Below are 72,089 nucleotides of genomic sequence, written 5' to 3' on the forward strand. Positions count from 1 at the left end.
TCGTAAACAGTTTGGCCTTGGAGGAGGTCTTCACTCCGCTGCTTAGTATTCAAGCTTTGGAAGATATTCCTCAGCTATACAGACAGGCATTCCTTCTTGTGTGCACTACTTTCAAATCTGTCACGCAACAGTGAGCACACACTGTACATACTTTATTCATTGGCGCTCACATATACTGTACCGGACTCAGAAACGGAGGTGAGAAAGTGGTCAAGGTCAGCTTGATAATGCCCAAATCAATCAGGGAATTGCATTTTCTGCTCGCTTCACAAGTAAACACTGAAGCCACATAAGACTACTGAAATGGGTTGGATACCACCAAAAGTAAATGTAGCGTTAATTGTTCTTTTTTTTTCTCCCCCCAAGAACATTCTTTATTGATGTCACGTCCCGCTGGCTCACTCAGAGAACGCCATTATTTGTTGTGGTGCAACTGTCAGTCATGCATGTAATACTGGGCTCCCCATAGCTAAAAATCATTACATGTGCATCGAGAATGTGTGTGTTGCTGCCCAGTGGGAGGGATATGTGCCTATTGTATTACATGCAGGAATCTCACCATGTACATAGAAGTTGGCCAAGGAGGCACCGCTTGTTTGTGTTTCTGTTTTAAGAGCACCAAGTCATTTATTTGGAAAATGTAATTAAAGTAAAGACACATCACATAGCACCTGTTGCACTAAGCAGACTTACGTTAGTGACACAGTATGATGCGCTAAGGTGACACATCAATGTGCAACTTCGCTCAGACGCCGCCTTTTATTGCCCTGCGGTGGATTTAGAACACCACTGGGCCCGGTTATAGTGCCCAGCAGAATGACACTCACTAAAAAGCTGACTCAGCGCTCACCCTGATCTAAACAACAGCGGTTGACACCCGAGCGTGTGCGTTATCCCCTCTCAAACTCACCTCCAGTTAATCGCCTAATGAGGCAAACGGCATCTGCTTGAGGATGAAATCAAATACGCCGTTCTGCATTCACAGTGTGTCTGCAGCAATTGGTGCGGTGGTGGGAATGTGCAGCCAAGCACTGAGCCAGATTACCAAGGAAACCCCAGGCACTTCACAAGACCGCAGCCACTGGATTCAGCCTGGGAGGAAAACCAAGAGGGAACTTAACACCTTCGCCATACCCTCTTCTGTATTCTGAAATATGTATAATTTCGAGCTACACGCACACACAAAAAAAAACCTGAAACGTGTCCACAAACTGTACTTTTGTTTATATTGTCCTAAAATGTACTTCACAAAGTTACTGTAGCTATGCATCACAACCATCTTCATCCTTTACATTTTTTTATGAGTCTTTGGTTAGAACCAAAAACTCCCAACTTATCCTGAAGCACCTTTTTGTCCCAGTAATTTCTGTCCCTGTCTCGCTCTTTCTCGTGATCGGATTTGAGCAAAACTAAGTTGCTCGATTCTGCACCCTCAGATAATGGCCGTGCTCGCTCCAAAAGTCGGGCCCCGCAGTGCCAGAAAATCTAATTCTTCAAGACAATGAGGTCCATTTCTGGCATCGAGCCGGATGAAAGGCCCATATTTAGCCAGAAAATGCTATCTCCCTGTTTGGTATTGTACACGGGCAAAAACAAAAGCTTATCTAAGAGGACGAAAGTGGTAAAAAGCGGGTTTTGGGACCCGCTAATTAGCCAGCTGGACTTGTGATGTTTCATAGAAAGTGCTCTGTCGATCCTTCAAAATCGTATTCAGTTTATTCTCTATACTGTGGGAGCGCTGATATTTACATGTTTCACGGTGTAGTGTTTTAACAAATGCTAATTGCAGCCAAAGACTGCATAAAACAAGGACTCACTTCACTGGAGCAGATAGCGGTTAGTCGATGCTTTGATTCCTCATGAAAATCCATGTTAAAATGACATCTCATTAAATTTGCAAACAATGCGGCAAATGGAGCAGACCTCCATCAATCGCTGGCCCGCAAAACGATCTGTTTGACCGTGAGAGCCCAGACACCTATGTGGTGATCACTTTCGCAAGCTCTTTTAGTCCAGTATGCTATTCATCTCTCCAACTTTTTCAAGGTTGTCCTATATATTCCGTGACGCTGCGATTCTTGATTTGAAACAATGATTTTGCATTTTCATCGGGTTTTTTTTCGGTGACATTGTGCTTTCATCGTTCGTACGGTCTCTGCTCATTACCCTGCTGCCTCCTGTAAGATGTGTCGGCAGTAATTAAACATTTTAATGGCCCTCAGACATGCTGAGATGCGCAGAAGCCCTCTCCAGCGAGGCTGCATGCCCTCCACTTTGTTTTTTAAATCCCTTCTCCCATTTAGGTGTCTCGCTAGTTTATTAGTTTTCCAAAATGCACCGAGATGAAATGGAGGCAGGGGAGGAGGAGCCAACGCCGACCTGATGATTTGTGTGTTTTTGTCATAGCAAACACTAGGAAAGAATCGCACTTTAATTGGCTGTGATGAGAGCATTAGGCTGTGCATTGTTGCGGGATTATTTCATTAGCCAGCATAATAACGTTAGGAATGAAACAGAGAGGAGAATAGAGTATGGCATTTGCTCGCAGATACACACACATACACATCCTAACCTCGACGTATTTGCTCGCTCCGTTTGCTCTGGCAACATTCCAGGCAGCTACAAGAACTCCAGCAAGTTTGCGGTCTTTCCTGACAAATGGACTTTTATTGAATTTTTTTTTTTTCCTCATCCGACGTCAACTTTTCATGCTGATGATTGATGTTGTATTTGTACCCTCGATGACTGCGGCCGAGCGCCCGACGGAGTTCCGAGGATTTTTATTTTTCCACCTATTGTTCAGATTGCTTGGAGATGAAATGCCTTTCTTCTTTACAACAATGGAAATAGATCATTTCAAAAGCCAATCTCCGAGGTAAACTCCACAGTATTTTTTCTTTTTGTTTTGGGTGGAGTTCTTTGAAAATGAGAGCACACTTAAGGAAGTGTTCTTGAACGAAAGTAATGCAAGGACAATCTCTGGAGAGACGCATGCTGAAGCCCCCTTTTTTCCCCATGAACCACCTGCTCCGCGCAAACAATGCAGGAGGAGAAAAAGAACCTGACATTTTACTTCGGCGCCCGACTCAGGCTATTCCAGATGTCCTTTGATCCCAGTCTACCTTGCCCGACCTCCGAGTTTATCCAAAAGGAGATTTCACACGTGTGGTTCAAGAAGGCCACATGTTCAAAGGCATCTGCACCTTCTGGCTGCACTCATTACAGCCTCGTTGAACTGACACTGGCACTACCTCTAGAGACAGAATGCATCAGGTGATGGAGGTGTGGAAAAGAGACCAAAGAAATAGAGAACACAATGGACTAAATTCAACTTCCTGCGAAGACGGACTTTGGCATTCAGCGCCTCCTCCTTGGCAGAGATAATTCTCCACGCTGCTCTCTGATGGTGCATTTGCATAATCATCACGGGCTTTTCACCGAGGACACACAAAGGAGCATAATGAGACAACAGAGTAACAAGCAGCATTGTGGGGAGCCACTCAAGACGTGCAGCGAGAGGGCAGTCCTTGCCACCTGACTTCAGCACGCACGCAACAGCAGTGTCGCCGCGACAGCTTCGGTCACACGTACTTTGTTAAGATGCCCTACTATATTAAGGTTACTATGAACCAGAGGTGGGACCAAGTCAAGTCCCAAGTTGAGACAGGCGAGTCAAGTCACAAGTCCTACACCTTGAGCTTGGAGTCCTTTCGAGTCATTTTAACGATAATATAAAAAATATACTTCAGTATATTTTTAGATTGTATACTTCACATTGTGCCTATAGCAGGAAAGTGAGGCAATTTCCAACATGCATAGGCATTTCTTGTGAGTATCAAAAACATAAGGCAATTTAAAAAAAAAAAAAAAAAAAAGAGGAACACAAGTTCGTCCATTTTTCTGAGCCGCTTCTCCTCACTAGGGCCGCGGGCGTGCTGGAGCCTATCCCAGCTGTCATCGGGCAGGAGGCGGGGTACACCCTGACTCACATTCACACCTACGGGCAATTTAGAGTCTTCAATTCATGCATGTTTTTGGGATGTGGGAGGAAACCGGAGAAAACCCACGCAGGCACGGGGAGAACCTGCAAACTCCACACAGGCAGGGCAGGGGATTGAACCCCGCTCCTCAGAACTGTGAGGCTGACGCTCGAACCAGTCGGCCACTGTGCCGCCCACAAGTTCGTCATTTGAATTTTTTTTGGGGGCCTGTTAGGTCAAGCAGAATGGAAAATCTGTATCCCTTTTATGCCGGAACAGTTTGGATGTGTCACAGTGGAATTTTTAAGCTTCCGCTGTGGTATTACAATGGAGGTTTATTGAGAATCGGACTTGATCAGTCGAACAGAACAAAGTTTCTATCAAGTTTGTCATCGTGATAGCAAGGCACAAAGTGTGTGAAAGAATGACAGTCTCTTCCTTTATGAGAGCGTCCCCATCAGGGCGTTAACTGTCTAAAGATAAGAACTAACTACAGCAATAATAGTGTGGTATACTTTGACCTAATAAAAAAAATCAATAAGCTCTGCAACATTATGGTGTTTTCATATTTTCCTGTAGTAGAAAAATAAGTGACACATATAGTCTTAGAAAGAGAAGCTTGGTTTCTCAGTGCTTTGGTCAAAGTCCCATCAAGTCAGTGGGCTCAAGTCCCAGTTGAGTTGCAATTCTTGCAGCATATTGTCGAGTCTAAAAATCATCAACTTCATGACTCGTCTCTGACTCGAGTCCACACTTCTGCTATGAACACATAAAAAAAAGCCAATGTGCATGCTGCAGCACACTTTCACAGTTTCTGTGCGTGTGTCTGTGTGTGTGTGTGTGTGTGCGCGCAGGCTATTTGCATTTTTTCCCTTGGCCAACAGTCGGGAGCAAGAGCTCAGGTGTGTTTTTAATTCTTCCCATGGGTCTAAGATCTTGTCCAGCCGTTTTCATGATCACTTGAGGCCTTTATGCTAAGTCAATTAAGGATAACGTAGGTGATGGGCAACATAAGTGCCAGACGTGATACCGGCAAATGCATTGGCTGCTACACTGGCCCCGACTTAAAGAGCACACATTAATTTTGGTCACGCTGACATATTTGGGGACACACTTCGCAGATTGCCTGTTGGCTAATAAGTCTTGGTTTGCCTTCTGAGAGCAAGGACTACATAGAAATAGCAAAACGTTGCACTTATCCTCACCAGTCGAGCACAAGAAGAGCATCAGCACGCCAGCCTCCAGCCTGCCTGACTGCCATTGTGTCACACTGCGAGTCACCATGATACAAATGAGCACACTCACAGAAATAAGTGCTGCACCCCGGGACAATATGACACGGTGCACACAAACAGTGCCCTTGGTCTTGTTTTTGTCATTTCAAATGGGACCGGGTTCCCTTCGCCTATTTATTTTTGTATCTGAGCACGGAATGCACTTTATGATGGAACTGTTATGGTTCATAAAAACTGTGCGGGATTGAAAATGTCTTCAAGGTTGACGTCAATAATATGTAACCTGACTCTGTGGAAGCTCTGTTGCAACCTTATTTTAAAATTTCCTTTTCCTCAGTGTCAATCAAAACTACATACTTTGTACAGAACATATTTCAGCTCCTGTATTGGATTTCAATGGCTCATAGCAAATAGAATGGAGTGTACAGGTATGTTTTCTTTTCCTCTACCGTATACTGGGCCATATAGGTAATCCCAAGTAAAGTCCATAAATTACTCATCAAGGCTATACAGAATGAGATACATGACCTGAATCGAGAATATTTAAATACATCAAGATAACGGCTCCACTGGCTGAAGGCGGTAGAAATGGACAAAACTTACCAGGTCATACTCGCTTTTGTTGTCGTAAATAGAACTGAAACAGAGATTCTGTGGCCTATGATGTAGAGTCAATAATATAAATGACATTTTTAGGGACAGTTCCCTAGATATGCTCTGGTTTAACACATCATTATTGTTGTGAAATAAAAGCATTATTTGATCATGACAGATTTCTCGTGTTGCTGTTGTGTCGCTTCTCAGAGGATATTACATTCATTTATTGTACTTATCAGGACATGTTAAGTTAGTTACCTGGCAATCCGTCCCTTGGGTTTCCTATTAGGGTGATGGAATAAATGGAAATGTACATCTAATAAAAATGCAACACACCCAGGACTGAGGAAACAATGAGGAGATCATGTTTACTACTTGAAATGAAACAAAGGCAGTATTGTTGAGGGAAAACTTTTAAGGTAAAGCCGACGGGGAGACATATGAAAGGAAGAATTAAAAAGGGATGAGGAGGTGCAAAGGTAAGGAGGGCGGAGGACTAGTTGAAAGGGAGAGATATAAGTGAGATAAGAAAGGAAAGATGAGTGATTAGGAAAAAAAAAAGAAAGAAAGAAAAAGTTGAATAAGGTGCTGGAGTGTGCGAGAATCCAAGCAGGGCTGAGGGGATATGAAACATCCTCGGGCGATGTGCCTCAGCCTCGCCTCTCACGGTGTAAAAAGACCAAAACTTTGCCTTTTTATGCCGCTGCGCTGGAGACACGGCTTGCGAGGAAGAGAAGCACGAAAAGGACGATGAAGAATACAAATATTTAACTCTCTCCTGACTGGGAAAACCAACAGGGATTATGGCAGCGTGTTCAGCTGTTAGCAGAGAGGTGTGATGCATTTGACATCGGCGCCGGAGCAAATCATTGCGAGCTGCCACACTGCTTGAGTAAAATCAACTTGCTGACATGTATGGGCTCCGTCCTACATGACAGTGCAGCCAACCTGTTTTCGGTCTTTGACAGGGTGGACAGTTCGGTATTGCTACAAACTGACCGCAGTCACTGAAGATTAGCACGGCAAGACATCTGTCAGTGCAATGCACTCTTTATTTAAAACAAAATAAAAAATGTGAAAGAAATAGCCCCATTAAACACTGGCTTACTGGCTACTGACCTTTCCTCACCATGGAAACCAAAGACAAACCGAACTACTCGAATGCAACTTTAATTACATGACTGCTGTCGCATGATTGCAATGTACCGGATCGACGTCAGCTGGTGGACTTTCTGTGACAGAATTCATACGAACAGCACTTTATCCAACCTTGTTGTGACGCGTTGCGTTACTTTTATCCAAGACATTTTCGCAACGTAAATCATACATTTTCAACCAAATCAACCAATACCTTGGAAACGGGAAGTGCATTTTCTTTATCGGGTCAATGCATCAAGGGATACACTGTGTTCATTTCTAGTGACTATCGTTTTTTTCACTCCTATTCAAGATACATTGTGGAATACATTGACGGCACGATATAGGGAATAACCTTGACTCACCTTACATTCAAACAGCCCTACAAAATGGCAAACTCACTATATAGGACACGATATCGTGGATTTGGGATGACTGTTCACGAGCTAGATGTTATCATAATACCATATGTGTAAGTAGTCAATGTAAATAATTGGCCATTTCCATTGTTTTTAGTAATAATAATAATAAGAGAACGATAAAAAATGGTGAAGTCCGAATGACAGCATACTTATGTCCATTAATTAAAAAAATATATATATACTTTCAACTGGAGCAGATGGCTGAGCCGTGACCTTTTTTGAATCCTCCCCTGACGAATGACTCTCGCGGTTTTCGATGTTGCTCTCACACAAAACCTTGTGTCATCCCTCTGGCCCGAACTCCCCCCCAAAAAAACAAACCAGACATTCTGCAGCAACAATGCCAGTGATGCAACCGCAGATTCTCCGGCACGTCACATCCATTTTCCCCAGCCCCGGCCTGGCTTAAATTGTCCAAGGCATACATGTGACCATCCATCTCTTCATGTGCCTGTTATGAGACTTGACCGGCATAGCAACAGTAACCAAGGGGGACGGAGCATCCACTGAGCTGAGAAATGGACCCTGTGATTAGGTTTTTTTTCAACAAGCTCATTCCCTTCAATTTTAAACGCTTCAGCATGTTGTTTACAGGGCTGATTTACTATTATTTAGACATTTTGGTTACAGATAGGTCTGTGGCACTTGGTATTATTGTGAAGTAAATTGGCCCGCAACACCAACTGTCAGGTTGTCTTTAAACGTCAACTGGGTCAACGCATACCGCACGAGCTAACTGGCATGCTTCTGCGTAAATTGCATTCGTGAGTACAAGAACAATGCAACAATTTGTTTCTTTAATTGCTACAAGTACTAAATAGGCCTATTTATTTTCTTCAAACGCAGCTCATTATGCAACATATTTACATGCGTTGATTTGATCATTCCCAGCGTGATACAAATAATGCACAAGGATCATACAACGCCCGCTGTTTGCCAACTCGGGGTGCTTTATGGGGGAGGATATCGTTTTAAAAACATGTCGCATAGGTACAATTATCATGAAGAATAAAAATAGGATTCCCTCTTATATACCATGACGACGCTGCGTTTAATTGGATCACACACAGGATGATAAGAGATTGAATGGAAATTTGCATTTTATAGCATATCAAGAATAAACATTACGGTGGTAATTTTTAAGGCATTAGGCATTTAATGGCAAAAAATGGACTCAGGTTTCCCTTGCCCGGACGCGGGTCACCGGGGGCCCCCCTCTGGAGCCAGGCCTGGAGGTGGGGCTCGAAGGCGAGCGCCTGGTGGCTGGGCCTGCACGCATGGGGCTCAGCTGGGCACAGCCCAAAAGGGTAATGGGTTGAGTCCATCGAGTCCGAGTGGACCATGTTCCGCGCCTCCATTGCTGAGGCGGCCGACCGGAGTTGTGGCCGTAAGGTGTTCGGTGCCTGTCGTGGCGGCAATCCCCGAACCCGTTGGTGTCGGATGCCGTCAAGCTGAAGAAGGCGTCCTATCGGGCCTTTTTGGCCTGTGGGACTCCTGAGGCAGCTGATGGGCCAGGCGGAATGCAGCTTTGGTGGTCGCTGAAGCAAAAACTCGGGCATGGAAGGAATTTGGTGAGGCCGTGGAGAAAGGCTTCCGGACGTCTTCGAGGAAATTCTGGTCCACCATCCGCCGTCTTAGGAGGGGGAAGCAGTGCACCATCAGCACTGTTTATAGTGGGGATGGGGCGTTGTGAGCCGGTGGGGAGAATACGTCGAAGACCTCCTCAATTCCACCGACACGCCTTCCCATGAGGGAGCAGAGTCTGGGTTCTCTCTCCGATCTCTGGGGTTGAGGTCACCGAGGTGGTAAAAAAGCTCCTCGGTGGCAAGGCCCCGGGGGTGGATGAGATTCGCCCGGAGTTCCTCAAGGCTCTGGATGTTGTAGGGCTGTCCAGGTCAACACGCCTCTGCAACATCGCGTGGACATCGGGAACAGTGCCTCTGGATTGGCAAACTGGGGTGGTGGTCCCCCTTTTTAAGAAGGGGGACCGGAGGGTGTGTTCCAACTACAGGGGGATCACACTCCACAGCCTCCCTGGTAAGGTCTATTCAGTGGTGCTGGAGAGGCGGGTCCGTCGGGAAGTTGAATCTCAGATTCAGGAGGAGCAGTGTGGTTTTCACTCTGGCCGTGGACCAGTGGACCAGCTCTACACCTTTGGCAGGTTCCTTGAGGGTGCATGGAAGTTTGCCCAACCAGTCTGCATGTGTTTTGTGGACTTGGAGAAGGCGTTCGACCGTGTCCCTCGGGGGGTCCTGTGGGGGGTGCTTCGGGAGTATGGCGTACCGAACCCCCTGATACGGGCTGCTTTGATGGAGTCAGAGTTTGGTCCGCATATCCGGCAGTAAGTTGGACTCGTTTCCGGTGAGGGTTGGACTCCGCCAAGGCTGCCCTTTGTCACCGATTCTGTTCAGAACTTTTATGGACAGAATTTCTAGGCGCAGCCGAGGTGTAGAGGGGGTCCGGTTTGGTGGCCTCAGTATTGCCTCTCTGCTTTTTGCAGATGATGTGTTTCTGTTGGCTTCATCAAGCCGTGACCTCCAAATCTCACTGGAGCAGTTCGCAGCAGAGTGTGAAGCGGCTGGGATGAGAATCAGCACCTCCAAATCTGAGACCATGGCCCTCGGTCGGAAAAGGGTGGCGTGCCCTCTCCGGGTCGGGGATGAGATCCTGCCCCAAGTGGAGGAGTTCAATTATCTTGGGTTCTTGTTCACGAGTGAGGAAAGAATGGAACGGGAGATCGACAGGCGGATCGGTGCGGCGTCTGCAGCAATGCGGACTTTGTATCGATCCGTTGTGGTAAAGAAGGAGCTAAGCCAAAAGGCGAAGCTCTCGATTTACCGGTCAATCTACTTTCCTACCCATGACACGCTGGAGAGACTACATCCTTCGGCTGGCCTGGGAACGCCTCGGGATGCCCCCGGAAGAGCTGGATGAAGTGGCTGGGGAGAGAGAAGTCTGGGCATCCCTGCTAAAGCTACTGCCCCCGTGACCCGACCTCGGAGAAAATGGATGGATGGATTAGGCATTTAAACATAATAGCATTTGTGATTATTTTAGTGTTAAAGCAGAGATGGATGGATGGTGCCAGTATGTGAGTCTGAACTATTTTTAAAGGCGCACCCACGGGGCTGATATTTGACGTCATGGCTAATGTAGTGGGTGTGATTAGCTACAAATAGATTCGGTATCAAAGCTGAGACACTTTAAAGTAAATGTGAACGGTGTGACCATTAAAAAGCCTCCAACTGTGGACTATACCGGCCATTCAGCCAAGTCGTAGACATATAGAAATAATTCATAATTATTACTTTCTTCCATTCAAATTTTATGACTATTTTAATTGGTAATATTCTACTCTGCTCTTTAAACGATACAACATGCATGCTTATTATTATTATTATTTTTTTAATTACAAACAGATTGTTTACTTGCTAAAGTACTACCCAAGTTAGCATACTCAAATGTGGATTCTTTTTCTGCATTTAGGAGAAAGAGATGTAAGCCTCAGGGTGATTTTTGGGAGCATATGTACTGTTAAGAACAGATAGCAGCCTCTTTTGAAAGTGGCTTTTCTCAGAGATGAGTATCAATTTTAATTCTGTGGGCTGGGACTGGGAGTCTGCAAACTGTCTAAGACAATGAAAGTGAACTACATAAGCGGGATATTTCTTTGAGGTAGAAAAGTGGGTAGAGTTTATGCAAGAAGTGCTCCAAGTACTAAAAATACTCCACCGTAATCTTCCATTCTCCGTGCAATCTTTATCAGAAGCCAAGTTATAGTCTATCGAGCGAGACGTTAGTCACAATAAGTGCCGTGACTGCTGCCTGTGCACGGAACAAGCGCACGGATGTGCACAGCCTCAGCAGAGGACATATCATTTTCTTTATGTCACTTGTAAAAGAGCCATTTATAACTGTGAAATTCAGTCAATAAATTCCGCTGCCCTCCGTGGCCTTTTCTCCCACGGCGGAACACGTCACAAAATGTCACCATGAAACACCTTCGCAATATTCCCCAAACTCTGCAATAAACAAGCGCGGGCGAAGGACATAATTTACACTGTAAACACCTCGTGCCTTCTTCAAACGGGCTCAAGCCCACCCTCTTTTCGCCCTTGCCTCAAAATAGTGTTTTATAGCATTAAATTTAAGGCATTTTTCACGGCGGGCCAATTTTCTGCTTTTGTCAAGGAACAATCGAGGCTTCCCCCGTGACTCAGAGTGAATTGGAGTGGTTTTATGGCGAGTTGACTGCACCCTTGACTTGCTTCATGAGCTGTGAAGTCTCCATGGTCAACTTAGGAGGTCTAAGGTATCGGCAGAGGGGGAAAAAATGCTGAATGAGCTGTCACTGCCCCATTCCTCCAGTAAGGACCACTACATAGGCAGTTTTTTTCTTTCAAAAAATAATAATTCTAATACTTCGATTTCTATCACCCTCTGTGCCTCAAAAAAAAAAAAAAAAAAAAAAAGAAATAATCACATATTAGTATGCCACTACACAATTTAAAATATTTTAAAATCTCCTTTTTGTAGCCTATTTCTGTAGTGTATAGAATGTCAAAGTGAGGCGTTTTATGTGTCGTCAGATCAATGTGAAACAATGTCCTCTTGTGTATAACATGACATGACACAGCTGTACATTTATTTTTTTGGACGGAAAAAAAAATGAAACTAGTCTTTGAAAGCGAAAACTGCAAGAAACTATCAGTCGTCACTTAAAAATAGCCATTCAAATAATGACAATACATCATGTTTCATAGGGAACGCGCTTCCCTGGCCCATCAGATTAAAAGAACCACAATGCTTCAAATCTGAGGACAAAGGCAGCTTTAGAAAGCACATGTAGACAAATATAACGTGCAATCTTGCTGTCATTCTCGAGAGATGACATTGAGAGAACCGACGGAAGTCACCGGGGACTAAACAGTCTGGGGAAATTAAAAATAGTCTTTCCAGTGTAGCACATAACACATTTAAATGGGATCTGAACAGCCAACCTGCAAGTCGCTTCTTTCAAATACGACAGCAAACGCTATCTTGCACGTGGTTGCCAGTAACAGCATACAGTACTGTACACGCATTGGACACGCACAGTCCAACACGACTGCGGTATCAACAATTCTGCTCATATTGTTACATAAACACCCTTTTGACCATTTCAGTCAGGGTTGTATTAGCTCTTAAAAAATTGATTCCGTTCAATATAACTGGATTTAAGCTTTTGTTTTAGTGCGAGAATATCAAAGTAGACCTTTGTTTCTTGCTCGCTTTCGCGCTCGTATTTTCACTTTGCTGTGAGAAAAAGCCAGTTCCATAAGGCATAATAACTGCCTGTTCATGTATTTGAACGGTCTCGTTGCATGCACATTTTTATGAGGCATTTTTGGCTTAGACCAGCCCCTTATAATTAGCGGGGCACAACCAACTCCAAATTTATGATCGTGTTCCCCCAAAAGAATGTATTTTACTATGATCCCAAACACAACTCTAATCACTGTGGTGAGGTTTAAATGTTATGTTGTCTCTCTTCACTCTCCTCAACTGCTGCTTTAATAGCCTGGCTTCACGAGACAGGAAGAGAAGGAGCGGTAATGTATCAAGTGGTAAATTGAAAACAATTAAAAAAAACTAAATGGAAAAAAAAAATAATTATTGAAACCACCTGGAAAAACTGCAACAATGTAAATGATCAAAACACTATCAAATGGGATCATCCTACCAGTGCTTGGATTTGTTCATTTGTTGTTTGTCATTGGGGTCTACCTACACATGTGTTGAGCTCTATTCAGTATCTAAATGTAACAGTTGTATTTTTTGATCATCGGAAAAGATCCATTGTAATGCGTGACACCAACTAAGATAACTGAAAAGAAAGGGCTGGAGTTGGCTTCAGGCATGCTTGGAACAAAATAAACAATAACAGTATCATGATAAAACACAACTTTTTGTCTTTAGGCTTATTAAAATGATACAGTTAATCATTACTTAAGAAGTGTATCAAATAACCTTTGTGGAACGCAAATAAGTAAATTGACTGAAAACTGAATTTCCCCGATTTAACAGCTCAAACGGTACCCCTGTGGTGACCCACAAGAGGGAGACATTCACCGGGGACATGTCTCTTCAAGGGAGGGGCAGGAGATGAAAGGGAGTCGTTGGCTTCAAAGGGAGTGGTTGGCTGTTTGACGTGAAAACAGTTTGTATGTGTAAAGTGACATGACTGGTTCTCGTCTCCTTGTCTTATTTACTGCACCTCCACACTCGCATCTTTAAAAAGCTGTGACAGGAATGCACTAAGCTAAAAACAAGGCATTTAACACCGTCTTACTCTTATTTACTGCAGGCATACCTTTGGGTAATAATACAGTTTTAGTTGATATTTTTTTTAATATATATACTTAATGTTTAAATTGCAAAACGCCTTTAACCCAAATATCTAAAATGCTATAATCTAGCCTCTGCTTGTCACTGATCGCCTGATGATAATAGTACTGCGTGAACTTCAAGGTCAGCAAATGTATCACTAAAGAGCTGATGTTTTTGATGAATTTTGTTTTTTCTGCATTTTTGCTTGTAAATATTTTTTTAATATAATGTCATACTTACATATTGTAAAACTAGAGTTGGCAATCCTAACATCGAGGAAGGTTTTGTTCTTATATGATAAGGCCCCCAGATAGACCTTCAAGTTCCTGGGAATTCCAGTCTCTCAGGACCTGAAGTGGGAGACCAACATCAACTCCATCCTCAAAAAGGCCCAGCAGAGGATGTACTTCCTGCAGCTTCTGACGAAGCACGGCCTGCCACAGGAGCTGTTGAGGCAGTTCCACACAGCAGTCATTGAATCAGTCCTGTGTTCATCCATCACAGTCGGGTTTGGTGCTGCCACAAAATAGGACAAACTCCGACTGCAATCAAAACTACCCAAAAAAATTGTCGGTACCCGCCCTTGAGGATTTGCACGCTGCCAGAACTAAGACAAGAGCATGCAAAATCGTCTTGGATCCCAGTGGGGCAAGTGTTTGAGCTGCTTTTGTACTATATCTTGATTTAGTCCACTGCCTATATTGAAAATGGACCAATGCGGTGCCCTTCTAAATTGTGGCTCGGTCTCGTAGAAAAAAAAAACCCTAGCTACTTTGCCAAATTACCAGTCCAGCCCTGGTTTCAGTATAATTATCTATGTAAAGTAAAAATATTTTATGCAGCGCTTGCATATATTGTGTAGGTGTGCCTAATGTAGTGACCCATGAATCATAATCATCACAAATAATTACAAATCTAACAATAACAGAAACGTGTACTATTAGTAGATCTGATGATTGTTATCAACCACGCAGTGTTCCTGCAGACAGAATGTAGTCTATTTATAACCTGTGCACAAATATGTAGCTGAAAAAAATAAATGTGTCATTCTGTCAGGTAGCCTGTCAGCTCGTTAGCAAAGCCTCCTCACCTAGAGCGCAATAACAACAGTGACTCACAGACAGTTGTTGTTGAAGTTGCACACTAAATTTCTTCTTCATTACATTATATGAAATAACACCGAGAGTGTTAACTCAATAAACTGGAGAATTTAACATTGGATGACTCTGGTTTTACATGTGGTCGTCATATTGCCAAAAAAATAAAATGGAATAAAAAGAATGTAAGTCGAAAACAAAAACTTCATGCACTGTGACATCATATAGTAACAATATATGCACACATTATGACTTGGAGAGACTGCATTAGACACAAATTACCTCCAGCAGAACTAGTTTTGGATCAGAACTTTCTGGACTGACAGATGAGGGATGTCTCTGTCTCGCCGAGAGGCTGCGGCTAACCCTGCCCGACCTCCAGGATCATCAGTTTGTAGAACATTGTGTTAGAAAGCCTCCTGGGATCTGAGTGGGGAACTCTGGAGCTAATAGGTACAGATATCCATTTTCTTCCCTTGCTCTGCCTTCTACTGCACACTGCAAAAAAAAATTGCTCACGAGTATGACATTCTTAAAATTGCGTGGTCTGTCATGAATGGACTGGGTGAAAACAACTAATCGTTACTATATTGTTTTAACTTAACACATTCACTGCCATTGACGGCTTTAGAAGTCAAATATCCATGTTAACTGGGAAGGCTGGTAGTGAATTAGTTAAAAACTAATTTGGAAAATACATGGATTACAAAAAATTAGGATACACAAACCCAACGATACACATGCATAATGTGAGATTCATAAGGAAAATGATTTCGCTTTTTTTTTTTTTTTTTACGTTTGCATGTTTTGCAAGACTGGTAAAAACCAATACAGGTATACTATGCATTCAAATTTTATTAGTGCGCATGTGTGTGGTGGGTGATCTATCCCTGCCCTCTCTGGACCTAAAAAACAAACCAGAAAAACAAAGATGAGAGAAAAAAAATATACAAAAATAGAATAAGATAAACTACAAACAAACAAAAAATAAATCAAATGCAGCACTTCATTCTTTATTATTGGAAGCTAAAACCTACATCATCCAGAAAGGGTGTAATATACCGTAAATGAAGCAGAACAAGACGAATACAGACAGGCAGAAACACAGAGGCACATCACCTGCAAATACTGGTTAACACCGCTGCTAAAGGAGCATGGATGTAAACAACATTGTACAGTACAGTACATTACAATGTACACAACATCAGTTACATTCCTTGAAAATTGGTTATCCCGCCAGATATTTTATATTTTTTCCACTGGATATTTGTGTTTCGTTGTATTTTTACGTGATTTAATGGCTTTACGTAAAATATTTTAGAAATGGAGATAACATCAGAGGAAATTACTACGTTAATTTCATGTAATTTTAAGGGAAAAAAAAATACTATATCAGGATATAAATTCTGAGATATTACTTCTCGGGATAGACATTTTTGTCCATTTCGTACAGCATTAAGTAGAAACATCTTTTGTATCATATCATATATATCATGATAATGACATCAATTATATATATCATTTGTATTCTTTCCCTCACACAATGAGATTTGATATCAGATTGATCAGTAGCATCAATTATGGAATGATGGAAATTGTAATCTGTTCCCATCCCTACACTGGCAGTTAATAAAGTGGGTCTCAATTATGCTCATTTGCATACAATCTGTCAGAATTAACTCCAATATTTCAATGCCCATGACTATATTAACGAGTTTGACGGGCACTTTTTGCAGCGTTCTTCCCCTCCAACACATAAGAACGAGCGACCGTATTGGGTATGACCGACAGACCCCCTCCACCAATCAGAGAAGGGATGCAGCGAGCTCCTCTGACGCTATTGGCTCACTCCCGGGAAGGCGGGGACTAAATCTCATCCTCTAATGACTAGTGAGTGAGGAGGCGGCGGGTCGACACGGAGAGGGATGCTGCCTCCGTCAGCCTCTCTGACGACGCCAAGGGAAGGACACGCGTGAGGCTTCTTTGTGTTTTCTCAACACTTGGACTTTTCCACATTTCCCCCCCCCCCCTCCCCCTGTTCCCCTCCCCTCCTCCATCTGGTTCAACTGTGAGGAGCAGAGGTCTGACCGAAAGGACCACACATTGTTGACTGGCGTCTCATCACCAGAGCGGCGCACTTGACGGGAATACTGTCCACACTCGCTGCTTCGAGGGCTGCAATGTTAAACACGGTAAGTTTACTTGTGTATAAGATACGATAGTGCATCTTTTTTTTTTTTGCGTCGGATCCACTGTTGGATGGTCGCATCTGCGCAAACGCACATCGCAAGTTAACAAAAGGCTACATTCAATGATTCGTGTTCAGCCATTTCTGAACACACACACACACACGCACAAAAATAGCAGTGTCTAAAAATGCTGATGATGGTAACGACTAAAGCCAGTTTGACCACATTTTGAATTTTTTTTGCATGCACGCATGATCCTCCCATGTCAACATGCAAGAGGATTGCTGGATGGTGCCAAGTGTGGAAGTAAGGAACGCGCACTTGTATGTCCCCAGGTCATGCATAGTGAGCGCACTCCAGACACGTCTCGAAGAAATCCTCACCTCCTCCCTTCCGTTTTTTTGTTGCCAACACACAAGTGTACCGATGCCATGAAAGTGCATTACATATTCGCAGCTTTTGATTTTTACCCCCCTCTTCCTTCCCCTGGCACATGCACACACTCCTCCTATGCACGCTGAATTGACTCGGGTGCATCGGCACAGTGCATCCAATGCGTAATTAAAGCAGCCACTGTGAGGCATCTTTGAGCTCCCTCAGCATCATCACTGCATGTGCGTGTTCACGCACACCCACACACCAGGCATCTAGCTGTGTGTGTGTGAGAGAGAGAGAGAGGGAGAGAGAGAGAGCTGCTCTCTCATCGCCAAACCAATAGGGCGTTTATCTAGCTCTTCGCGCACCCTCTTGGTCCAAAATGTAAGTCGTCCAGCAGATGATGTGCTGGTGCACATTTCAAAGGCAGGTGGAGCACAATGCTTGTGTTCCTCTATGCCGGGATGGTGGTTAGAATACATTTGGGCCTTCACTGGGGGACTGGCTCAGCCCTCCCCAAAAAGCTGCCTAGAAAGGAACAGACAGAAAGAAAAAAAGAAAAACTGGCTTGCTAAGAGTCCTTCATTGAAATGTACAAAAAAAAACCACCGACAACAACTGAAGCACAGCACTAATGGCTAGCTTCATTATTTTGGGCACATTTGCTCCAAAACAAATCTATATTACATGTCCACAACAAGTCATATGTTTAATGTGAGTGGCTCAGGGAATTGCCTATTGATCTCTAGGCAATAAGGTGCGTGTGTGTGTGTATGTGGTGTTGCCGGAAAAGATATTGTACCCGCAGTGGCCTTGTGGAGGCTCGGAGAGTGTCGTTTACACTGTGTTGGTGTTCGACATTATGCATTTTTCTGTAGGTAGAGGGCAGCAGGTCCCTGGGAGGTGACAAATGTGTGGGCGAAGGGGGAAGCTCAAAATCAAATCAATCTCAGGATGATCTCCTACGTTTTGCGCGGCGACGGTAACGAGATGCCGCAGGATCTTGTGCGCCGGGCCCGCCGAGCGAAATACATGTAAACATATTCACAATATGGCTGCGGGGGAGGGTGGTGGGGATCAGCTGGCGCAGCCGAGCGTCTGCTCTCTGATAGCATTCTGTTCCCAAACAGGCAGAGATGCACATTAAAATGGAATAAGCACAAACCGAGGGCACCAAGAACATGCAGGGTGGGTTTGTGGGTTTTCTTGTACATATATTTGACAAGCTGCATCGAAAACCTCACAAACAAAAGAAAATATAAAAGGATTTGTCACTGTGGTGGCTTTTGTGAGACCATATCTAAAGGTCACAATGACATTTGATAGCGCATCTATATCACATGACATTTGCAATTTACTTTTGCATCTTGGAGCAATACTATTTCTTGTATTCATAGATAAAACAAGTAAAAGGGAGCCGTGTTCTGCAAAAACAAGTAATAAAAGCTGATAAGTGCAACATTGCGTAGCTTTACAGTAAACCATGTATCGCAGGGGTTGTGCAATAAATGAAATCTGTGAGGTAGTGACCCATTATTTATTATATTATATAAATTGACAAGTTTCATATATACAATTCAATGCCAACATGTGATACTTTAGAGAGGTGCGGGTATTTTATTTGTCCACTTGAGGCCACCATCCACACACTCTCCAAAAGCACATGCCTATTCGGCGGATGTGCTCTGCTTGAATGACATGCACAACAGCCCATGCCGACATTTGTGAACAGGTGATCTCCTGCCTGAAGCATTGACAGACCGTTCCTCACACTGACAGACCTGGCAATGTAATCAGCGAAAAGCATTATGGGAATCCAGAATTTATTGTGGTGATGTTTTTAAACAAGCTAAACGTTGCTCTTTAATTTCATTTGTTCCTATCAATATTGTTAAGAGTGTGTGCATTAGCTCTTCATCCAGCTAAGATTGGTATTTGGAAATTTATTTCATAAAACTGACTGTGTCTTGTGTTTTAAACAGTGGCTTTCTGGTCATGTTCTTTGTATCCTCGAGTAATTTGGTGATTTACCAAACGTATGAGTTGAGATCAGTAAGTTTTTGTTTTTTTTCTGCTCGGAATAAGAGTCCAGTTGACCTTATGTGAGTCATTGCTGCCACATTAAAATCATATAGGCAATGAAAAAAAATAATAATAATTATCGAATTTGTGCAGGTGAGTTACTGCACTACACTGACCTATTTAAAAAAAAAAAAAAAAAAATCTGCAATGCACTGAATCCCCAGTAACTGTGATGCAGCAAAGGATTACTGTATATCACAGTTGAACATGATAGGAACATATGCCCATATTGCAGTTTCAAACATGGGAAAACAAGAATGACATCGAAGGGCTTCTGCTGCATGGTCCATCATATAGTATAGCCCCTCGGCCCTGATAAATCAGTGATGACAATTCTTTCATGTACCATCTTGTGCATGTGAACACGATGCTGAAACTGTCTCCCAGAAGCCATTTGAAAATACCACATTCATGTTTTAGGTGAGGCAAAATTAACACACACAGAAAGTCAATCTGAGACCACTTGAAGTCATAAAGAGATTCAATATTGCCATAAATGCATTTCGATGGCGTATAATTCTGTCTGCCGGGGGAACTTCCCCCTATAGGCTCATGGCCTCTTGACCGCCCCTATATTACTAATATGAATATAGATAGCTGTGCATCTCTGAGGCGGCACACGTGCCACATTTGCACCTGCTGATTCAATTTGGCACTGACTTTGAGGAATATGCCAGTGGCACCATTTTCCTCCTCCTCCCTCCCTTCATTCTGGCCAGCAGCAATACGTGGGACATTATGCAGATTTTTCTCAAGAGTGAGCGTGATTATGCGCCCATACAAATGATTGTTGGACCGTTCGCGATACCTTTGACCTTATCCGTGGTACCGCAAATGTGGATACTTTGTGTTAAGTTTAAAAACAAACAAAAAAATGCAGCCCAATGCGAATTAGAAAGAAACCAAATGGTGCGCTTTCACCAGTGTGGTATGTATACACATTATGTGTGTTTGTTTTACACCGCAACGACACGGTCAGCTATTTCATGTGCTCGCACTTTGGGTCTGCAAATTCATGCATTTCAAGTGATGCTGTATTCTGTTGTTCCTGTCTGTGCACAGTCATTAATGCAGCAAGGTGTACTAGCGTTCGATAGTTTTGCTCGTTGAGCCCTAGGGAAGGTTGTGTCCAGGGAAGTGCTTTTTATAAAAAAAAAATAAAAAAAATAAATAAATAAAATTAAAAAAACAGACGGGGTCCTGTGGTTAATTCGGAGCATCGATTTTACATTAACGACCAACTCGCCAATGGCCACGGCCATACAAGGTGCAGATGTAAAGGCGAAAAGTGTCGAACTGGTGCAACATGCACACACACCTACACACATTGCATATGGGTTGCTTCATTATGCATATATGCTGCAAAGGTTTTCTTTAATAGACTTCCTTCTTACCTTGATGAACGTATAATAGCAAATCAATCAGGTGAAGGTCAAAGGGAGTGACAGTGAAGCCTTGGAGCGGTATCCACCCACAGAGGGGCTTAACCAGAGGATCGGAAGTGGCTCGGTCGTGTCAAGCCAGTGTTACGCATCGTCACATGTACACTTCTAGCATCCATTATTGCGTGGGCGCTATCATTTTCCTTCTTCAGACCAACATCGACATCATCCTCAGTACAAAGTAAGACACCAAACCATGGAGATGTTGGAGGAAATGTCCAGAGATGGAATACAGTATATCCCAAACTGAATTGGATATTCCTTCATCTCTCAAAACAAATCGTCCTAATCCTGCAGTACAAATTTACAACTGAAATGCTACCCATGTCAATATATATTTTCTTACACTTACACAGAGTGTTGGTTAGAAATAAGAAATGAAAATCGACTGCAATAATAAACTGCACTTCCAGTCTACCAATGACAGAAAGCACTTTACAGCAAATTCATATTCATGCTTTTACCCACACATTTATACTGCACTGGCAGAGGCTGCCCACACATTTATACTGCACTGGCAGAGGCTGCCCACACATTTATACTGCACTGGCAGAGGCTGTCACGTAAGGTCCTATATATGCAGCTCATGGAGGAGCATTTTAAGGATAATTATTTTCCTCAAGGACACATCTCCATGGCGTTTCGGAGACATCATAGTACCAATTATTAGATGGCCAGTTCTACCTTTTGATCCATGCCTCCCTGTAGACACCGTCTTTGCTATTTACAGTCAATGCACTTGAGGGCAGGTTAATCTGAGAAACAGATCCAGAGAGTCTGAAGAGAGCCTGACCTGTGCAGCAACACAACGACAACAACAATTACTATTATAAACTTGTGCTGACATGAAAGAAAGGGTTTATTGGTAAGAAAAAAGAAGGATGGGGAGAGGAAGAAAATGGCTAATTCTCTTCCAGTTCAATAGAGCAGTAATAAAAAAGGATTCTAAAAGAGATAGAGTGGAGTGCAAACTCAAGAAAAAGCCCAGAGTAGGACGAGAGCAGGGGAGTGAACGCAGGTCTATTACCAATGGACGTCAAGGTAATTTGACTCTGCCCTACTTTCCGCATACATCTGACCTTTATGTCTTTTACCGCCACTCAGCAGATGCAACACCGCCTTGTTACCACTTAGACCGTGCAGGCCTTGTAATCACCCACCTCCCCATGGGGCATTTTGCTCCCCACGAAAACTGACACGTGGAGGTTTTCCAAAGCTTACGTCCGACAAATTCTCTCTAGTGTGTGCCACGACCTAGTGTATTTTGTAGAGTAAGTATTTTAATTTCATTTTTTTTTTTTTTTTTTCTCCCCCCAGGAACTGTAGGTTACCCTGTAACCACACAGGGCACAGATGAATACCCAACCTGCAGCATAGCAATCATCTTTATGTCCTTGCTCCACTAAATCCCATCCAAGCCCCATGAAGCCAGAGGGAAGATTTATATCCCTTTTCAATAAACAGCATAAAACAAACAGTTCTGCCCGGTCGTTGGGCGCCATGGCCAACTTGAGTCAGGCAGCAGGCCTGAATTAGTGCCGTAGAGCCACCCGGGACCAACGTTTTGTGCCCCTGGTGTGAACGCTCATTAATTTAAAGTGGTCATATCTCACTGGTCTCCAATCAAACTGTATTTGTGCCATTACTGGCCAGAAACAGCCTCAGCGCATAATGGAGGTGGCCCGGTGGGAAAGTTAAGTGTGAGGCGCTGCCAAGAGCTGAATGAAAAAGCTTTTCACCTTGAACTGTGATGAGAACTCATCCAAATTCAGGTATATCGTGATTAGCCTGACAGAACTGCAAATGTGAGTGCAAATAATCTACATGTTGTATTCTGGGCACATATGCCAAGAAATCCAATCTGCCAAAAAAACATATGTCTGGGTAACATTAAAAAAAAAAAAAAAAAAAAAAAAAAAAGAGCCAAGACAAAGTGCCCACCGTAGGGACTCCAAAACGTGTCACATGAGTGATTCCCCTCCTGTTCATCTTTTGACACTTGGGAGCCCGCGTTAGCTCCATGAATGAACAACTTAGACTGACCTATAAAGGACCTCCATTGGATCCCGTGCAAATGTCACGGCCTAATGTATTTCAAGTAGTTTCAAGCCTTTTAGGCGATAACTACCAGCTGTTGATTATCTAATTCTCTGCTGGAGATTTTCCTGGAACAATTTACACACATCGATCTTGTGCTTGCCCCTCCAATATTAACATGTCTTTCTTGGTCCAACAGCAGCCAAATGTAGCTTTTTTCCCCCCTTGAGCGCCAATCAAACAGCAACCACTTCCCTTGCATTGAACTCTTGTTTTTTTCTACTAATTGCACAGCTACATTGACTGCAGTTCATAGCGGTCAACACAACATCACCGACTCCATGTCAAACTGTTCCTTTTTTTTTTTTTTTCACATTCTCTGCCAATTAAAACTGCCAGTGAGCAGAGCTTTGTGGGAAATTAATGCTTTACAGCGGCAGGGGGTCTGTGGGGAACTGCTGAGGGAGGGTGGGGCTGCCGTTGGGCCGCTTGACCGGACGTCTTATTAATAGGTGAGCGCAAGTGGTTTGTGGACCCGATTGTCACATCTTTCGCGGGGCGCGGCCATCATCACATGATGCAGCCGCACAATACCAATTTACTGCTAAAACTACTTTTGGATTGAAACGTTTATTTGGAAGATGACGAGCAAATCACAGTAAAAAATGCACACAAGATGGGCAGCAGTGTTGGGAAGTAACTAATTACATGTAATGAGATTACATAATTGAATACAAATCGTATGTACTTGTAATCCATTACTGGTGAAAAAAAGATGTGTGGTTCAATTCTAGTTGCTTTTGTAAATTTCCATTACAATTTTAGTTACATTTGAAAAATAGCTGCAAAAGCTCAGCTTTTTTTTCAAACTCACTTCCTCCTTCTAAAGGCTTTTGATTGGCCAGTTTCATTCTGCCGTAGTCTCAAACATAATTTTTTTTCCAAATATGACCTCGAAGCGCCACCTCATGCTACAATCTATTAGTTTTGATGAGATTTTGAAAAGGTTTAGACTCATACTTATACTTTTGAACAGAAAAGAACTGACATTTGAACAGTTTGATTTTCCTAATTTTGGACTTTATTATGGAACGTTCACTTATCTGGTTTTTCATATGAAGCGATCTTGTCTAACTTGTGCACATTTGTCATTAGGTCAACATGATCAATTTCAAAATAATGATCTATGGTCCACTTTTAACAAGGAAACAGCCAAGGGTCCTGTTGATGCATTCATTCAAAATTAAGTCATCAAAATGTAATCATCAGATGTACTGTAATTACTTATATTTCTTTGAGAAGGTAATTAAAATAGTTACACAACACTACCATTACATTTTCAACACTAACCTTTTACATTATGGAATGAAATTTTATGTTGTTATTCTAAGTAGGTAATTCACTATAAGTGTTCTAAAAAAAGTATTTTTATTCTGAATAATGGGTTTGTTCAGCCAAATATTCACGTCGTCAATATGGCGGCAACTAACTTTGCTGAATTCAGTCTGGAACTAATGCCTGCACTATTCGTCATGTCCAGATCTAAGCATGCTGTCGAGTTTCATGAACAGAAACGCATTCTCATTTATTGCCAAGGAATTGTGTTTGCGAGCCACACCATCTTGTAAATTGTTAAACCATTCTAATCCCACCCTACATTTAATCAATGCAGGCAAGATAACACTGAACGTTAAACAAAAAAGGGTAATGATTCCGTCACAAAATACAAGTGAGGCATTGCTCCCACTGACCGAGGTGTCCTGGGTGAGGAGCAGTAAGTAGTTCATGTCCACAGTGAAGCTTAGCCTGTTTTATCAGAATGGTTTTGGTGTTGCAGCTTATCAAAGTTTTGGAGAAACCCTTGCGCTCCCTCTGCTCCTCCCACTGCCTCCACATACCCATGTCTCCCAGCTCTCAGCCTGTCTCCGGTCAATGCTGGAGCAACAGTTGAGAAATGAACCTCTGGCACGGCAGAGCCAAGTGCAGCGTTCATGGGTATTTATTGATATATTTTCATTGCACTGTATTTTATTCCCTGCGTCTCCCTTGTGGCCACTGAGGTGGAAACAGCGACTCTGATGAAATGAAACCATTTCTCTTTTCTTGTTCTTGCTCTCCATCCGTCATTACACTTCATCCTCATTTTCTCTGCTCTCACAGGCCTGAAATATCACAAGCACCATCAAAACCCGTCTCTTCATTAAGAGGCATTTACAAATGTCACGGTACAAATTCAAGCCTGAGCCATTGCCAGGGGAGGAGGTCATAATGTTATGGTCACAGAAATATGATATTGAAATGCATATTTCGCAGGGGATTTGTGTTTTGTACAGCGGCTTTAATAATAAAAAAAAAATCCCTTTACTCTTTTTGTATTGATAAAAGGGTGAGATTAAGAGACAAGTTTAAAAATCCCCAGTGTTAGACCATTTGGTTATTATTATTAGTAGTAGTAGTAGTAGGATAACGTCAGCATTTCACTTTGAACTAACATCACAATTTACAAGTGCCTCTCCTTTGTGGTACTGATAATTTGTAAATGTATCCATAATCATAAAGTAAATATTTTCGTTCCCCTGCCTCAGGCCTGCACATGGGCGCAGTTAGTGTTTATAGTGTATTCCATCTCTTTAAATGTCAAGAGTGAAATGCACCACTCTATTCCTGTTAGCTGTACAATCCCATTAGTGGTCCAATGTGATGATTGCAAAGACAATAGTTATGGCGATTACAGAATGTGCATTGTTGCCGTTGTTTGCTTCAAACAGCCACGTAAAAACGGCACCTGGGTCAAGCTTGCGGTCTCATTGGCTGCCTGTTGACTTGTTGCTATGGTGACTGACATATTCCAGAGTTCTGAAGCAGCTTGCCGTGTGGCTAATACTCAAGCTACAGGGTATCTGCCAGCTAGGAATCATAATAAAGCCACACTTCTAACCAATAATAGGCTGGCATCAGAACAAATGCCATTTTGAAAGCGCTCGTGCCTAGAAGGTCAAACATTTTTAAAACCATGGTTCTGTGTAAAGTGAGTGTGAATAAAAGTCAACATATATCACTGTGCCTTTAATAAATGTCAACGTGTCCAAAGGCTTTGCTGTTACAATGTTATTACGTAATGGTCACCGTGATTCATGGCTTGTTTGTCTCTTATAGGTTGGAATGGACTGGGCTGTGGCCGACAATCAGCGAGGACGTCTGTCTTTCTAAAGACGAGGAGACATTTTACGGATGCCTGTGACTGTGCCAAGTCCCTACATCGCTCCCGATTCCACTGGTCTACCTGACTGCAGCCTTGGCCCTGCACCCTGACTTTGAGCGGTTAGTAATTGCCTCCAAGGGCAATTGCACTGCAAGACAGCAACGACAACAAAAACAAAGCAAGACTCTTGGGAACTGGGAGCCCTGCTGCAGTGGAATGTTGAGGTGGCAGGGCTGGTGAGTCATTCACCTCAGCAGATGCAACAAATTATTCATCACTCGTGAACAGCAAATAATACATAATTTACGAGGAGCAATTTCCGACTGGAGACCAATATGAAGGACGTGTCATTCGTGGATCGTCTCTTTGTTGGCTTGGCCGTGGCCTCTTTTGTTGTGGCCACTGACAAAAGGCCAGACTGCCCCAAACTCTGCGTATGTGAGAACAGACCCTGGTTCTCTCCTAGTTCTGTATACATGGAGGCACAGACTGTTGACTGTAATGATTTGGAACTATTTCACCTGCCAGAGAACCTACCCGTGGACACAGAAGTACTGTTGCTGCAAACAAATAATGTTGCAAAAATAGACAAACCCTTGGATTACCTGGCCAACATCACAGAGATTAATTTATCACAAAATAACATCTCATCCATGAGCGAGGTCCATTTTGGAATTCTGCCTCAGCTTCTGTCCCTACATATGGAGGAGAACCGAATAAAAGAGATGCCCGACCAGTGTCTGGTAGAGGTGGCAAATCTTCAAGAGCTCTATCTAAATCACAACCTCATCTCCTCCATTTCCAAAATGGCTTTCCAGGGTCTCAGCAAGCTTCTACGGCTCCACCTCAATTCAAACAAGCTGAAAATCATTCACAGAGAGTGGTTCGAACCCATGCCAAATCTGGAGATTCTGATGATTGGTGAGAATCCTGTGCTTTCTATCGATGAAATGAATTTCAAACCTCTCAGCAGCCTCCGCAGTCTTGTTCTCACCAGAATGAACCTGTCTCAGCTCCCTGACAATGCTTTGGCCGGCCTTGATAACTTAGAAAGCATCTCCTTCTACGATAATACGTTCCCTGAGGTCCCACATTCTGCCCTGAGAAATGCAAAAAACCTGAAGTTTCTGGATCTGAATAAAAACCCAATTGCAAGAATACAGCGAGGGGATTTTGCGGACATGCTCCATTTAAAAGAGCTAGGGATTAATAGCATGCCAGAGCTTGTTTCCATCGACAGTTTTGCCCTCAATAATCTGCCCGAGCTGACTAAAATAGAAGCCACCAACAACCCGAAACTCTCCTACATTCACCCTAATGCTTTCTACAAACTGCCACGACTGGAAACACTAATGCTAAATGGCAATGCACTGAGTGCCCTCCACAGAATTACGGTCGAGTCACTCCCGAATCTCAGAGAGGTTAGCATGCACAGCAACCCCATTCGCTGTGACTGTGTGGTACGCTGGATGAACATGAACAAGACCAACATTCGCTTCATGGAGCCCGACTCACTGTACTGTGTCGAGCCTCCGGAGTACGAGGGCCAGCATGTCCGACAGGTGCACTTCAGGGAGATGATGGAGATTTGTCTGCCACTCATATCTCCCGAAAGCATGCCCGGGCATATTAAAGTACGCAGCAGGAGCTCGGTGTCGCTCCATTGCCGGGCCTTTGCTGAACCGGAGCCGGAGATCTACTGGATCACCCCGTCCGGGAATAAAGTCATGCCCAACACGGTGTCCGATAAGTTCTACATGCACCCAGAGGGAACGTTTGACATCTACGACATCACCGAAAAAGAAGCCGGTCCTTACACATGTGTTGCCCACAACCTGGTTGGAGCTGATCTTAAATCAGTTTCAGTTGAGGTGAATGGATATTTCCCCCGGCCTGAAAATGGTTCGCTCAATGTCAAGGTCAAGTCAGTGGAGACAACTGCCATCCTGGTTTGGTGGAAGGCAAACCCAGGCACTCTGGCTCCCAGCATCAAGTGGTACACCCTGTCAAATGCTAACCATCCTCCTGCTTCATTTTCCACCAGGGTGCCCTCTGACGTCCAAATCTACAACCTTACCCATCTCAGCCCTGCCACTCAGTATATAGTATGCGTGGACGTCCGCAGCATCCACTACAAGCATTACACCAAATGTGTCAATGTCACCACCAAGGGATTAGAGCTCGCAGCCAAGGACACAGAAAAATGGGACATGGCGCTAATCACATCCTTTGGTGTGCTCCTGGCTGGGATTTCATTGGGCTGTCTGCTTATTTATGTGTCTCTGAGGATCCACCAACTTAATGGGGACTTAAGGAAATGCGACTCCAAAGCTTTGCTGTTACCAGCGGAAGCTGCCGGTGGGCGCCCTCCTTTCTTTACCAAGCTGTGGTTTTCAGGTAGGGTGCTGCCGAGTGGTGTGGAAGTGAAAGCCACAGTCATAAATGTGTCTGACAATGCATTTTAAGGACTTACACTAATTGGACACGACGACAGGCAGGGGTGGACAAATATGTCGTACTGTTTAAAAGGCAAACCCATTGCTGAGCCCCAGCTCAGATACTCTGGCAAGACATTTGGACTGGGATGGAACAGTGTAATTTCCAAATAGCTGCTCTCCCACTTTCAACCTCAGCTGCCGGGGTGGCTTTGTAACTGCGACATCAAGCGACGCAAACATCAACCGGATGAGGCATTTCCTGCCAGAAGATACATTTAAGTACGATTCGTACAGAAACGCAGGCGGTGGAAAGAAAGTTAAGATTAGATGATGAGGAGGATGACGAGAAAGAGGGTCCGCTCTCTTGTAACTGACTGTTCAATTTGTCCTGAATTGTGGAAATGTCTGTGTGGTCCCAAGCAATACCGTCTGTGCTTTGTCAAACATCCATAGACGAGTTAGCGATACAGTAATAACACCTGTCTATACCGAGGAAGGAGATTTAGTAGACTAGACAAATAACAGTGAACTATGGTGTAAAGCCTTTTGATGAAACATACCCCTGTCCTCTTTTCTATTTAAAATGAATTCTTGATTTTTCATGGAAATATTGTTATATATTCTATTATGTTAATGTCACCACAAAACGTCTGTAATGCAGCAGTTTAAATAATTGGCTTTATATTAAGGCAAGCGGCAGACTATGTTTGATTACAATGTCACATTAAGCATAATGGAATTCTGCTACAAAATGGGTGTCTTGAGAAGTAATGCTGTGTAGTTCTCTTTTCAACTATGACTGGGGGAAAATGTGGATATCTCGGACTACAAGTACAAAGCTGAGGTGGCTGCTGTGCTATGGCCAAAAAAAACAAAAGCAAAACAACAACAAAAGTTGTTGGTATGCCCTGGTAAGTGCCTAAAAAAAGAACTACATGAGATTGGAAGAAGAATCAAAAGGAATATGTCAGTTGCAGCAAAAAAAAAAACAAAAAAACAAAAAAACAAAAAAAAAAAAAAAAAAAAGACAAAAAAACCCAAATATGACTATGTACTCATTGCAGAATCACAAGCTATTCTCCAGTATGATGTGAAGACTACCCTGTCCGTATTTTTAGCAAACATATTTTAAAGATATTTTGTTGTTGCTTTGGGTGTAAAGTTAAAAGCCATTTTTATATCATAACTGTTCTATATGTGATCTACGGGCACAACAGACTAATTAAGCAACGTGCTACGAAAAAACTAAATAAATGTCAGTTTCTTTTACAAACAACTTCCGATGATTGCTCTCTTTTTAATTCTCATTGACTTGTCCTAACACAATTTGTAAACAATTGGTACTACATGTACTGGTTATGTAATAGTATGAACATGTAGGACAAATATGGACCCATAGAGCTTACACTAAACATGAAAAAGAGCCTGTTATTCACGTACACACGACACAGTGTGAAAAAGCGTCTTGCAAAAATTATTTTTTAAAATGCCACGGGGAGCATTGTAGGTAAATTAAACAAATGGCTTAGATTTAGAAGAGTTTTAGAACGCAAGTGTGCGATGCATATGAGAATACATATGCTTACTGTTCCACTACAGACCGCCTCAGGTTTTACGGTCAGGTTGAGTTGCGTTTACCCTATTTAACTACAACCAACTAGGTTTCTCATCTCCATCATGACTGTTGTAGCACATTTTTTTAACAGTTAAAACATGTCGCCCGGCATCCGCAAAACTCACGTCCTGTCACGTTTGCATTGCCTCACGGCAATCTTGTTTTGTTCACGGTGGCCACTAGGAACAAAGTGAAAGCCTTAGCTTTCTGAGAGGAGCATCTTTATTCAGGTTTCTTTCGGTTCTGCTGTACCTAATGAAGTGTTCTGTCAACGTCTATATTTTGAACCAGACGACTTGAGGAAAGAAGAAAACGGCATGCTTAGTCAGGGACAAAACATTCTTGAAGTCTGAAAAGAGTTACACGGGGGCGTGATGGAGGCCATTCAAAAGCTCCAGGAATCGCATTTTATTGGGCCCACTGAATTATCCGGCACACGGAACATTTCGTACGAGAAAGTCAAGCATGATGAATGGCTGTCAGTCGCAGAGTGACATGGTGGATTTATCAAACTGGGCCCGGCGCTCGTACGTCAGGTCCAGCCTTCAGCTCCATGGACAGAAGCTTTTAGAGGCGAGCCATCTGTCAAAGACAAAGGGAGTTAAAATATGACACGGCCCACTCCTCAGGTAATGCCTGGGTAGGTGCCTTCACTCCCGCTGCAAATATAGAGTAGAGACGCACATAAGCAGTACAAAAAGCATAACGCAGTGCTGTCAAGTACAATCACAGTAAGCCAGACGTGCAACATTAGATGATTGTTTCAAATAAACAAGACAGACCTTAAACGATCTCGTCTGTCTGTACGTAAGTAAACCGGATGTCCTCCGAATCTCATTTATCCTCCTGTCGCTCCCAATCTCACACACATCCTCACGCTTGTGCATTCCTCGACACTCGCCCCACATTGGCAAGGCATCTGAGTATCGGTGGTTGTTTTTTCTTCTTCAGATTTTTACAGTCATAGCAACCTATATTAAGACGAAGAAAAAAAACACCCTCTGGATTTAACTTAAATCCTACATGAAAAGAACCAGAGACAAGTCACTGTCTAATCCGCTGCCAGGATGGGAAAATTATACTCCTTGCTCCATCTTTAGTTATTTTGAACACCCAAATCACCTTGTTCTTTTTAAAGACAAATCTGTACAGAGGCTGATATTGAGGTGAGAGTTTATGGATGGGTCGTACCGCACAGATTACTGCAAATTCATTTTAATTTAGCAAGGATCGTTGTCGGGAGGCCTGCAATTTGAAGGCACAATCCACTGAGGGGAGTCCAGGGGTGTATTTGTACATTTCACTAGCTGGCAATTTGGCCTGGTTGCGGAAATTTATATTACTGCAAATTTTAATTGTTTAAATGTGTGGTTGTGTTCCATATGGAAGTGTTTGAGAATTTGAAAACTAATCTAATAGTGTCTGCGGGAGGGCTCTATCAGGACATAAAATTGTTAATACTCCAAATAGCTCGTCAATGAAATTGTTGAATTCAAACGGCCCAATTTCTAAAATAAATGTCTTTGCAGGCACCCCTAACTTAAAATCTGATAGCACCGCGAGAGCTGCAAAAAGGCAACCAGCATTCGAGCTACTGAGGGCACTTTCATACGTTTGAATTATAAGCTTATTAATGTTTCAAATGTCCGTGTAGGTCAGCTGGTGGTACAGGCGCCCACGTTCAGATGAGAAGTAAAATGTCAACACGCGTTTACAGTCCTGCTGCTTGCATTACTGCTGACTTGTAAATGGCCTTTATGGGCGCAGGAACAAGCAGATGACCTATGAATTGCAATAACAAAGCCCCAATTGCTTTTAATAGCACTGTAAAAAATGGATTGTCCTCATGGAGCCATATACTTTTAAACTTGTACAGTATATTTACACATGAACACAATCTGATATTGATTAAAGTAAGCCTTTGGCAGAAGCAAATAGCATTAATGCCTTGTGTTAACAGCAGTGAGGTGACAAACACAAACACGCACGTACACACACTATTGTCCTGATTTACTAAGACTCCAAAACAGCGGTCACAAAATCGTGTGTTCACTTACGCTAACGAAGTGCGTGCTCTTTTAGCAGGAGGTGTGGAAGTGGTGGAGACCGCCATATTTTGTTTTCGCTTTCACCATGGAATATTTGGGAAAGCAGCACATGCGCAAAATGAACTCAATAGCATAAAAAAAAAAAAAAGCTTCATTTTTGAGGCGTAGTAGCTCCTAACAATTTTACGTGAGCGTTATAAACAAACAATGGGGGGGGGGGGGGAATTGTCCTAGCCCGCTCGTGCTGATATTCTCCTCAAATAAATATTTTGGCTAAAATGCTGTAATAGTGCAACCAGTTTAGCACTACAGAGTAAGAATATTAAATGATATAAAAGTGGGGAAAGTACAAATAAAGGAGAAATTTAAGAGAGCTGCTGTAACTGGATACTGACTCACAGTGCCTCTTTGATCAACTTAATTTTAAAAAAAGGAGTTTGAAGTGATGGAACTGGAAGTGTGATTGGAAGCGAAACAAACATTACAGAGTCACAAAAGAGACATCTTAAGCCAGCAACCGCATAAAAGCAATGTTTTGGTTGATTGAATGTCCTGAGCCCATGATAATTGGATGCCCGCATCATGAATAACATTGTGTTTTAAACTTGGGATCGCACATGCAAAAAATGCTCTGTGAGGTCAGCACTAATTGTCACAGTGTGCCGAAATGAACGAGACAAGTAGGGTTGAAAGGAGTTTTGTCATCGGTGATATGGCATGACCCTGTTTTGTGATTGGCTCAGTCATCCCTTAGAACATTGAAAAGCTCCATAATCGCATTGCTGAATAGACGATATGTCGCAAAAACATTTTTAGGTTTTTCAAAAATATTGACTCAAGTGGAAAATTTCTTCGACGCTTCTCATTTTGGCTACACTACCTTGGCACCGCATTGCGTCCTGGTTTGCACGTGCCTTTCAGATGCCCCATTTAAAGAGGCAAAATCAACCACTGAAATTGATCTTGTGTTTGATAAACCCCGATGCTTGTGCTAAATTGATCTGTTTTCATCTCCTCCTCTCACAAAATATATCGCAAAATGAACTGCTATTTGGTGCATTTGGCAGGCGTGATCCCGGTTTGCGCCAATTAGCAGATCAGCCCGGTTTTGCACGCACAAACCTTTAGTAATTCAGGCCATGCAGCATGTGCACAAATGTGCCCACTGCACTGTGAGGGCAAACATACAATGCTGTGGATATCCAGAAAAGTAGAGACAGGCTGTCAAAGCAGATTTGTCACAGCCCATCAAAAACCCAGTGGGGACTGTCCACGCATCTCTGTTTGCGAGGGCCTCTTAAGTGTCCACCTTTGCATAAATATTAAATCGCAATGTATCAACATGCAGATGAAGAGGACGACGTCTGCCTGGCTGTCACAGATTCAACATGCACACACATATAGTCCATTAACACACAAACCTGCAGCTGCATTTCTAACCTAAAATATGACGACCAATGACGGACGGTGATTCAAAGCCAATGCAAATAAGATGTTTCTCGAAATAAGCAAGCCAACATATTGAGGGCTGCAGCCCTCTCGCTCTTGCCACTGTGATGGGGGGGTGGGGGGGGGGGGGGGTGGAATCAAGATTGAATATGGCAATGATATTACTCCACGGAGGGCTTTTCAACTAATTGGAAGCCCCGTTCTCAAACACACGATTGCTGTGCCTGGCTACTAATATATTACCTCCTGCCTTTGTTTCATATGCGTTTTCCTCCACGACGTAGGCACGCCGAGCCCAACTTGGGGTCAGATCAATGTGGCGACTAATGAGCAATGCACATGGCGTGTGCTCAAATCATGATTAATGAGGATTAGGACTAAAGATGACGAGGGGAGGAAATTATTGCTCCGAACTTGCTGTAAAATATATGGGTATGCTACTCGCTGTAGGTTGCACCGTGGAGGCACCCATCAGGCTAATTAGTGCTGCGGAGGCTGATATTCATCATCAGTGCATATTAAAGTCTTGTTGTGAATCAGTGGCAGAGCCATTGACAGTGACTCCCTCTAAGTACTTTCTACGGTCGTGTTTGTGTAACACTGCAACTGGATTCATATCTATTAGCAGATTCTAGTCCTATATTAATAATTGCATAAATATTAAATATGTGCACGAAGCAGTGGTGACTCGAATTGGGATTCGAATGGGCTTGAAAAAGCAGTCATCGAATCAGAATGTTCTGACTCGAATCAGAACGAATCTTAGAATATCATACAGAATATCATACACAATATCATACAATATCATCATACATATTCTGACAAGAGCTGCAACTGCTCCCACACTGCATTTACAATCCAAAATATTTACTTTTACCCTGTGATTATGGCCGATGCCATTTTGACTTCCTGCGCATAGCTTCTGTGCACGTGCGCCATTTTAGTTCGTTCGTGGATACAACACAGCCTGGCAGATGGCGAGAGCTTGCCGGCTAGCCAGTCAGACAGTTAGCTAGCTAGCTAGCTAGAAAGGAGGCAGCCGGTCCCAGCCAGCAAGGATTCATGGCACCGACGTGCGCAAAGCCAACCCGGCCGGGTTCTACCTTTGGCCATGGTATTCCGATGGATCCTAGTTAAAGTAAGCCTTTTTAAACTATCAACACTTTGCCTCGTGGGGATGGGGCGCTGCTGACCATAACTAAGGTCATTGTGAGCCGGTGGGCCGAATACTTCGAAGACCTCCTCAATCCCACCGACACGTCTACCAATGAGAAAGCAGAGTCTGGGGTGGACTCTCCTATCTCTGGGTTTGAGGTCACAGAGGTGGTTCTCCTCGGTAGCAGGGTCCCGGGGGTGGATGAGATCTGCCCGGAGTTCATAAAGGCTCTCGATGTCGGGGGGTTGCTCTGGTTGACATGCCTCTGTCCCCCCTTTTTAAGAGGGGGGATCGTAGGGTGTGTTACAACCACAAGGGGATCAGATTCCTCAGCCTCCCTGCTAAATGCTCTCTTTCCGGTTCAAGATAGTTTTCAAATAATCAAATTGGATTTTTCATTTGTTGGACTATGACATCGCTATTTTGGAATAGTAGAAGGAATGGCGATTCAATTCAGCTTCGAAAGTCATTTATTACTGTCAACACGGATAACGACTTGGGATTTAGAAGGAGAGTCTGAGCCCTAGTAAATATGAATAGGACATACTGTTTGTACGAGCCAAATCAATGGGGTATTTGAAATTGTTTGGTCAAAATATAAAAGAAAGGCAGAATCGTAGCCACAAGTCAGGGAGCTGGGGTGATGTGAACAAAAACATTGGTTTGCATACTGCTGGTAATTTGCAGTAATTCTACAACTCGCTAATAGGTTGCTCACACAGGCAGGAAACTAACATAAAAAAGTAATTAACAAGTGCCTGCATATGTGATAATGTTTTCATTTCGAAAAAGTACTGAAGTGGCTTCTTCAGTACACATTGTACAGAAGTACATTCAAACCAAAGATAAGCATCACTATTGTCACGCGGTCACAGTGCCTTAAGCTAATCACGCACAGGACAATGGTGCTGTTCACAATGATAATCTTTGTGCTATCTGGTGGGGGGTGGGGGGAGATGTTCGTTTCTGGAACCATGGACCACATCAATCACCTATTGGGTCGATAAAACAGGGGGCGTTTTTGTGATGGGGATTTATATTTCTGATACAGCGCAGCTTCAATTTCATTTTATTTCATAACATTTCATTTCAGTAACCTAAGGCTAAGAAACCCAAGGAGATTCCTCCCTCAATAGGCTTCACAAACCCATGCAGGTACAATATTTTGAGTTACATTTTGGCATTAAATTTTTTATTTTTTGGCATAAAAACTATTACTTTAGAATATTTTTTCTTAGAAACAGTAATTACCATTTGAGTGATAACAACTGCCAATAACTGAAATACTCATATTAGTAAAATGGATTTTTAAAAGGAAATTCAGTGGGGTATGTCTTTACCATTATTGATCAAATTATATGAAAATTATATATACTACACAATATTGCTATTGAAATGCTTAGGTGTTTCTTGCATATAAATGATGAATTAAAAATACAGGCTTTATACTAATTACAGTGCAGTACTTTTTGTATGGAATTCTACTGAATTTAGGAGTAAACAACCCAAATGCGGAGGCCAAGACTGTACAAAACGAGAGATGCCATTTCGTTTTCTTTCCTCGTAGCAATCAGGAAGAAGAATCAGTGTATGCATCTCGTTGCTTTCTGTCAGGATTGTTTACACCGATATTTTAAAGTTAGTCGAACCCAGCAAATGAACACAAATGGCGGCGGTCTGCCATCAATCATCCTCCCGGCCCACCGGTGGCTTTGAAAGGTAACTATATGAGTTCACACAGTGCGCAGTTTGCAGGAGGCTGCGACTAAACAAGCCTTCAGTTCATTACACGCTTCCCTGCAAACTATAACCACCATCCTGCCTTTGATCTTCATTATAGTTTTGATAGATTCCTTCTGTTTCCTTCCCTTTTCTTTCTATAGCTGAAGAGTTTTTTTCTCCAGCCGTCCTCTCTCCAGTGCCCCCTTATTTTTCTTCCTATGTGGTAGAATTGAATGGCCATTTCTGCCTGATGATAATTGAATTTACCATAAATAATGACACTAGAATATTTGCAATGCGAAATGAAAGCATTCTCCATAATGTCAGCATCCACAATGTTTTTGGCTTAAAGCTGTTCAATTGAACAAAAAGAAATAAATTGCATCATGTTAATCGTAGTCGTTGAATACTGCCATATTCATTATTCCCACTAACAAATGATTCCCTCAAGGTCATGCATGGGAATGAAAATCTCCCATTTAGTTCACTGAGCAACGTCAGGGAAAAAATGGCTGAAAAAGACTTCCAAGCTGTTCATGATTACAACCAGAAACCTTTTATGTATGTATTCTACGTGAGAGTCGGACCCAATGAGACATCCGTCGTGAGTCTTCTGAAGTGCGTAGAAAAGAACAGGAGAGATAACGAGGACCTGGTTTCTATGTCAAGGACTGCGGGTCATTAGGGGATCTTGATTCTGAAAAAAAAAAAGATTTTTCTCTTGATGGCTTTTGCGTCGGAAGCGTGAAACGAAGGGTTGTCCCTGCCGGCTTCAAACAGTGGCTGTCAAGCTGGAGAAAGAACCACATACTGGAGTGGGATTAATAAGGTGAGCCAATGGGAGATGTTTTCCAAGCCGGGCCCAGTTGGTATGAAAGGGTCTCTGAGGTAATGAGGGAGAATCAATCAAAGAAACGAGATAATTCTCGTCACTAAGATTCCTTCCGTTCCCTGTAGTAAGACTGAATGTCTGAACTGAAGTATGTTAGTGTCACATTCAGATATATTTTTTTTTAATTCGCGGCTTAAGCTTCATTCACCCAAACCATAAGGAACTTTTTTCCCCCCTCTCTAAACTCCATCATACGGTTCAATTGTTTTGCTTTTTCCTCATCACTCCAACAGCTGTTATTTTTTTTCCTTTTGTCATCCGGCTGCCGCAGTGTGTTTTCATAGTTGAACAATCCAAAGTGGGTGATGCTCATGCTGCGTGATATTGAAGGCAGACAGACTCCGGAGGGACCGTCAACAGTCTCATCGACTGACTGAACAAGCGAAGGGATCTGAGTGGTTTTTGTTGATGCTCTGAGATATGTGGCTCCCCGAGCACAACAAAGGGACATGCATTCTAAATTTATGCCGCCATTGAAATGTCAGAAATATTGGATATAATATAGGGAGGGGGGGTTCCTTGAACATAGAACAATGCCGTGACACACGAGATTGTAATTGCTCTACATTTAAATTTAACTCGGTGACACGGAAGCAAAAAAATGCTTCAAGGTTATGGAAGTTACTCGACTAAATTGAGGCGCAAGAGCTTTTTGGGGCCGTTAGGGAATTGGAGCATCAAGGATCAGTGTGCATCTGATGCTAAATGGAAAAGTGGAAATGAGCCAGACTCCATTTTCCCCCCCTGGGAATGCACGCCAAAAGGAAAGAGTTGAAATGCGGACACACCCTGCTTTGTTTTGATTTACTCCCCTAACCGAGCCTAATTTAAAAATCACTCTTTTCAGTCAAGGCGTGTAAGTACAGGATGAAAGCATCGATTGGTGTTGTCGATCGATTCCGTCCTGCCGTGATTCAAAGTTTCACCGGCAAACTCGCAAACAGCTGTGGCGGAGGAGAAAACAATCAGAAAAATAACGACAAAAATCAGCGCTGGGAGAAGACAAATGCAATTGATCAGGCATTCGATGAGAGAGGTGGCATCACTCCTATCAGATTCATTAGTTTTCCAGCCACTCTGACATTTCCATTTGCACACTTCAATTGGCAAAATAAAATAGCCGTTTGGCTCTCATCCCTCAGCCCCGTGCAGGGTAATCACTTCTGCACTGCATCATATATTCTCCCCCTCACTTCTACCATTCCTCAGAGTGTAGCCTCATAGTGACCGAGGACCAACGTATGTAATGTTTATAGCACAATTTCCCCCACTCCCTACAGTTTGATTCATTTATTCTTGTTTGTCAAATGTATCAAAACAACCACATCGTACCATTTTTGGGTATCCGGCTGAGGGCGCGACTGATATGGATTTTTCGAGCCCAATGCCAATTCTGATATTTAGCAGAATAAAATTCCGATAAATGATTAATCGGCCGATTAATATTTAAAAAAAAAACAAAAAAACGCAATGAATAAAATAACTTCTTTTTTGGTCCCTTAATGCCTGCAACAACAAAGATATTGTAGAGATGCAATCAATAAGACGAGGAGCCGAGAACCAGTCATGTCACTTTACTCTCCATGTGCAAACTGTTTTCACATCAAATGGTCAACCACTCCCTTTGAAGCCAAGAACTCCCTTTGAGCATATCCTGCCCCTCCCTTGAAAGCACCCAATGCCGCTACCACTTCGAAATATTTGGTCACATCTTGGTCTATTCCTCTCAGCTGGAACTGGGCCTCGATGTGCTGGAACCAAGCCGCGATGATGCCGCTCTCAGCAAAGGCACCGCGGGTCAGTTGTTGTCACCGTCGCATTCTGACATTATTGATACGTCGGAGTCACCAATTGCTGCGATGCGGTAAAGAACATGAGGAGACGAGAACCAGTCCAGTCACTTTACTCTCCATGTAAATGTGTAAAAAAATTAAAATAAAGAAACAGGCCAGCTGATGAATCTGTCGGGCCCTAATCCAGATATTGGTGTACAAATCATCAATAGGAAGAACCCAAAAATTCCCAATGTTCTTGTGCTTCTTGTGAGGCTTACATAGCTATCACCCTCCTGCCTACACACTCCACCATGAAAACACAAGTAAAACGTGAATGTTGTTCCTTCAGGCTGTGGTCACTCGATTACGTCCCCCCCCAGGGAGGAGCTCCTTTTCAATTTTTCATTTCCTTCCCATCACATCCTCTCCCTCACAGTCTTGCTTTCTCTGCATACCTAAACAAGTCCTTTCAAGCGCGGCCATCTCCTAGCATCATCATCATTGTCGCTTCACTGGCCTATTGACTGGCCGTACGTTCGGCCGGGAGTCTCTCAGCCATCCGTTCCGTTTAGACGTAACCTTTTGACTCCTCCGCGTCGTGGGTCAAGCAGGCCCTTTTTCCTCCCCCAAACAGAGTCTCGGAACATAAGTAAATTAAACAAATTGAGTGGCAGGAGGGATGGGAGCGTAACTGAGGCTCCGTGGCTCCGTGAACCCAGAAGACCTCGGGTTTCCTTAATGATGTCTTCGCCAAGCCAGACAGAGACACATTGGCTGATTATGCAGCAGTCCTGAACATACCTCGCTCACTTTTTCCTTCCTACACACGCGATCACCACCCAGTCCTTCCCACTATCTATCACACTGTTTACCTTCGGTTCCCCTCTGTCTCCGCTCTATCTCGCTCCATTCCACTATACATTAATACTCCCTCTTCTCTCAGCTCCGCGCTACACCTTCTGGATGCATCCATCTTCAGTCTCCCAGACTTAGTCAGGACTCCACCCAACCATACGAGGCAACACATGGGTCAAACTCGATGATGCTCTCTTGCAACAGTGGCATTTAATCAATCCAAATCTTATTTTGGAGATGAGCAGAGGGGGAGTTGTCTTTTTTCATGAGCTTCAGCATAATGGAATAAAAGAGTAAGAAGGCCAAATCCTACATCACTGGAGACGCTATAGATTGAGGTGATTGAGTTGTTGGTACATGACTCTTGAATGGCGCCTACGTTGCCTGGCAAACACTTTCCCTCTGTCAACTGTATTAGATTTAGAAATAAAGAATCTATTAGAAATCTGCCTTATCTAATGACAGGGCTAAGAAAGTATACTGTTTATACTGCATTGGTGAATCATTAAGTATTACAGATTGATTTTTATTTTAGGTTGTTTCGAAGCCAATAAGATAATAGAAATACTTATGCTGGTACTTTATAGTCATTAGTTCATAAATTCCATTTCCATGACTCCTCCACAGCAGATGGACGTGAATTATTGTATGCAGACACACAAACAGGCACAAGCTTTCCACAGAGACACACGAAAGAAGCAAAGACGCATCTTTGTGCATTACGGGTTCATTAGCAAAGAATTAACTAAGACACAAACAAAAGGGCCCGAGGTGCATAAAATGTAAAAACATGGACAAAAAAAAAATTCATGTTGCCAGGCACAGACAGATGGAGACTGATGCGGCTTTGAGTGGTGCTGCTGCTGCTGCTGATGATGATGACGACCATGAAGCATTTGGCCAGGTCACGCACACAGATGGCGGACACCTAGCGATTTCACTGGCGAGCTGCAGCGTGTTAGATTTGCAGGATTCTCGCGGCATCCTCACAAAAATCGAGTTCAGTGAGGGGGGAACAAAGTTTTGGCAACACAGATTAACAGCGCAGATGTTCTCTCCCAAAAGTCTGAAAACTTTGCGACATGAAGACAAGTTGTTTTCAGTTGACTCTTTTTAGTAGTAAAACTTCCTAAATTAGTTTACATAATTTGGGGCTGCTACATAAAAGGGCTAATTACAGTATATGATGAAAGGTATGACAACAAGATCCCTAGCACCTAATTTAAACAAAATTTCAATTTTCATAATCAATCTTTTAGAATATGTATATTTTTAAATAATCTTTGATGTCCTTTTATCAGATTTGCAAGGTAAATTGGGGTTAAAAATGCCCAGATGCCCTTTATTTGAAGCTATTTTACTTTGTATTTTGTGCCCGCGAGTTGAGACAGCCGGATTTCTCATTGGTATTCGATATGTAAATCAGCTTTTCTCTGTGATTGGCTCACTGGTCTCTCCAATTTAAATATGGAAAACAGCTTCACGCTGATTGTCCATCGGCGATATGTCGGCATTTACTATCACTTTGAAGCAGAATTTACCCCACACATTTGATCTTCGACGCCCTGCAAGGCGATCCTGTAGTACATACTGCTCATACAGTATATTTTACTTTATCACTTTTATTAAACCATGAAGAAAGAGAGGGATAGAGTAGCAATCGATGAAAGAGCAGATTGCTCAGAGAATGTGGGCGAAAAAGAAAGAAAAGAGGATATTTTGAACTGCTCGTACGATATTCCCATTCACTTCAACAGTAACCGGCGCTCAAAGCGCGAGTGACCTAGCGAGTGACCGAGTGTCTGGCGCCGAGCCATATAAATACAATATATAAAAGCAAACACGTTGGGTGCTGTGTGAAAGCTTGTTTACGAAGCCATCCTCCACAAAATGGGCCAGAACACTGCACAATTCTGGTTCCGAAATGCTCAGGAATTTCTCCCCAAATAAATTGAAGCCATTTATTTGTCAACTACTCTAAGGTTGGCAGGCGATGCAAAGTTTAAGCTTTGCGCAAGACACAGCCGCGTTGCCATGCAGCCGTTTTTCCTGAGATGGGTGGGCGGGCAGCATCCGTGAAGTAGGCAGGTACCTGAATATTAATTAGTGAAACTACATCACAAGGATGGCGATTTCAAAGCTACCCATTTTGCAAAGCGGTCTGGTGTTCAAAGGCCCTTGCATACAATCGACAATCCGCATTAATGTCTAAGTTAAACCAGGTCACAGACTCATTTTTACCTATGTTATGCAAAAAACGGTGGAAAAAAAGATTTTGATGGAATGTTACCTTTAAGATTATAGCAAATGTTAGAAAAGAGTGCTGCGCGATAAGATTTCCTTCTCAATTGTTGTGTGTTGGAGCCTTTTTATAGAATATAAACAAAGCCGTTACGTTTGATCCATCCTAAATAGGACAAGTTTGTAAAACATCCACCCAAAAAGAGCCGTGGCGGGTATTTATTGACGTAACACATCATAGGGACGTGTTTCTCATCTTGTTCTCTCCAGACACGGCACGTACTGTGAATAGAGAATTTGGCTGGGCTACGTTCACAGTAGCAATGACCTTTGTTGTATTGATTCCGGCTGGGCTTGCACCTGGACGTGCTGAGGTACTGGTACATTGTACACCTCACGAGCCCGCCGCATATAGCAAGCAGAGATCTGCGGCTTGGTCTTTTCTAGAAACATGCAACATTTCATCAGAAAAAAAAAGCCGTGTCCAAATTAGGATGTGCAGCATGAGGCAACAGACAGCAAATAATAACAGAAGATGTCACCTAATCGCTCTCCAGAAGGCTTTTGTCGTTTGAATATCCATCCATCTTCAACACTGCTGACAATTCGGTGCAATGCCATAGTACAAGGTGTAATGACAATTTAAGGGAATATAGGGCAAAGAGCCCTGTGAGAAAATTCCAGCGGAAATGAAGAGTCAATAAAGGCTATTACAATGCCGATGTTCTGTGCTGTGATTATACAACTGGTTAGCATAGTCACCAATGGGGCTCAAGAAGACTATCAATTACCATGTATAACTGTGATCTATGATATCCATGATTCAAAGACAGAATATGACGGAATGTGAGCTAAATTTGCTCATTTGGAAGAACATAATGTCCTTAGAAGGAAGACACAGTACTGGGGGAGTCTTCAATGGGCTTGTCAGATGTTTAACCAAAGAACCCTGGCGCTAAGCTACTAATTAGTTTGATTCGCCAGCCACGCTTAAAGCGCCGCGGTTTGTTGTTTTGCCTATTATTACTTCTGGTCTGCTCTTGCACCGTCCCATCTGAAGCTCCCACCCTCAAGTCACAACAAAACACTGCTTTTCTCTTCTTTAAAGCGCTCTCCTGGTGGAGAAAGAAAGCAGGAACCACAGTGGCTTGAAATTAACTTTTCTATCGAACAAAGGCAAAAGGTTACGCAAGATAAAAGGGAGTTAACATGAACAGCAGGAAGCTGCCATACTGTATCTTTGTATAAGACACGCATTTCTGAAAGGTGGTCACAACACATTATTGCACGGAAATAGAAAGAAAACCGCGAGAAACCTCTGATAGAGAAAAATAAAGCCGTTGTGTTGAAGCCGCCTAGAAAAAATGAGGGGGGAAAAAAGGAGGGTGGAAAAAAAATCTAAATCAATGGAGTTTGGGCTGCAAGAGATTGTTCATAGTTCAATGTTGGCTTTTGGACAACATCCCAAAGATTAAAGATGCTATTGTGTCATTTTTTTCCCCATAAAAGACAAGGAGGACTAATTTGTTAAGAGTGGACACAATGCAGTTTAACTGGTTTAATTTGATTACATTTTATTTCAGTGGAAGTATGCTGAGGTTCTAGTTATAGTAAATGGATCTGCAAAAAAGATCCGGGTCAGACCAGCTGGGCGCACGATGGCTTTAGTGCACCGTGTTGAGGAAAGCGCTATTCCCGTTGCATATGTGCTCAATATTCCGCACAAGTGGAAAGGGGATAGAAATAGACGCACCACCTGACTGGGAAAAGGGAATTTTCAATCCTGGATTGAGTTTGTTGTGAGCACGACCATTTTAATGAAGAATGAAATAATTCAAAGGAAGCACTCTCCGCAGAGATGTTTGCATTAATAATATGCGCAACTTTAAATTAAAGATTGCTGCTTCTTGTTCGTCCCAACACTCTCTTCCTTCTCAGTTCTAGGAAAGCCCTAGAATCATACTTGATGAGGAGACGCATGACTGATACGTTTAAGGAACGTGGGGGATTTTTTGTCGTGGTGTGCTTGTTTGCTCCGAAGCGCTGCACGACGTCTGTCGTGACGGATGCAGAGGTTAATCAGGAAGGCTATCACTTTGAGTCATGCAGCGTGGGGTTTCAAAACAAGGATCCGGACATCTTGGCTATTAGTATATGAGACAACAAGCCAACAGCAAGATAGCTTGAGGTTTGAACAGTCCATCCACTAGAGTTCCAGCTAAATATCCAACAAGCTAACAATGCAACAGCAGTGATTTCACTCCATATACTGTGTCTTCAAATGTTAAGAAAAGCGATAATTCCCAATACAGCATCTAATGTCTTCCTGGGCCCAAGTCCCACAATGACTGTCCAATATGACATCCGATTGCCTTTACTGCAAGATGTATATTTCATATTTTTTTCGTGAGTCTTCAGAGTCGAACAAATGTCAACAAAAAACAACCATTTGGCAGAAGCAAAGATAAGCAGACTGAACTACTAAAACAATAGACAGTGGACCTTTTATAAGGTACAAGGCACACAAGATGCTCAGTTTTGATTGACACTGGGAGAGAGGTATTACTTTAAGTTTATCAGTCTGGTTGGAGTACAACTGCACTGCATGACAGGTGTTTCTAACAATAAACTGTTGCTTTGTCAACCAGTAAAAATACCAATTATCTCGCTGTAACAAGTCGTCTGTGAGGATTTTAATAGCTAATTAGTAGAGCCAAAAGGTACACGTTGAGACTCGCTGTAAATTCTTCCACGAACAATCCAAACAGACTTCTCACCATACAAATATCGCAGAACAGTCGAGATGTGTCTCACTTAACCGTACTGCCTTAACATTAATTAGTACTTTCCTGTTTTGAATTGATTCTACTCATTCAGTACAGTTTTAAAAAAAAAAATATTTAAAAAAAATACTGCTTAATCACTACTGAGCAGAATCATTGATGAACACCTACTTTCTTTTTTTTTTTTTTTTTTTTTTAGCAAAAAGCAATAGCAAAAAAACACCATCAACTTTAATAAAGTTTTAACTTACTCACCACTCTGTACTTGATTGACATGAGCTCCTCCTCACCTTCACCATGAGAGGCAGCCTCCTGGTACTGCCCTCCTCCTGTGAGACAGCATATGAGACTCATTACGATTTCCATTTTGTAATCTCTCAAATATATCCTCATGATGTCATCTTTTTGACATTTCATTAACACCTGAAATCAAAAAGTTGGAGCCCCCCCCCCCAAAAAAAATCAGGCATGACGAGCAGGAAAGGGGAAATGAGACACACCTGCTGGCTAACCAGGTGTGTACAACTTTCAACACACGGGAAGTGGCGCTCACAAGTGAAGCGCTTAAAAAAATAAAACACGAATCAACCTACACTGAGGAAAAACTACACATTTTTTGATAACAATAATAAATTGATACACAATGCTCAATTATCAGCAGTCATCTACTTATCAGCAATAAGCTAACAAACTTTTACAATTATGGGTGTCTTCCTTCGTACTGCCTTACTCATCCTTGCTCCCAAGGCGGCCATTAAAGATTTATATTTCATATTTCACCACACATCCTGTCAAAAGTCAAGACCTTTCAAATAAAAGCCCATTCAATAAACAAGCACAAAACAGTGTTTGTGACTGTTAAATCAGCCACCATGGGGCCAAAGAAAGTTTGGAGAAAATGTTAATACACAGCCGTGCTTTTTATTTTGAAGGCCTGCATTTGAAGTGTTACGTCATTGTAGCCTCAACTTGTCATAGCGCTCCCGAGCAGACCGGGAGGTATGTTATTGCCATGAGTGGTTAATAAAAGCTTGCATTGTATAATGCACCTTGGCGTGTGTTGAACCCTTAAATATATAAAACAGAAAGCTCAGATTGCCAGCCATTTGATAAAGAATGTGAGAAACACGATAGAATTCAACAAGGTACTACTTGTAGGTAGCAAAGAATGAAAACAGCTGACTTCTCGCCCCTTCTTCCATACACAATGACAGTCTTTAATAAAGGTGAAAATGATGTTAAATGTTCATTTATCTACTTTCTTAGTCATTCATACTTGGTTCCCACTGTTTTTCGTCTGTAAAACTATAGTTATTCTCCACAATTTATTTATGTATTTATTTATTTTTAGATCTCTGTAACGGCTTACTTGGATCTACATTATTTCCGATGGGATACAATGCTTTGGGTTACGTACCATTCGATTTTAGTCGGACATCCTGGAATGGATTCCTCCAAAACACCGAGGATTCGCTGTACTTTAAAAAGCGTGTTTTAATATGTTCAAAGTGTGGAAGGACTAAAACTAACAATTAAAACAAAAACAAACAAACAAACAAAAAAAAAAAGGTCCCTCTGTAGCGCAGATTTTCATCGCGGGTTATCGAGAATGTAGAGTACTGTATATCCCTGCATTATATCCCCGTTGTGTACCACCTTCGATACGACATCAGAACTGAAATAGCCCCTCGTATAAAATATGGTCACACACTTTCGACATTATCCGGTCAGAAAAAGGGTTCATCTCAGTTGTCTATAATTGTTTTACCGGCGATTGCTTTTGTCTTCCCATCTGTGAACTACGTTCCATTAATTGGATACGTAACGGCGGAGGCGGCCTAGACACTGGCTTGAGATTAAATTAATGCAAATTGGAATGTGAAATTCCGCACCACGCTGGGTCTGCCGAGCACGCGGGCATACTTAAGCGCCGGCACGCCGCTTCATATATCATCTTCCTTGAAGATGATTGGGAGAAAAGAAAGCAGAGCGCTAACGCCTGCAGTCGGATGGGCGCCGAAACTCATCAGAAGGTGCTTTCTCGCAGTACATATGATGCAACACAAGTGGCGTCAATTAAGAGGAAGCGTTGTCTGAATGTTTCTCTGCTCGTTGTTGTGTTCCTAGCGTGTGCGCCGGCCCCGGGGAATATGCCGAGGCTTTTTCCTTTCGGGTAATTACGGCTAATGTCATTTGTCAGACAAGCGCGGCCATTTATGCGGCAACAATATCGACTCACCGAACGCAGACAAAAACGTGCAAATATCATCGGGAATATTCGCATTCGGCGCGCACGCACACACACATACACACGCACGCTCAAGTAACTCGGAGGTCACACGATCTCACATACTCGGCTCATTACAGCAGCACACACCAATTGCGCTGTTAGATGCGTTCTAAAGTAAAATAAATGCATGTGTAGAAGTCTACACACCCCTGTTCTAAAGACAGGTTCTGTGATGTAAAAATGAGACCAAAATAAATCATTTTAAAACCTTTTACACGATTAATGTGACCTACAAAAGATACAAATGAATAGATTAAAAAAAATGTATCTATATTTTAGAGAGGGGTAGTAAAAATAAACGACTGAGATAATGTGGCTGCATAAATGTGAGCACCCGCTTATAATTGTGGATGTTGTTGTGCTCAGAATTAAACAAGTCACATTCAAATTTATGTGAAATGGGAAACGGCACACACCTGTGACCATTTCTTGATCCCCCCCAAATAAAGTTCAGATGTTCTAGTAGGATTTTCAGCACATTTTGTAATCCCATTTTAGAGCGAAAATCATTGTCCGCGGAGAGCTTCCACGGCGTCAAAGGTCATTGTTGTCTCTTTGTTCAAAGATATCAGCCAAGAAAAGGGCACAAAAGAACTTCCATGACATTAAATGGAATACAGAGAAGCAATTCCAAAATGTAAGTTTGGCACAAACAACACTGCTCCTCACCAAAAGAACATGTGGTAGCAGCATCCTGCTTTGGGGCTGATTTTTTTATTTTTTTCTTCTTCCAGCTGGAACGAGGACCTTAATCAAAGAGTTTCAAATACCATTCAGTGTTAGTACAAAATCTTCAGGCTTCTGCTAGAAAACAAAACAAAAACAAAAGTATTTAATTATCCGCTGTGCGTGTGTATAATAATTGTGCATGGGTGTGCGTGCGCTCTCTCTTTTTCAGCCAGAGGCTGAGCTGCAATGTATTTGTTTACCGAGTAAACTAGAGTAGAGTAGAGCATGAGTAACATTTCCTGTCGCTTGTTGTTGTCGCTTTAATATGTCCCATGTGGAAACTTGGTACACCTCGGTACTGTACTGAAAAAAAAAAAAAACCAATCAATCAGAATATGAATACGTACTCTTACATAGGGCTTCAATTCCAGCCTCACCATCTAATTACTTCAAAAGTGCTTACAGGTCTTATTGTACTGCACACTTTCCCCTTAGAGAGCAAGAGACAGTCTTCCTGTTCGCCTGCTGCATTAGCACTAGGAATAAGCACATTAGGCAATTTTGTGCTCTATAATAAGTGAGTGCCGCACCTGAGGGATGTTTATGAATTAAAAAAAAGAAGAAAAAAAAAAAAAAAAAACAGCTTTCCACGACAGATGTCCACCGTCCTTCTTTTCCGGCTGCTCTTCACTCCCTCATCACTTAGCACCCAAGAGAGATGAGTTTCATGATAGAATGGGCTTGTTTTTGTGCCGGACACCGCTCGCCTGCTGATTGCTGAGCCATTTTACAATGATTGGAAAATATAGGACAGCCCAGACCTTCAGGAAATTATTTCTCTTTGCTTCTCAGCGTCAGATTGCTTTATGTCACCAATAAAACAGCATTTAAGGGAAACCTACCACATTTGGTATACCAAGACTCATGGCGTTGAAGCTCTTTTTTTTTTATACTTATGCACATCTTTGTGCACTCCACGGCTCCAGCTGTTCACCCAGATTAAAGTAGTTGAAGTAGAACAAATCTACTGTGCGATTCAGACTATTAGAGCAAAGTCTCTGATCAAACCGAGCCAACCGCTCCAACTCTCATACATTCGGAAGAGTATGCATTTAAAATGCAACAAGCTAAGTTGTTAAGGCCAAGCACTTCCCCAATGGGAATTCTGCATCTCCGAGGAGAGGGTCTCCGTTGGGACATTTATGGTGATTATTATTTAGAATGTTTTAACTAGTCTACATTCTGTACAATACTTCCAATCGACTGTGTTGGGGGAGAAAAATAAAAACACTGCAGCTAAGCTGGAGCAACACATCAGAAGCCGACTATTCACTTTGAGGAATCAGCTCCAGATTAGAAGACATGCATCATTGCTTTGTCTCCATGTCATGTGTGCGCCTACCAAACTCGATACCCACGTTGAAGGAAATAAAAAGGTAATGAAGCCTATAGCTGACAAGCAGCATCTAAAATCATTTCCAACAGAAATTCCTATTGTGCAATTACCAATAAATTATTCTGGGATGGTACGTCTGTCTTGTGTGTTGTTGTTGTGAAATTACCTTGTCATTAAGTTGAATGGATTTTCCTCATCGCAATACAAAGGCAATAAGTGTGAAATATGACATTCACACCTTGTAATGACTCAAAGCAAATGACACACGTCAGCTCGAACGTCCGCCCTCACAAGTCGGGATGCAAAGAATAGCTGGGAATGTGTTCAAGGGCCTTTGCAATGCCAGGGGACTTCCGCTTCATTAACTCCAGTAAGGGTCTCTGTTTGGGAGGCTAGGCGGAGAACAAGGTGCTCTGGCACGTGCACACGTCTAATGAGGTGGAACATTCAGGATAGATTGTATGTGTGTGTGTTCGCGGCATAATCACTGCTCCCTGGATAGTAACAAAAAACAAGGAGGATGTGATGGAGGAGTTGAGGCCAAGCAAGGTTGTTTTTTTGTGTTTATTTGTGGCGACCGTGCTAAGTGAAGAACTGCTCCCCATTTTGACCTATTATCACATTTTGGTTTCTGATAACTAGGGCCCGGCCGATTAATCGGCCGATATTAGCCCTTTTGAAATCGGCAAAAATCAGTTGACATTTTGCCGATTTTTTTTTTTTTTAACATTAACTTATTACAACATCAGACAAGTATAATGACATCCAAACAAAAAATATATATCTGTTCGAAAGATAAATACTAAAGGACAGTATTGTATTTTACGTATTGTAAAACAGTCAAATGTTCTGCCTGTAATTCATATCTTTATTGTTGGAAGTTTTAAAGGGAGCAAAAAAAGTGGTTATTTTAATAATTACATATATTTTTTAGATTTAATCGGCAGATGAATCGGTTAACGGAATTTGTTTCTGCCGAATATCACCTTCCTTGAATCGAATCGGCAACCAAGAATCATGATGAAAACATGTTCACTTTAATTATATTTACTTGTATTTAAAAGCCAACCGGTTCCATGCAAACATGTTAATTAAATACAAAATATTACGCTGATTTAGCATTAATTAGGCAAAATTTGTAAAGTCTGCGTTACACTTTTTTGACTCGACATTACATGGCAATCGGGCTAAATAAGAAAAGTGCAAATTAGTGCTGTATCATCATATTTATCTGGATCAAAACCAAAATATAATCTGCTTTTGCTGCAGAATAGTGGCCCCTATTCCACTGTATGAGGTTTTGTGGAAAATAGCAGTTACACCAGACAGTCATCATTTTTTACCGTGCCACGTTTCACTTCTAGTAAAATTCACTGGCATGCTACATCGAGTTGTGCTGCTACGTCTGTGGCCGGTCATCGTTTAGTGTTCCAAGCCGTACCGTGACAAGCTGAACTCATGGTGGAAATGCAGCTGTACAAGACCATTTTACGATTATGGGTACCAATGAAATGAAGGACTAAACGTGTGGTATTATGTGGTGTTTTGTGTATTTCTCTATGTGCTTCAGATGAAGCAGTTCAAGTGGCTCAATATAACCAGACTGTTTTGCGCTTTGAATAATGGAATTGGTCTGAATATGAATGAATGTGTGTGCGACAGCCTAATATAGGCCAAAGAAGCCTTTGCCATGAAAACCTCCACTTTGTACGTTCCATTCTAAGTGTGCAGACTACAAAAATTGGCGCTGCCTGAATAAAATATTTCCCGAGGGTCCCTGGACTTGGTGCATTGCTGGGGGAAAGCCTGGAGCATCTTTTCAATACCGCCCTGAGAGAGAGTGGCGCGTTCATGAAAGGAAACGGGATGTATTGTCATCAAGTTTTGACTCTGCGCTTGGCGACGATACCTTCGGAGCTCACTGGGAAGCCACGGATGTCAAAACTCACGGGCGAGGGTTTGAAACGGATCGTGCGATCGGATGTCTGCGCGATGAAACGTCTTCGTCCTTCCGCGCTGTGTATTAATGTCATTTTTGTAACTAGTGCTTGGAAAAAGTGTTTTGATAGTTAGCACTTTGAAATATTCCTCATCAAGTCACCATCAAAGGCGACCAAAGCTATGAAGGAAATGTCAAAAATCAAAGAAAAAAAAAAATGTTAAATTTAAAATTCTGACATCTTATTTGAGAAATTAATCGATACATGATCAGACTGCGGATAACTTGGCCTTGGCTTCAGTGTTTCTCAATTGCTAAATAATTTAAATCTTTTATTCCCTTGGATAAAAAATAATGATGTAACGATACAGAATCTTTTTTTTTAATTTTTTTTAGTGATGTCATATAATGCAGTAGCAAATTACAATGTGTCTAAACATACTAAATGGGATTTTCCATGTTGAAATTGAGTGAAAATTGAATTGCTGCAATCTGGATCGGATTGGGATTCATTTGGTTTGAGATTACATCAGATTTTATTCCAAATCGGAAGCATATACATGAAGTTTTGACCATCATAAAAGACATTTTGACAAATAACCAAGTGACCTTTGATGTTAAAGTTGGAACTTCCTGAGAAAAATACCTACCAATCAAAAAAAAAAAAAAAAAAAAAAAGCACTCACAGAGTTTAGTTAATTACATTATTGTGCAGCCCTATGGTGTTAAATACATACAAAACAGTTTTTGTAGCACTTTGTAGGTAGTTTTATGTCTACATATTTGGGGGTAGACCAGTGGTGATTCTGAGGTCCCTGCCAGGCAAGATAAATTCCAAATATCCAGTCAGGGAGAGGTGGAACAGATCACTTTTGAGGGAAGGGGGGTGCTGTTCTTGTTGTTACAATATGAGATTAACAGCAATTACTGTATGGTGATACACTTTTCTAACTTGTTTAAAAAGGACAAAGTTAAAAAGAATCTCACATTTTAGGGGTGCTGGGATTCAATTTAGGAGTGTTTGAGCAACTCCAAAAATGGGCTAGAAACGCCTAAGGGGGAGGCGTTCCACCATTTTTGACGCATTCCTATTGTGATTTAAAAACCAAAAGCAGACCTTAACTACTATGTAATTGAAATGGACTGCTACTGTTTTCAAATCATCTATTTTCTGAGTCAAAAACACTCGAAAGGGGCATCTGGAAATGTGATAACAGAAACGAGCATCCACTTCATCTTACATGAAATTTCTTTGCTAAATGAAAAAGGAGCAGATGGTTTTTGGCGTGACGCCGTTGCGGCGGGTCGTCCCTTTCCAGGGTGAGCCTGGAAGTCGGATGCTGCGCCGCGCTCCCCGTTGCGTGCTTAATTACACCGTGATACAAAAAGAGCGAGACCTGCACGGGGAGGAAGAGGAGGTGCTAATGACGTCGGCTGTAAAGCCGACGCTCCAGTGAACGTTGGCCGAGTGTCCTTGAGTTCAAGATGCAAGGAGTGAGTGAGTGTGTGTGTGTGTGTGTGTGTGTGTGTGTCTGTGCGTGTGTCAGCTTGAATCATCTTGTGCGTATGCAACTTGAGTGGATGATTGTGGTGTAAGAGGAGTGGACAGGCGAAATCAAACCAAGGTTTTACTCTTGAGTACTCACTGATATAGTGTACCGAGAGCACTGCTAATTTTGATACATAGCATTTCAATTTACCCTCCTTCTGACACACACAATAATCAGCTCATGTGTCAAACTGCTGCAGTGTAGCGCCAACTACTGGTGAGGAGGACTTTCTCAATGTCAGATATAGATTCCCCCCCGCTAAAGTATCGGTGGATGGTATCGGCAGCCCTCGCGAGCACTCGATACGTTGAAATAAGAAAATGGTCATTTTCGCATAGTTTGATCAATAACGGTGAAGACACGGCCCACGATTGAAAATCACTTTTACTGATATGGGTATTTGTAATATTGACACTTGTTAGCCAAATTGTTTCTAAGAAAAAAAAAAACATTAAAAAAAAAAAGATATTTCTCCTATTGCTTTATATACTTTTTGCATACAACAAACAAATGCATCTTAGTGTCTTCACTCCCTTTTTTTGGTGTTGTTTTACAAACGTTCCTTCTTTGTGACTCAAGCTGTCTTTCCCGTTAATGCAACTGGAGAGACCCTCATTATGTTGTTGCAATACACCAGAGGGATCTGAGAGCTGAAGTGCCGGGATGAGGCAGCCATTTTACATTCACACAATAATAGCAGACAGCACAATAAATGGCGTTATTTCGGAGATATGAATGAATATGAAGGAATTTGTGAAAGTCTCGGCACTATTGCATGTCTTTACCATTATTACGATTATATAAAGACACGACTGTAATGGGTTTATGGAGTAGTTTGGATCATTTATGAAGTTGTACCCGCAGAGTTTGAGACAACACTTAAATTGTGCAACCCACACAATTTTGATGATGCTGTTTATTTCTTCATTGTTATGCACTTTTGTCTTTACCATGATACAAATAAGTGTATTTCAATGGGCCACTGTCTTTACTATGAATGTTTAAAATTAAAAAATCATTCATAGGTTTCACACAGAAAAATACATTCACATACAGCAAACACAACACAAACACACAATACAAAGAAACAAACACACACACACACACACGCGTATACCACCCAGACACGAAACACATGTACACTACACAAAGAAAGAAAATACACAAACACACGTTTTAATGCTTAGAAACACAGACAACAAAAACATTCACAAGCACACAACAGATGAACATAAACACACACGTACAACACAAAAAGACACAAAACACAACAGAAAGAAACACACAAAACACACAAATACACAAACAAACACGTTTACAAAACCTTAACTCATTCACTGCCAGCCTTCCCAGTTAACATGGATATTTGACTTCTAAAGCCGTCAATGGCAGTGAATGGGTTAAACACACTCACACAAACACACTACACAAAGAAACACTTTTACACACACACACACACACACACACACACTCGACACCAAGGCTGCAAGCTGTGAGCAATGGAAGACTAACCACGCAGTCAGCACATATGCGCATGCACATAAATAAAACATACTGCAAGTGGCGGTGTAAAATCTTCCCCATCACCTCTGTGCATCTGCCCTTTAGCACCTGTGCGTGCGCGTGCGCGTGTGGTGACAGCAGCCTGCCGCTGTGTTTATCCCATGATGCCTCTAAGGGCAAACGTGCTAAACATAGATTGCACTCCAGATCTAATCTAAGAGGGCATGGTCGCCAACCTACATGCAGGCACATGTACACAAACACACATACAAAGACGAGGTGGCCTTCAGCGTCACCTGACAAGAAATCTTAACCTCAACCTTAAAACTCATTAGGCACACTCCACGCGCACGCATAGTACTTGGGCGGCCTTCAGCGCCATCTGATAATTTCATTCAGCCACTCAATGCACTGCGCCTCGCCCATCCCAAGTTGATTTAAAGCAAGAACATGCGGCCCTGACAGGAAACACACACGCGCGCACCTCAAACAACGTGGACAATGAGGGATTTAAATGCAACTTCCTCTCAATGCACAATTGGACTCTGGGTAAGAAAGGAAAACAAAACAAGAGACAATCATGGGGCTCCAAACATCTCGTCATCTCATTTCACCCGCAATATTTGGTGTGAATTGATGTTTATATATATATTTTTTTTTTTACCCGACACATTTAATGTTGAGAAAATGATGTTGGGTGAAGAACACACAAGACACTCTGATACCAACTTAACCTCCGCATGCAGAGCCCAGTTTGAGTTGTGTCGCACGCACACGCACACACACGGGGAAGTTCATGAAGGACATTCCAGATCTGAGGATCTGTGGCCACTGTAGGACGGATGAGCCCGAGGTTGAAGGAAGTCTATTTGTGTGGCTCTTCATCTTTTTGCCTTCATCTTGACTCTCTTAAGAAAAACGTCCCCTGCGTTGTACCGCGGCAGCCATTTTTCTTATTATCTTTAGTAGCTGCAGGCCCCGTACCGCAATGACCCAAACACACACTCCAGAAGTAATAAGGCTTAACAGGGATAAAACATCTTGCAAGAAGCAAGAAGCCTTGCAAATTGCAACCAAGAGGAAACTTCATGTATAGATGACAAATTGAAGGATGTTGTGTTCTTTTTACCGATGAGTACTAACTGGGTCATTTCTGTGAAATGTTTTAGTTTTGTCGTGGAAATATTGCCAATGATGCTTTGTGCTGACATAATAACTTAGGTAGCATGCAAAAAGACCAGATATCAACAAAACCATCACATTTCAACTGACTTTATTGCATTAACATAATTGAGGATTTAAACATAGTCTGCACGCATACTACCTCCAGCATGAACATTGTTTTCTGTTGTTTCCTCATTTGTTTAACAATATTAATTGAGGGCGGTGGCATTGGCTAAGAAAGAACACCATTGTCTTTTATTGTCTTTTTTTTTTTTTTTTTTAGATAATGGATGGATCACAATGATAAAATGAACGTATATATGCTCATCTAAACAAGAATTGCTCAGCCTTGGCATTTGTTTTCCCTCAACAAATTGTCATTTTGTTGCTGTTGTTGATCAGTATGATTGCCACAAACCTATTTAACTTTTTTTTTTTTTTTTTTTTTTTTTTTTTTTTTTAAAGCAAACTTTGTGGATGTAAATGATCCATCCATCCATACAAATACAAATGTTGGTGCTGGTAAAGGAACAGTCCCATCAAGTTTTTTCAATAATTAGGCCACGAATCCCACACTTTCGGTATATGTACAATTTGAAAATTAGAATTTCAGTTTGGCATGCGTAAGTCGCTCGGGACAGAAAGCACTGCTCTCACTTTAGCGGTAAAATTAGGTACAGATAAACCAGCGCAGCTGCCACCTGCTCCCTCTCCGAACAGTTATGTAATTGTTTAAGCAATATAAACACAGGAGCGACCACCTGAGCAAGGAGTCAAGGACTTTGGAGAGTTCAAGGACTTGTTCTTGTTCATACATGTCGGGAAGTGTAAACGAAAACGCAATTTGTCTTGTGTATGTACTCTATACGTGGAGTTGTTTACCAGCAATCATACCGCATGAAGCTGTGCCAGAAGCCCAATTCTAAATTCAGGACGATGGAAAATGAACTCAGCAGCACCTCTACGTGGGAGGTTATACAAGAGCCTTATCACACTTGCAATTCTATTATCCTGTGCAGAATGCAAGCCAGCTTCCACTTTTGTTTATTTGCTTTTATAGATTTTTTTTCCCTCCTAGTTGTTTGTGGGTTTTTTTTCTCCCCCTAATGTAACCCAGCACCAGCACCACCTGCCAAATTGCGGTGGCACCAAGAGAAGAGGAAAATAAACACAGGGTGCGTGTGTTTGAGGCAGAGGAAAAGACAGTAAGACAGTAGGTGTATGTGCGTGTATCACAGACTAGTTGTGTGTGTGTTCTGCATGTCAAATCAGTTTACCGTCGGAAGAGAGATGGCCATCATGGCGTTGGAGCCGGCTCCCTAAAACTCACTGAACTCAAATATTTTTGCATAGTCTTTTGGCTGAAATGGGGCCAAACCGGTCGACACATTTAATTACAGTTTTAGGTGTCCTGATTTGTGTTTTTAGAAACCTGCTCCCATCACAGCAGGGCTGGAAAGAAATGTGCTAACTGCAGTTTCAGAGATGTGAAGAAAAATGGAAAAGCTTGCTAAACAAATCTCTTTAGTGGGGCCACTCAACACAGCTCTCAAAGTCCCGCCATTATTTTGAGTGCTCCTTCCAAAAGTGACTTATCCCAATGACCACTGCACGCTTGATTGCTGCTCAACTGAAGTGGGCTACATAGCAGTCCAAGATTATATTTATTTATTATTAAAAGAACGCACTTTATTGAAAACACAGGTCAGGATTGACGACGCCGAGGACCTCAATGGGCAAAAAAAATCTCAGCGATCTGGTTGATTAAGTCGTGCCGTGTCTTGCGTTTCCTCTTTTATCGTGCAATCTACTCCCATGATCTGGGAGAGGTTTATTTTATTTATTTCAGCAAAGGTAAGACTATTTCTCTTCCATCTCACAGACCATATGACTCTCCCATTGACTTGACTCAATTGACTTCGGGGGAAAAAAAACCAAAATCCAGCCTGGTGTTCGCACTGGCGTGGCCACCTTGCAGTGCACCAAATTTGGAAGGAAGTTTAAAAAACAAACAAACAAACAAACAAACAAAAAGGACTGGGACTTTATTTTCACCTTCCTGTTTGCTCGTGTCTGAATGGAAGAATATGATGCACCGCTGCAGACGACGACCACAATAATAAACATATTGTCGATGATAAATGATTGCATCTATCACCGTGTTAAAACACTGATAATGCAACTCAGAGGTCGTGGTGCCATTTTAACAACCTGCTGTCAACACACACATTTTCTCATCCTCAATGAGTGGATATGCATATAGTGTGAACAAATAAAAGCACAGACACGGCATCAGTCTCTTTAAGCAAGCCAGACAGACGGCGCCTTCTTGCTTTGGGCCTGAAGGAGCTTCAGATTTGAATGCGATAGGACTGTGGCAAGGTCAGGACAACGCTGCGGCAAGGGTACCGACCGCCTGCACACAGTCGCCGGGGAGGGCTGAGAGATGGTCAGGGTTCAGGGTCAAAGATGAAGTGATCTCGGCAAAAGATAGGGGGATTTATCGTCTGCGTGAACAGTCGGTGGCATTGAGCGTAAACCAAGAAATTTCACCAAGGGCAATTAGATTACGGACAGTATTAATGCAGGATTAAGGCTGCTGCAATAACTGGGGGCGGGGGGTTTCATTGGAGGAGACATCCCATTTGTCTTCAATGGGCCTTTAATGTAATCTTGATGTCACACTATTTTGCAAGGCCAATGAATCCCTTGCCTCTGCCAGGCCGATGGCAACAAATCCCTGTCACGCTCACATTGTCGAGATGAGGAGACGAAAAATAAGCGTTTATTCGGGCTTGATGCACAGCAATGTTAATGATTTATAACCTATTCCGGACATGAAACCATAGGCCTTTCTCAGCAATTCTCTCTCCCTCTCTGACCCTACAACTAATCCGGTTTCCTTTCTAGTTGTCCAATAAACTTTGATAGTGCTGACAAGCAGCCCGACTAATACAGTATCAGATGATGTCACTGTCTGAGAGTGTCCACTCTTGTACCCTGAGATACAGTACTTGAAGTTTGCAAGAGAAAATCCAGACTTTTGTTGAATTCAGAATAATTCTTTACTTGCAGGTTCACTGTGTCTATAGCTGTCTGTAATGGCACAGCTGCAGAAGTACAGAAGGTGTTTCATTATGTTTTTGACCATAAGAACAGTGTGAAAGTAGGCCTGCTTTAACTGTTTTTACCACCTGGTGACAAATGTGGGTAGATAATTTTCTTTTTTTTCTTTTGTTCTGAGGTTGCAATAAGAGCTATGCAATGAAAACAATAATTCATGTCGTGGGAGGCCAAAAATGGAAAATAGCAGTTGGGGTGGACATGAGAAGGATCATTGTGCTTTAGGTTTGCAAATCATTCAATGTAGGCATATTCTATTTCAGCATGTACAATAATTGTTAATTGTGGCACAAATTGAAATAAACTCTGGATCCCTAAAGTTTATTTTTTTATGTAAAAATGTGCTGTTCAGTATAATCTGATTGTAAATATTCGCAGTCCTCCTTATTAGTTTCTGAATCATCGGAGGGCAGAGTTGATTGTCTCCAACTTACGGGCTGAACCCTTTTTGTCTATCGTAAGGTGCCGGCAAAAGCTATTATCCAGTCTCAATGATAAAATGTGCATCAATGCAAATAGTGAAAAGTTATAGTCCAGTATGGACAAATCCCTATTTCAGCCCCATCCAAGCTACTTGTGGATAGCGCTCGACTCCCCAAACAACTAGTGAAGTCAGACGGCCGCTTGAACAAGAGTGCCTACAGCGCTTCGTGTCGCACCCTGAGGGACGTAGAAGCCAGAGAGGCTTGAGCTGCTCTGTAACAACACGTGAGGTGTGCAGGCCAAGAATCACTTCATTGTGCGCCCTTTCTGCCCCGCTGCTGCCGCCAGGCTGGAGAAGGTAACGCGTAAATGCGTTGAAAAAGAACAACATCCTTCCATTCGTCATCAATACATGAAATTTCCTCTTGGTTGGAATTTGCAAGGCTGCTTGCTTCCTGCTAGATGTATTGTGCCTGTTAAGCCAAACACACACACCGGGCTCGGATGACGCTGTGGCCGTGGATATAGGTTGAAACCATGGCAACGAACGTGACATAAGTGAGATGAAGTTGTGGTTTAACCCAAGCCAGTGTTTTTTTTTATGGGCTGCAGGTAAAGTGTTCATGACGAGGTTGCTCCCGTGAGACTTAAATAGGATTTGGTAGAAAAACAAAGTAATTAGTTGAAAACTGACATTTTTCGGTTATTTTTTTCCTGATATATATATATATATATATATATATATATATATATATATCTACATCTCATCCACAACCCTGAATGAGATAAAAAGTCCAAAAGAGATAGATATAGATTCTCTATGTAATGTTTGGCACCATTCTGCCTGCTTAGTTTAGGACAATAAAAGACTGCTGACAAACATGCGTCACTACAACGACGCCGCAACAACTCCCTGGTGACTTTCTAGCTGAAAATAGAAGGCGGAATTTCCGGGGAAGCGACGAGTTTAGAGGAGACATTTCAAGCTTAATCCCACCACAAGGTCACAGCCCGCAGGCAGCGGCCGCCGAGGCAGCAATAGCGTCTCTCCATCTCTCTGCCCCATTTAACTGACTGATGCTTTTTGACATGTCAGAGCGATCGAGCCAGTTAGCCTCCGGCACGCTGCAATTAGAAGCCGGACTTGAGGCGGCAGGGAACTTTGCACAGCACTGATACGAGGACGCAAATCAATGAAGGACGCGGTTTGAGGCGGCCGCGCGGTTGAAGGACCTGTTAGGGAGGTAATCAAATGTAGCTTTTATTACAAATGATGCACTTCAAAGTCAAGTTTGAAAACACAGTCGAGGCAGACACACATCTGCTCATTATGACATTCAAACAAGCGCGAGCGGAATGCGTTCTAATGTGATGATGAAATAAAAGCAGCAGGTGTGTGAATAACACGGCAGCCGCACTATTTCACAGCCTCTCCGACAGGTCCATCTCCTTGCAGCGAGAATGCGATTGGACTGGGGATCCTATATAACTGCCACGGCTGCCTTGCATCGGCCCTATGAAGTTGATTTATGGATAAGATGCGTGCCGTTACACACGCCCTCGGGGATCAAGCCTATTGGATTTTGTCCGGCGCAATTAAACAGTCACGAAGGGATGTGCAAATTGTAATATGATGAACTATGAGTTGCACAGTTCTTCTGCAGGTTTGTGAGGATTGAGAGTATATACAAGGTAACTCAAAAGTCTGCTGCAGTAATTTGCATTCGGCACAAGGAAAAGCCGGTCCGACTTGACGGAGGAGGAAGAACATTTAGGCCCGGTAGACCTTGAGGTTGGCTGAGTACCAGTTTCTTCCCACAAAGTGAGAATATCATTGTCTGGGCTCTGCAGCAGTCACAAATGACAACAGAGAGTGACATGGAGAGGTCCCGAGGTGAAGCTGCCTGAAAACATCAGTGGGATGCATCTGACAGAACGCCACACAGGGAGGGTGCGGGGCAGGGAGAGTGACGACAAAAAGATGAACTGTAAAGTGCAGGGGAGCTAAAAGACAAGGAAACGCACAGAACACGCACGGGAAGGTATTCAATCTTCAATCTGAAACTATGAAATTCAAATCAGCGCTCTTTAGGCGCCAACCCCATTGGTTTTGAATGTTTCTTTTTCGTTGGATATCGAGCAAGATGACTCTCATACTTTTGCCACAGATCTCAATAAAGGCACAGATCTAGGCTCTTCTTTCCCCGAAGTGTTTTAGTGGGATTCATTTCGGTTTTCTTCCCTAAATATATGAAATATATTTGAAGGTAAGTGCTGAAATACCTTGGCCCATTTCTAGCACGACAGCGTGCAGTTAGCTATCAAGCTATGCCTGCAACCCGCTGAATTTCAACAAAGGCAAAGGATCAGAAATTGGCCGCCGCTGAGAGTGCCTCTCTGCGGCCAGCGAGAGCGTGTGCATTGCTGGGGCAAGATGAGCCGGGAGAGTAGGCACGTATTTGATTGACAGCTGAAAGTTCCACGGGGTGGCATTTTCAGAGCGTTCAGTGACACGCTTGAAGCGTCTGAAAGCTGAGAGAACGTCTCAATTCTTGACCGTTTTGAATCCTGACAGCACACATTTGGCTATTTTTCATTCATTCAAATTTGGGGGGTTTGTTAACAATACACTTCTCGGTGGTGTGTCAAATTTAGATATTTTTGTCACTTTACAGAGTCCTTAAATGTTTTTGTAGTTCCATTGACGCTATTGCGATGCAACATGGTGAAAAGACAACTCCTGTGTTTGTACAGTACCTTTATCCATAGCCTCAACAAAATGCGTGTGGCCGATTTACCAACCCTCTACAAAGTTTTGCGGAAATTGGGGTTTTGCATAATGCCCTACTATATGCCTATTTACTATGTCAAAATGATTGCTGTGACAAAGACCATTAAAACAACCAAGGTAGGGCTTGCACAATATATTTGCACACCACTGTGTATCATTATCTACAAATGTGGACGATTTGGGGTATATACAGGATAAGGTTTGGTCTGAGTTAGGCAGTATTTTTCATTTGTTTTATTCAGTAGGTCATAAAATGAATAATTTGATGCTCTGGTTTTTTTGTTTTGTTTGTTTTTTTATATCCTTGCTCATCACACTGAGCGGAAACAGGTGGAAGCTGCCAGCCTGGCTTGCAAATAAAAACCGAGCCGCAATTGTAAAATCGGAGTTATAAAAACAAAGTCATTTCTTTGCTAGTTCATTGTATTGAAAACAAAAAACAATTTCTGCTTTTATTTGGGCTGTGTGCCAGAACGCTTATTGGCTGCATAATATTGCTGGGGTGTCTGCTGGTTGCCTGGCAACTGCTCCCAGCCAGTACCTCCCACCCTTCCCCTTTAAAAAGGTGGAGTTGTTACCCTTTACGTGTTAATTGATGAGTCTGAGCGGCGCCGTTGGAGGCGAGTCCATCAGGTTTTGATTGAATTAAAAACATGTTTACACCACGCAGGGCCTTGCTAATTATTTTGCAAACTAAATTAGGATGTTTCGACTTTCCAAGGATGTTGTTCTCGCCCGTGGCCGAGAGTCAGAAAAAGTAACAGCTTTTTGCATGTTGCCGACTAACGCACCTATCTCCCCAGCCACCAGTCATCTCCCTCGAGTGTGCCACTCGTTACGGCCATGTGAGTAATGTGGCGCTTCCCTTAGGTCAAAAACAGTGCACTACCTCACTTGATCCGAACATGTTAGCATCACCTTGCGGGAACACAGACGATGAAGGGAAAAGGGAACAGCTTTCATGTAAAGCAGATATGTGGTGGGAGTTGTAGCTATGATTTGTTCTTTGTTCATGTGCAAAATGTAATGTTTATTGTCATATATATACACACATATATATATATATATATATATTAGGGCTATCAAAATTAATGCGGTAATGCATATGATTAATCACAAAAAACTATCACATTGATCATGTATTAATGCAGATTAATCACTTTAATTTCAATTTATTTTGACCACAGACGCTCCTTTACATGAAAGATGGATATCTGAAAGGTGGTGCAGGTTGCTATAAGGTCAGTGATCAGATTCATGAGTGAGGAGATGGCGACTGATATGCTCGGTGGCAAATTTTGCTTTAAAACACATTCACTGCCATTGACGGCTTTAGAAGTCAAATATCCATGTTCACTGGCTGTGAATGAGTTGGCACCCCAGTGGGACTTTTGAGCAAACAAAGCTAATATGCATATAGTGCAGCACCGAACACTCTTTTCATCGCAGCGCAAAGTTTAAAATACCATCTCAAAGCAAAATATGGTATATTTGTCGCCTGCGATTTTTTCGCATTTAATCCAAATTCAAAAGTGTGGTTAATCGGTCGAGAGCCCTAATATATATATATATTATATATATATATATTATATATATATATATATATATATATATATATATTATATATATATTATATATATTTATATATATATATATATATATATATATATTATATATATATATATATATATATATATTATATATATATATATATATATATATATATATATATTATATATATATATATATATATATATATATATTATATATATATATATATATATATAATATATATATATATTATATATATATATATATATATATATATTATATATATGTTTTACATTTATCAGCTGATTAATCGATTTTCAACATTTTACTCTTCCATATATCAGAATCGGTCTCAAAAAAAAGAAAAGAAAAGAAAAACGGTCGGGCCCTATTTAATTGTTGACTAAGGTATCTGTTTACTGTGGCACTGAGCGTTTCCGGGTACTGCAGCGCATTCATTTTTCCAAGGAGAGCACAATAAAATGTAATTTCCGACCCCCCTTCTGGTGCACAAAATATGGCGCAACCTTGGGTGCTTTCTTGGAAACAGGGCAAACAGCCTAACATCATCTCTGACAAGGAATAATGAAATCACTGAATAGGGATGTTTTTTCCCCCCCACGAAAGCAATATAGTAATTTAACAACAGGGTTACAATTTAATCTAATTTGCTACATGAGAGACTATTGCAAACTACAGCAATGTGCCAATCGCTGCTATGTCTGTGGTGAATCAATTTTTAGCATAGATTTGCCTTTTATAAATAACATCAGTAATCCTGCTTCACATTCCGCCAGTTTGTATGTCATTTGTAAGATTCCTGTTAAAATGAGCCAGAGGCTGGCGTAGATGTGTGCTGTACATGCATGGATAACATGACCAGGGTTACACAACCACACAAAAAAAATAAAAATAAAAAAAAAACTAAAAAAAAAAAACTAAAAGAAAACCTCACACAGGTGCACATACGGAGAAGCGGTTACCGTGGCAACTAGGGTAAGCACGAGTGGCAGATTGAGATAAAAATCTTCACTTTCAAGCCCCAGAAATTGAATTTAAAGCATTGCTTCAAGATTAGTGAAAGGAACTTCATCCCCGAAGAGCTCAGTTAGTGTCTTCGAATGGATGGCTGCTTTCAATGATGGAGAGCCATTTCGCAGATGTTGCAGCCACAAGTTGACGCACGACTGACTTTGCAGGTATCTGTCTTCATAATGACGGAAAATCGCTTCCGCCTGGATGAACCGCGGTATTTATTGGAGGCGCTGTTGTTCTCCAGTTAAAACGCGGCGGTGGTGATAAAAAATAAATAACAACAACAACAATAATAATAATAATAGATGGCACCATTGTAAACTCTTGCTAACTGCATGCAATCATTTGAGAACCACTAATTTGTTTGCTGTAAGGCAGAACCTGTGTTATAGAGGGTGTGGGTGCATATGTGAGAGAATGAAGATAAACATCGCTGGGATGTATCGCAGGTTAATTTAAGACTCTTTGTCGACTAATTGGTTTTAATAGGAAGCCGTCTTTCACGCGGCCATGTCCAATTAGTGAAGCGCAATAAGAGTGTCGTCCTGTCATCGGTGACCAAACACAGCAGCCGTTCGGCAGCGTCACGAGCTGCCAGTTCAATCAGAAACGCTCAAGTCAACCCCTTTTTCTCTTTCGTGTAGGCGGGGAGAAAAGAAAAAATGGCCTCCCGGGGGATGTTACACCTTGTGGTGGTTGCTAGATTTGAGAGTTCTCGTGAAGAAAGACAGAAACGTCGCTAAAAGCGGAATGACGGTTTAGAAATTTTGCATTGTCAGTCGAAGTGAACAAAGAAGAAAGTACCTGTACTAATGTTGCTTTACCAGTTTTTTTGTTTTTTTGTTATATTGATAGTCCTGTGTGCGTGTTAAGATCATTGAATTTTATTTATATCTTTATAGAGTATCTCGATTGTCGTTTGGCTGAATCTCAAATCATCTTTTTTCTTTGAAATGAAATGTCAATCCAGTCCAGCCGTCCCCAAGACAAACAAAAACAAAATATGTTGAAAAAAACACAGTAAGAACATAATAGACAGAACTAAAAAGGTTTTGTCACACGGAATCAAATGAATGGACCATTGTGCTGCTCTTTCTGGTGTGTCTGCCTTGCCCAGTGTAAGACAGACAGCTGTACTGTTCATTGCGACATCTCAACTCTACTTCGCTCATCAGTACTGCACTAACATTTGTCATTCTTTGCAGAGGTTAGAGGTCATATGACTGAGTGATGTTATATTTTCTGTCTACCCGTGTTGCTGCAATGTTGGCGTTCAATCCATTGGTTCAAGGGTTGAAAGCACCGCAACACAGATGGTATTTAGCATTAGCATTAAACTGATGGACTGAACGACTAGGCTACCTGTATGCGGTTGTTTGAAATACACAAGGTGTAATTCTCTTTGTTTTATGTTTCGTTTGGCAGTAAACAACTGGTAGTGGCAATAAATAGCTTGACGCCTCGATTGTGAAGAACCTGAGTCATTTTCTCTATTCCACTGTATTAGAACACAAGTGAATTGAAACAAAAAAAGTTCATCTGGCAAAGGTTACAGTTTGAAAACAAAAATAATATCTTAATCTACCCTCTTATCTACTGGAGAGAAATATGGCCAGACTCTTATTTTGAGCATACAAAAAAAAAAAAAAAAAAAAAAAAGTGTGCTAAAACCTTATCAGGTCTGTAGACATGAGGCGCGCTCTGAGGTTGGAATGATAGTGTCATAAGTATGTTGGAAATTGTCCTCTCCGACTGTAAATAAAGATTAGCATCCCAAGTATGCCTTTTTCCATTGAAAAACAGATTCTTTTTTTTTTTTTTTTTTTTTTAAGCTGAGAGCTGCAGTTTTTTGCAATAATTCTGCCTCTCCTTGGGATGGATGTCTTGATGAGCGAGAAGGGAGGAACAGGAGGCTGGGAAAACAGCATGTACAGCTGGCATAATCAGCCCGAGCAGCGGCAGAGCGGCAGCGCTTTATTACTTGTCTAAGTAAATGTATAATTGAGTCGCCTCATCGGCGGTGAGCGAGTGCGACGCGGGCAAATTCATTTGAATGCGAACGGCAACGACGGCCAAGGAGCTGACTGGCGTACTGTACCTGCAAATATGTCATATTTTGGAGAATTATATAATATTGTGCCTGACGTTCTCAGGGATGGTAAGTATTAAAAGAACATCTTCCAAAGCCTCAATTAGATGCAATACTGCATGATTAGAGTTCTCTAATACACTCGGTGCTCAGTTTTGATTGACATTTTACAATGTTTACTATTCTAGTCTAGCGCAGAGATGGCCATACTTTTTACATACAGATTTTACTGACATGAGTGCTGTATTTGATTCGAAAGTAATATTTTTTAAAGTTTCAATGATGAAATATCTTTACCGTTATGTATATGTACCCACAAATGTTTCGGGAGACTTACAACAAGTGAAAATGTAAGTCGAAGTGGAGCTAATTGATTCATTAATGGGTGTGTCCCATTACTTTTGTCCATGTAGCGCTTCTGGCACCTCAGTGTTACAGGAAAAAATAAAAGGGACAAATTAATTTCCACCGTGCATTCGGCGTCATTAACGAAACGGTTGCTGAATGGGTCGTCGACCCCAAGCCCCACCTGCGAGAACCGCAGGAGAAGATGACCGTCTTCCATCACGCAAAGATACAAAAAGGACACGCATTGGGACTAATTTTCACCAGCGCTCAATTTAGAACCATTGGTGTAAGCATTGTGACTTTTCTAATCAGCACTTTCGCTGCCAGTGCAGAGAGGGGCAAAAGTCGGACGCGTGTTCGACGGGGGAAAACAGCCCCCACATCAATTCTCCTACTTCCTGTCGACCCCTTTGCTGTTTGCAATCTGGCTCCCGTGTAATCCATCATGGAGACATTAATTATGTAGCAGGCTCTTCCAGGACAAAGACTCTAATGAAGAGCCTGTCAACACAGGCAGAAGATGTGAGGGTTACCTGAGCGGCTTGGGTGTGATCCTGAGAAGGGAGTTTATAGAAGCGGTGTTGCGATAATGCTTGCTCCCCAGTGGATACACAAGGGCCAACGTGTCAGCTTGAAGTGAGCAACAGCACAAGCGCCATCATCCTGGGGAAGATATTTAAAAACTAAAGCATTATTGATGTGACAGAGGGGCGAAATGTGGGTCCATTTTGTTGATCACTTATCCCGTGACTCATTAATGAATCACATTGCCATAATGTCCAGTTAAATCCAAACGTCAACTGAAGTCTGCTACGTGAACTATAACGTACATTACATCCGTTTTCTATGCTGCTTATCCTGTCCAGGAATGTGCAGACAGACATGACAAGTTAGCCTCTCGCCAGCCACACTGAACAGGAAGCGTGGCGATGCATTGGTGTGATGCACTGAAGCCGCTGCCGCGGGTGCGCTCTCAGTTTCGGCTGGACATCTGGCAGCCCTCACTGAGCTCTGAGAGAACGGCAGGCGCGGAGGGGGGGAGGGGGGGTTGGCCCAAGGTGTCGAGTCGTAACCGGGCTGAGTGGACCCGTTGTTTCACGGCTAATTACCGCTGGCTCCTGGCTCTTATCGTCCTACATTTCATCTCGGCCCTCCCCCCCCTTGGTACCCCCTCTTTGACTCCATCAGCCCTGCTGCTGCCCGTCTCACCGTTCACCGGTTAAAAACGTATCGTTAATGACAGAAGAAGGTTAGCCAATTTATCTCCGGGCGAAACCTTTCAGAATTTGCTCTCCTCGTGTCCCAGCAGCAGTGAGATCATAGGACACACACACACACACACACACACACACACAACAACCCAAAACAAAGGTCATCGCCATCTATCCAGCTCTGATTGCTCTTTTCATTCATTTCTAGTCTACTTACAGCCACACATAGCCAAAATTCCAGTGTAAGAAGCAAAAACCCAAGTTGCAACGCAATCATTTTCAAGATGCACAAACGGGAGCTTTGGTGGCAAATACTGTGGACCCTCGACCTCTTGGAAATTTGTTCCAAAATTTCAACATTAAACCTAGAGTGCAAACATTTGATCACATCTCTGTTTCCTTTTTCGGTTTGTTTTTATGAAAGGATATCAGTGATAAGCAGAGAAGGAAAGGTTTTATCATCATCACTTATCATTTGGCTTCTTTAAGCCTACACGAACACAAATTGCTTTACCAAGACAGTCTTTAAAGTTTTAAGGTGGAAAGAGTTCAACCTTTGGAATGAAGGAATCCATTCTATTATTTCTTAAAGGGAAATCCAAAAAGGTAGATTGGTCTCCTGTAATGGATTGTGCCCAACTTCTGAGTGCCCACTGGACAGCACAAAACACAAAAACATCGAACCGTTTCCACCCTTCCAAACAATTTGATTACAATTGAAATGCGGATAACCTGCTGCTGATGTGGGGGGGGAAAAAAAAAAAAAAAAAAAAAAAAAAAAAAACGACTCCAGCCTCAAAGTGATGCAAAGCACGAGTCACTGACAAGACTGTGCTAAATAGATGAGCATGACGACCACGGTTTGTAATTACTAAAAACCCAGATTAAACACTTTTTAATCAGCTGAAGCCCAAGGAGTCATGCTCTAGCAGTAATCAAGGTTTTAATCTGCTTCACAAAAGGGCAAACATGCGCAAACACACAGAGTTAGTGGGTGGGGGCGAACGAAAAATGGTTTAAGTTTGCATGTCATAGGAGTTACTTGATTATATTATGTCCAACAGCCCTTGGCTCAGGTTTTTTGCCCATATGAATATTTTTTTCCAGCTTTGCAATAATGTTCATCCTATTACTTTGTCCTTCGGGAGTTCACAAAAAGTGACCTTTTTCTTGATAGTGCATAGACCAGTAGATTTATAGCAACAAGGCCAATTTCGCCTGAGAACATGGTAAGTGCCTTAATAGGCTCCAGAAACCGTGCAGCGTAAAAAACAGAAATATAGGGATAAACCCGGTGGGGTTTTACAACATCTATGAAATGTGAGTCCGCCAATAAGGTGCTGTCCATAAAAAAAAAATATACGCAGTGAAATTAATATATGTAAATGACGGGCGAGGGTTTAGAGTCACCTTAAGACATTTCAGGATGTTTCATAACTTTTTCATCCACACACTTTGACATAATTGCAAGCTCTTAAATCTTTGATGGCCTTCATGGAGAGAGAAAAAGTAGACTCATTTTGACCTCCAGACAACAGCACGCAACGATTGGCTGGAATGCATGAAAAATCCACAATAATTGCTGGATAAAACATAGGATTTAATGAGGACGTTTTTTTGCACCCGATCCAGCTGGGCAGAGGTGGACATTTGCAGCGCCATCCTGTCCAGGGATGACGTCGTTCCAAGAGGAATTTGGAAACACCCGGCTGTGGAGGCAGAAATGTGCGGTGAGGAAACCTCCGTCTTTAAATGATTTCACTTCACACTGCACAAGGCACAGTCATTTAAACTGACAAGGCGAAGAAAGTTGATCCCGAGATCATTTGGGGCGCATTAGAATGAAACCAGGCGAACAAAGTGCAACGAAACAGCATATACCTCTGTTGTGTTAGTGGAGATTGTGTTGAGGGGGGGGGGGGGGGGGGGGGGGGACATCAGATGATCTTGGCAGAGCTACTGGAGCAGCTGGAGCAACTGTGAGCAGAAGCGGCACCAGTGGGAACATCTGTCTTTGCCGCTTTGCCCTTTGCAAACCCTCCACCACAAGTGTCCCTCTGATGCGCTCCGATCTGAGCCAAATCTGACAGCAATGTAGTGTAACGCCATTATGCGGCAGTGATCCTATGCTGCTAAAGAGCTATATGTTCAACAGTGACTTAATAATTGCCTTGGGGCTGGTGGAAAAGCACAAAAACAACAAAAGCATACATTTATACCCTGCAAACTCAATTTGTTTTCTTTATGGCTACTGTCTTCTGACAAAAGTGAAATACATGTGTATCATCTATTCATACAAGTATAATATGGGATCCTGCACACAAATAAAGCCTCAACATTTGATGATGTCATGTTAAAAAAAAAAAAAAAAAAAAAAAAAAAAAAAGACACTCTGCCAAGTCACCTGAACTGGAAGGAAGGACTTTTATAATTTACATCGTCAATCCCACCACACTCGAGTTGTACAGCCGGGTTCACGACCCTTGTCCAAATTGGACCAGGTCTGGCCACCCCACTAAAAACAGGCTAGAACCGCCACTGAAACACACCATTTGTGAAAATCTACGTGTCTGCCAATCCTATGACTCATGACCCATTTAAACTGCAAGGACAGTGCAACTATACGCCTTGATATTGTTAAACGCATGCTTCCAATTGTAAAGCTTGCATTTTAGTTCTGATATTGTGACTGTCTAAATTTTAAAGATAGTTTGATAAAGGCCCAGTCCTTACAAAGGTCAGGGCAATACAACAGCAGGGCATCATGGGTGATATATTTTGACCTAAATGAATAAGCGCATCAGGCAAACTAGCTCATTCCACGTTTATTGGCGTGAAAACCACTTCTGAGGGCATGGGCCTTAGTAGTGGAACTTATTGACGTCTTAATTAATTTATTGAAGCATCCAGATCTCATTAAACTGCTTCACTTCATTGAATCACCATAAAGGCCAATGGCGCGTTACAGTTTGATATTTCTTTAGGAGGTGAACCAGCCAGCCTTTGGCAAAATATTGCTTCTTTTATTTCCGTCTGTAGAAGAAATGGTTCAACGAAAGGTGTAGCGGCGAACACATGAGTCAGAAGAGATGCTCGTTAAGGGTAGGAGCTCGGCGAGGGGATTTGGGTCTCTCACGCGGCGCTTACTCACGGGTTACGATTGTGGTCATTGCTCAAAGCTTTTTTGGGTGGGAGGCCGGCAGAAAGGAAGCTCAGCTGGTGTCAGCGGTTCCCTCGTTTGCACTTTTATTTGCTGTTGAACCTGCCTCACGACAGGCAAAATCCTAACTGTCCTGGATATCTCTCTTCCATAGATCAAAGAAATTTCATGGGAAATTACATTGGGCACATTGTTGCTTTAGAAAGGTATACCCTGGCACTCTTTGGTCAGTTTTATTGGATTATGAAAACACAGCTTCTGGGTTTGTTGGCACACTGCAAATACTGTGTCCTGCCAAAACATCCACGAAGCTCTCCAAGTGTCCCATTATAGAAGCGAGGCACCTTTAAAGTGCTATTTCAGTGTCACTCCCGCCAACTCTAAAAGTCGCCTCGGTTGGCTCGGCAGTGAACGATCACATGGCATCAGAGCTAGCTGGGTAACGGAATCAAGGAAAAGCTACCAGCACAATGCAAATAAAAGGAGTACTGTTTACGTACACACGTGCATGCACACACGCGGTTGCCTTCATGGACCCCCACACAATCGGAAACCACAGAGCTCGAACAATATGTAGGGTTTGCGACCGTCTATCCGCTTCAACCGCTTCAACTAAACCAATATTTAAGTTATTAGTTCATGCTGGTGACGTCATTCGGTAACCTGTGTGGCGTATATTGCCAAGTAGTGGGTACAGTTATGCTAATGC

The 72,089-nt window shown here is 42.3% G+C and overlaps 1 protein-coding gene across 1 annotated transcript; it reads left to right on the top strand.

Annotated features, from left to right (window-relative positions):
• The first annotated feature begins 16,745 nt into the window (after positions 1-16,745).
• Positions 16,746-29,866, top strand: LOC133397132 (leucine-rich repeat neuronal protein 3). The gene is made up of 2 exons (XM_061667665.1): positions 16,746-17,029; positions 26,119-29,866. Exon 2 carries the CDS (start codon positions 26,500-26,502, stop codon positions 28,627-28,629), a length of 2,130 nt encoding a protein of 709 aa, XP_061523649.1. The 5' UTR covers positions 16,746-17,029; positions 26,119-26,499; the 3' UTR covers positions 28,630-29,866.
• The last annotated feature ends 42,223 nt before the right edge of the window (positions 29,867-72,089 follow it).

This window comes from Phycodurus eques, chromosome 22 (genome assembly GCF_024500275.1).
Source record: "Phycodurus eques isolate BA_2022a chromosome 22, UOR_Pequ_1.1, whole genome shotgun sequence".
Classification (NCBI taxonomy): domain Eukaryota; kingdom Metazoa; phylum Chordata; class Actinopteri; order Syngnathiformes; family Syngnathidae; genus Phycodurus; species Phycodurus eques.

Coding starts and splice junctions, on each gene's coding strand:
- LOC133397132 (XM_061667665.1), top strand. CDS start 26,500: ATGAAGGACGTGTCATTCGTGGATCGTCTCTTTGTTGGCTTGGCCGTG.